The following is a 71,919-nucleotide window of genomic DNA, read 5'->3' on the forward strand; positions in this document are numbered from 1 at the left end:
GGTGTATCACCTCGGTCAAATACAAAGTACTCATGAATGGAGAGCCAAGGGGAAATATTGTCCCAGGTAGAGGTTTACGTCAAGGAGATCCTCTGTCTCCTTTCATATTTATTCTATGCACGGAAGCGCTCGTTAGCCTTCTTAATCATGCAGAGAACCAAGGAAAGATAACGGGGATGCGAGTCGCACCCGCTAGCCCCTCGGTATCACACCTTCTCTTTGCTAAAGATAACCTTTTCTTTTGTAAGGCGGAGCTCCGTGAATGTGAAGAAGTTATGAAAGTAGTCATGAAATATGGGAAAGCATTAGGACAATGTATTAACTTTGAAAAATCCTCATTACTCTTCGGTAAGAGGATTCCTGCAAATGATTGACAGCTCATTAAAGACACACTTGGTATCCAAAACAAAGGGGGAATGGGATCCTACTTAGGAATTCCAGAGGACATTAGTGGATCCAAGTGTAAGCTATTTGTTAGCTCTTCCGACATATGTCATGTCCAGTTTCTTGCTCCCGTTGGAGATATGTGATAACCTTGCGAGTGCCATCGCACAATTCTGGTGGAGTTCAAATTCACCAAAACGAGGGATCCATTGGGCTAAATGGGAGAAGATGTGTGCCCCTAGAGAAGAGGGAGGTATTGGCTTTCGCATGATCCATGAATTTAATCTTGCTCTTCTAGCAAAGCAGCTTTGGCGTCTTGTACAATTCCCAAACTCACTAGTGGAGAGAGTTCTCCGGGGAAGATACTTTCGGCTGAGTTCGCCTTTGCGAATCGGTACAGTGGATAGTCCATCGTATGTGAGGACGAGTATCATAGCGGCAAGGAAACTACTACTTTTGGGCATCAGGAGTAAAGTACACTCAGGATATAAATTAATGTTTGGCAAGATCCATGGATTCCCTCGATTCCAGCAAGACCGGCTCGCCCCATAGCCCAGTAGTACATCCAAATATGACAGTCAGTAATCTTATTGATTTTGAGTCAAAGGAGTGGGATACTCAAGCATTGGAACAGTATATAGATCAAGAGGACATATCAATTATTCAGAGTCTGGCCATAAGCTCTACTCATCGACAAGATACTTTCAGTTGGAGCTACACCAAAAATGGACAATATACTGTCAAATCTGGATATTGGGTAGCTACAAATATACTGACAGATGTTGAGGAAAAATAAGTTGTTGAGCCGAGCATAACCAAACTTCAAGCCTTTGCTTGGAAAGTCAATGCACCACAAAAGATTTGTCATCTTATATGGCAACTAATTTCAGGACAGGTAGCTGTCACAAGGAATATGGTACGTCACAATATGTGATGTGATAATTACTGCCCAAGATGTGGAGAGCATTAAGAGACGGTTACTCATGCGATCTTTGAATGCCCACCAGCAGTACAAGCATGGGACCTGTCATCAACACCGTCAAGCTCTCAGACTTTCCCTACTTCGAGTACCTACACCAACATGGACTATCTCTTTTGGAGGAAGAATAGTATTGTGGAACCAGAAAATGACAGAGATCCATATCCTTGGATAATTTGTTACATTTGGAAAGCGAGGAACGACAAGCTGTTCAGAGGTATAGATATGGACCCCTTGGAGTTAGTCAGATATGCAGAGAGTGAGTGTCAGCCATGGTACAATGCAAATGACTCTATACCTGCTCCTTCACAAACACAAAAGGGTGAAGACACACAAGCCTTAAGCTTGGAGAATATTTGTATGGTGGATGCCTCATGGACCTCTATGGATTAATTCAGTGGAATTGGATGGGTGTGAAAGGATGATAGAGGAAAGATTCAACTAATGGGGACGAGAAATTTAAGGAGGCGAGAAACATCACTACACTCTGAACTGGAAGCTTTAAGATGGGCAATGGAGAGCATGCTACAACATTCGACATGTCAGAGATTTGGGACGTATTGCAAAGACCTGATTGCAATGGTAGTGGATCCACAAGCATGGTCAAATTTCTCAACCGAGCTGGAGGTCATTCAACTTCTCAAGATGTGCTTTCCGGACTTCAAAATCGAGTACTTCCCAAGTTTGAGTAATAGAATAGCCGTTAGTTGGCGAAAAAAAAGAGATAATACATGAGTCGACGAAAAAGAAAGAAAGATAATACATGCGTCAATAACATTTAACACTAGTTTAATATCCGCGTCTTGTGCAGAATGAACACTATATATAAAATTATTTTATTTATTATATGTTTTTTACATATTATTAAATAATAAATATAAATTAAATAATTAAAAATCAATAACTATTACATATATAATTAAATTAGTGCGACCATATAAATAAATTTTATTAATCCAAACAATATTTTTTTTCTATTTGATAGGATACATAATTAAATTTAAATGATATTAACATATATAGTATATATTTAATATTAATGTCTATTAAATGATGCTTTCTACTCATATGATTTTTTTGATCATGTGTATCTTTTATAGCAAAAATTTTGAAATTACTGATAACAAAATTTTCATTGCAGGAATAATAGTTTTAGTAATTTATATATTATTAAAATATTAAGTTGTTGATGTTTGCCGAAAGATTTTATCAAGAAAAAATTTCAAAGTAAATTTTGAAATTAAAATATTTATGTATTTTATATGGTATATAGTTTAATTTAAAATTATATATATATATATATATATATATCTCTTTTAATCTTAATAATTATTAAATGAGACTTTCAACTTATATGATGGTGAAATTTCATGTTTATCACTTTCATGATACCACTTTTTATCTTTACCACCATTAAAATGATATTTTCAAAAATACATTTTTCATTAAGTGGCAAAAGACTCTTATACCATTGTTTTATATATATAATAATCATTACTTAAATAAAATAAAAAATAAAAAAATAAAAAATAAAAATTTGTTTTCGAATTAAACTTTTTCAAATTCGAACTTTTTTTATAAAACCAATTTTCGAAATTTTTTTTATTTTTTTCAAAATTTCTTTTTGAAAATCGAAAATTATTTTTGAAACTATTTTTTAATTTTTAAGTATTTATTTATATATTTATTAGAATCCTAAATTTCACATTCCAAAAAGAATAAATTTTACTTATACACTTTTTTTGATACTACTATTCAACTTTACCATTAATTAAAGAGCTTTTTCATAAATACCACATTCATTAATGTGTAAAAGACAATATTGCTCTTAACTTATCTTCAACTCATCTCTATCTCTCGATCTATCTCTTTCGCGAATCTCCGTCGTCCAGATCCGTCGTCTCCATCCAGATCCACGAAACAGACGAGATCGAGACTCAAAACCTCAAAATGTTGAATCCTCAGCAAGAATCACAACGTGTAAGTAATTTCTCGGATTTTGTTGTTTCGATCTAAGAGAAAGAGTTATCTATTAATAGTCAGATCTAAGAGAAAAATTTCCGATAGTGAACATTGAGTTTTTCAAAATCTATAACCCTTTATAAATCTAAGTTATTTAGTAATTTAATTGACATGTTCAGTTCCCGACCCTCATGAAAGAAGCGTATGTTCAAGCTTATATGAGAGCCACAAACCTGCCATCACACATTTGCTTCGATTTACAATGGTAATCACCAAATTCATCATTGGCTCTTGTTTTTTTCTCAAGTCTTATTGACCAATCATTGACATTTTTTTTTTAGTTTCTTCTTGTGTCTTAGATTGCAGAGTCTGTTCTCTTTAGCAGTGATAAAAGGTATGCTACAACGCAAGTGAAGGCTCCACCTCAGCTGCAGAAAACGGTGTGTTAAATAACTCAGTTTCTGTTGCTCTTTCTTGCATTTTTGTCTCATATGTCAGTTGTTTCCTATGATTTGATCTCTCACATCAACTATTTATGAGTATAGGGTGCTGTTAGAATGTTGACGGTAAGCCATGGATTTGTTTACGAACTTTATGCACTTCATGGGAAAATCTCGTGGTGGCGAAGGTAAGTTTGGCATTATACTTACCTTTATTACTTATATGGTTTGAGAAATGCTGTTTATAATGCCATGAGTCAACATGTCTGCATTTCTTTCACTAGTAATCACTTCTTAAACTCCCAAGTATAATCTAGTCTTTCGACATTGAAAAGCAGAGAATAGTTTTTCTTCTAGAATTGAGTTTTTTTTTTTAATTGCAAGTGAGTTACAAGTTTGTTGCTTCTGCAGGTGCTTGTACGTGACATATGGGTCTTTGAGAAGTCTCTATTCCACACAGGAGCTTGATGGAGTCTCTGCGGCAATATTGAATTTCCTTCAAAGGATATAATCCAACATGCCCTCTGATTTTTTTTTTGTTTCTCTCGATTCTCATTCCCGGACCAGAGCATCCTAAGAGATCACTTGATGTGTTTCTCCAGCCACTAATATATGAGTTGCAACAACTATGGGCTCAAGGTGCTGAAACATACGATGTTTCGTGTAAAGAAAACTTTCAAATGCGGGCAGTACTAATGTGGACAATAAGTGATTTTCCAGCATATGGTATGTTATCTGGATGGACAACGTATGGAAGGCTATCATGTCCATATTGTCAAGATAATACTGATGCATTCCAACTAAAACACGGAAGGAAAACGTGTTGGTTTGACTGTCACAGGAGATTCCTACCACCTGATCATCCATATCGTAGGAGTAGGAATTTGTTTACGAAGAACAAGAGGGTGTTTGACAGTCCACCTCCAGAAATTTGTGGGAAAGATTTGAAGATACAACTAAGAGATTTTGGTGCAGAAAGGACGCCAGACGTCGGTGGACATGAGCGTTTTCCGGTAGATGTTGTTGGAGACCTACATAACTGGCACAAAAAAAGTATTTTCTTTGATCTGCCATACTGGGAGGATCATCTGCTAAGGCATAATTTAGATGTCATGCATATTGAGAAGAACTTTTTTGACAATCTCATGAACACGATCCTTAATGTTCAAGGTAAAACAAAGGATAATTTGAAGTCATGACTGGATTTAGTCGATATATGTGCTCGTTCAGAACTTCATGTTGATAAGAATGGTAGGGCTCCCTTTCCCATATACCGACTTGATGCAGAGGGAAAAGATGCGTTCTTTGATTGGATTTCAAACGATGTGGAATTTCCAGACGGTTACGCATCAAATTTGCGTAACTGTATCGACAGAAAGAAAGGAAAGTTTACTGACTTGAAAAGCCACGATTGCCATGTAATGATGCAGCGCATCCTTCCATTTGCCTTCAAGGAACTATTACCACGAAATGTTCATGAAGCAATTGCAGGGATAAGTGGTTTCTTCCGCGATTTATGCACGAGATCAGTGACTTTTGAAGGTATTGAAAATTTGAAGACTAACATAGCCGTGATTCAGTACAACCTTGAGAAGATATTTCCTCCCTCGTTTTTTGATGTTATGGAGCATCTTGTTATTCACCTGGCAAGAGAATTGGAACTTGGTGGTCCTGTGCAGTATAGATAGATGTATCTGTATGAGCGGTATATGTTCCATTTGAAGAAGATGGTGAAAAATTTAAGTAGGGTGGAAGGTTCTATAATCGTACAGATGATCAATGAAAAAACTTCAAACTTTGCCGAGTACTACTTTCCAGCAGAAATTCAGACCAAAAACAGAAGACCTGCTCGACATGATGATAGAGGCGAACGGGCAACATATCATGTTACGGTTCCAGACATTTTCACAGACGTTGGACGACTTAGCGGAAAACCAAAGGACCGTCGACTTACTGAGCATGAGCGCAGTAATTTGCAAACATATTTGCTCACCAACTGCGAAGATGTTCTTCAATATGAGAGGTAAATAAATTAGCTTACAAATTTTTATTTTAACAAGTTGAAATTTAAATCTTAATTAATTACATTATTGTCATCATATGTACAGGATTTTCATGGCATAAAAGCGGTTCGAATATTGATACGCCACAGAGGACGAGCTAGAAGAAATGAAGCAGAGAGAATTTTCTGGATGGATGTTTACTTATGTGAGTGCTTTAAACAAATTAAAATATCATTTATCACATATTTATACTAATTCACATTTATTGATATAGCATATATATGTGCTATTAATATAGGTGTCTGCTGGTTTGGCCAGAGGTGAAACATTTGACGATTGGATACGCGAGTTAGTCGTTGGACCAAAATTTGTTGTGAAGTCATATCCGAGATTTTGTACTCGAGGATATGCATTCACAACTCAGAAGAGGAGACGTTCGAGTACGACTTATGATGCTGGCGTTTGTTCTGCATCAGGAGATGATGTATACTACGGACACATACGTGAAATTTTGGAAATCAAGTATTTGGGCATGGTTGGATTGCGCTGTACTGTTTTCTATTGTGATTGGCACGACAACACTCTAGATCGAGGTGTGAGAACAGATGCATTTGGTGTTACATCAGTAAATTCGAGGCGAAAGCTGCAATATTATGATCCTTTCATCCTTGCTTCTCAGGCCGATCAGGTAATTAAATATTAATTATTTAGAATGATTCATCATCATGTGTATTAATTTATAATTTTACTAATAATTTTTTAAATGTTACAGGTTTGTTATATCAAGTACCCCCGGGTAAGGAACAGAGATGATACATGGGTTACTGTTACAAGACTCAACCCGAGAGGCCGAGTTCAGGGAAGTTCTGAGCTGGAAGACCCACTACAACCAAGCACATCCGGCAAATTAAGTGCAGCAGAAGATTTAGCTGGAGTTGGCCTTGTAGTTGATTTAACCGACTTCGGAGAGGAAGTCGTCGTTAACGTAGAGGATGAACCAGTGATTGGAGAGTTTCACCAAGATCCAGATTCAGATTCATCTGGTGATGATGACTCGGAAACAGACTAGCATCGACTTTTTTTTTTTTTAATAGATATTCCGACGGAATTCCGAGGAAGATAATGGTTTCCTCGGAATTCCCTCGGAATATTCCGAGGAAATAGGGTTTTTAAACCAAAAACAACGTTTTGCGGTTTGAATAACACTTATATAACCCTTATTAAGTGTCTTAGACTGATTATGAAGTCAAAAATTTGTTCCTTACCCTATAATAAACACTTTTCCGATTGTATGAACGAAATCCCCACAACATAAGAGAAACACTTATACACTTTAATGAACGGTAAAGGGAATACTTTCAATTCGTTTTGAAATTTGGTATTTCATGGTTTATGATCATCTATACAAAGAATCCTCAATGGTATGCATTACAATTGTATAAGAAATGAAATACGGCAAAAGAAATTGATGTTTTGAAACCCCAAACACTAGTTCCTCGGTATTTCCTCGGAATATTCTGACGGAATTCCGAGGAAGATAATGGTTTCCTCGGAATTCCCTCGGAATATTCCGAGGAAATTCCGAGGAAATAGGGTTTTTAAACCGAAAACAACGTTTTGCGGTTTGAATAACACTTATATAACCCTTATTAAGTGTCTTAGACTGATTATGAAGTCAAAAATTTGTTCCTTACCCTATAATAAACACTTTTCCGATTGTATTAACGAAATCCCCACAAAACACTTATACACTTTAATAAACGGTAAAGGGAATACTTTCAATTCGTTTTGAAATTTGTTATTTCATGGTTTAGGATCATATATACAAAGAATCCTCAATGGTATGCATTACAATTATATTAGAAATGAAATACGGTAAAAAAATTGATGTTTTGAAACCCCAAACACTAGTTCCTCGGAATTTCCTCGGAATATTCCGACGGAATTCCGAGGAAGATAATGGTTTCCTAGGAATTCCGTCGGAATATTCCGAGGAAATTCCGAGGAAATAGGGTTTTAAACCGAAAACAACGTTTTGCGGTTTGAATAACACTTATATATCCCTTATTAAGTGTCTTAGACTGATTATGAAGTCAAACATTTGTTCCTTACCCTATAATAAACACTTTCCGATTGTATTAACGAAATCCCCACAACATAAGAGAAACACTTATACACTTTAATGAACGGTAAAGGGAATACTTTCAATTCGTTTTGAAATTTGTTATTTCATGGTTTATGATCATCTATACAAAGAATCCTCAATGGTATGCATTACAATTGAATAAGATATAAAATACGGCAAAAAAAATTGATGTTTTAAAACCCCAAACACTAGTTCCTCAGTATTTCCTCGGAATATTTCGACAGAATTCCGAGGAAGATAAGGGTTTCCTCGGAATTCCGAGGAATATTCCGAGGAAATAGGGTTTTTAAACCGAAAACAACGTTTTGCGGTTTGAATAACACTTATATAACCCTTATTAAGTGTCTTAGACTGATTATGAAGTCAAAAATTTGTTCCTTACCCTATAATAAACACTTTTCCGATTGTATTAACGAAATCCCCACAAAACACTTATACACTTTAATAAACGGTAAAGGAAATACTTTCAATTCGTTTTGAAATTTGTTATTTCATGGTTTATGATCATCTATACAAAGAATCCTCAATGGTATGCATTACAATTGTATAAGAAATGAAATACGGCAAAAAAAATTGATGTTTTGAAACCCCAAACACTAGTTCCTCGGTATTTCCTCGGAATATTTTCATTTAACCGGGCAAATATTTCGCGAAAATTGAAATTAGAATTCCGACGGAATTCCGACGGATAGTATCCGTCGGACCCTAGGTTTTATAACCACGAGCCGCTTCTTCTTCCCCATTTCTCTCTTCTTCCTCTGCGCGGCTCGTCTCTCCTCTCCGGCGATTTCCCCCTGAATTCCGACGATATCTCCGGCGATCTCCCCCTTCTCTTACACAAATCATGTAAGGACCCTACCCCACTCTCTTAGGTTCTATTTGTTAGATTTTTGTGTAGATTTGATAGATTTTTGTTAGGGTGATTGGTTAGGATTGTGATTTGGTTGTATAATAGGTTTAGAATTGTGATTTGGTTGAATAATTTGTTTTTTTGAATTGATTTAGAATTTTTTTATAATTTTTTAATTTTTTGTATTTATAAAATCGATTTTTGTATATAAAGTTCGTTTTTCTGTATAAATTCGATTTTTGTATTTTACAAAACGATTTTTGTATATAAATTTGATTTTTTGGATTTTACAAAACGTTTTTTGTATATAAATTCGATTTTTTGGATTTTACAAAACTTTTTTAATATCTATAAAACTTTTTTTGTGATTAAAAACTATTATTTGGGATTTAAAAAATATATATATATATATTTTATAAAATTCTATATTTATTAAACATTTTTAATATTATTAAAACTTTTTTTTTGTAATTATTAAACTATTTTTTATTTATTAAAACTATTTTTTGTTTATTAGAACTATTTTTATATATTTATTAAACATTTTTAATATCTATAAAACATTTTTTGTGATTAAAAACTATTATTTGGGATTTAAAAAAAAAATAAATAAATATATATATATATATATATTTATTTTATATAAATTTCTATATTTATTAAACATTTTTAATATCTATAAAACTTTTTTTGTGATTAAAAACTATTATTTGGGATTTTAAAAAAAAAATTAATTTATATATTTCTATATTTATTAAATATTTTTTTTTTAATTTACAGGTCTCATGATGATCATACCCGGCCTCGACAGCGTCATGGTCGTGGTGGTACGGGGAGCCAGTCTCGGGATTCCAGCCATTTTCAGAATTCCCCTTCGCCCCACAGCTCCTACGATACATCTCTCTCTGCTGCACCCGCTCCTGCTCCTCTCGCTCCCGCTGCTGCACCCGCTCCTGCTCCTCTGGGTCCTCCGGGAGTGATGAGTGTTGCGGAGTTGGTTCGACAGCCCGGTCGTGACCATCTTACATATCTCACTCCGTATCCACATGGACGGGTTCAAACATGGTAATTAAACATATTTTTTTTTCTTTAAAATTTGATTCATTATTAACCGTTTGTTCTTCTTATTAGGTTCAACCGATCCGGGAACGGGATCAGCGCATGGATCAACCGTATGATGTACTCGCCCCTCGACAGGGGACATCCGACTTTCACTCACTTCCCTATCGACAAGCAGCATCTGTGGTTTCGTCAGTTTGCGGTAAGTATTCTAATTTTTTACTTATATTTTTAATCTTTAATATAAATTTTCTACTAATTGTGTTTTTTTTCAGCAAGAGTTCAACTGGAATTCCGATGAGACGCTCTTTATCTATCACCACTTCGTCCATAAAGTTATGGACAACTATGGGAAGCAGATCCACGAGTGGAAGAAGAAGTGGGAAATCAACAAGGTTTGTTTTTAATTTATTAAACAATTTTTTTAATTTACTAAACGATTTTTTAATTTATTTAACTATTTTCTTTTTTTTTTATTAAAAGGTCCCAAAGTCGATAAACAACACGGTCTGGATGGAGTTGTGTGCGCATTGGGATAAGGAAGAGAAGAAAGAAACTTCTTCCACCAACTCCACCAACCGCAGGAGCGACCGTAAAGGGAAGGGCGTCTTCAAGCATAACTTGGGTGCTCAATCTATTGCCTCTCTGGGAGATCGCATGGTAAGTTCAGTCGTTTTTTCTTCAATTATTTAAATTTTGAAATGTTATTTTTTTGTGCTTTTCTTCTAATTTCTAATGTTTCTTTAATTTATGTTTTTTTCAAGGCGGAAGAAAATGATGGCGAGCCGGTTGATGATCTCGCCCTAATGAAGAGGGCGTATACCAACAAGAAGACCGGCCAGATTGATGACGGTCTTGTGAGGGAAGTGGTCACCCTGGTCCAAACTCAGGTGCAGGACGAAGTGTCTCAGCTTCAAACCGAGGATGACGCTTCGACGGCTTCGACCAACTTGTCCCGGTTTCGAATCAATGAAATCGTTGAATCCGTAAGTTCTTTTTTTTTTAAGTTTAATTCATTTATTTCTTGATTTAAATTTGGCTATTTTCTATTTCAGTCGGTTCCAAAGAAGAAGGGACGTTTGGTCGGTTTGGGTCGTCGCACCCGGTCGGTTCCTCCTTCTTCTGCACCACCGCCCTTTGTTGATCCAGAAGTACTTACGGCTCAGTTGAAGGAAAAGGATGATCGCATATCTTTGTTCGAGACCCAGATGGCGGCTCAACAGGCGGGCTATGAGGCACAGAGGAGGCTGAACCAGCAAATGATGGAGATGATGCAGAGGATGTACCCGAACGAGGTGTTCCCGGACGTGCCAGACCCGTAGTTTTTTTTTTCCAAAAACTCGGAATGTTTTATTTTTATTTGTGAAACTTTGAATATTTTCGAATTTAAATTTAAATTTTAATTTTAATTTTAATTTTAATGATTTCAATTTTAATTTTATTTTTATATTTTCGAATTTAAATTTCAAAAATTTTATTTTTTAAAAAAAATTAATTTGTTTTAAATTCCGAGGAACGGGGTCCCTCGGGATATACCGAGGGACATGTTCCTCGGAATATACCGAGGGACATGTTCCTCGGAATATACCGAGGGACATGTTCCTCGGAATATACCGAGGGACCCCGTTCCTCGGAATATACCGAGGGACCCCGTTCCTCGGAATATACCGAGGGACCCCGTTCCTCGGAATATACCGAGGGACCCCGTTCCTCGGAATATACCGAGGGACCCCGTTCCTCGGAATATACCGAGGGACATGTTCCTCGGAATATACCGAGGGACATGTTCCTCGGAATATTCCGAGAGAAATGTTCCTCGAAATATTCCGAGGGATACCGTTCCTCGGAATTTTCCGAGGGACCTGTTCCTCGGAATTTTCCGATGAAAATTCTGAGGAACATTCCGTCGGAACTTGAGAGGATTGGACCATCAGAAAATCCATCGAAATATCCCGAGGAAGCTCTCCCTCGGTATATTCCGAGGAGCTTTCCGAGGAGCTTTCCGACGAACAGGTTGTCCTCGGAATTTCCTCGGAAATTTGTTTCCTCGGAATTCCGTCGGAAAATTCCGAGGGATTTCCGAGGAAAAATGAATTTCCGAGGAGTTATTTCCGAGGACTTGTTTCGTCGGTATGTCGTCGGAATAACGTTATTCCGACGACATACCAACGATTTTTTCCCTCAGTATGTCGCTGTTTTCTTGTAGTGAAAGGATGAATGTTATTTTATTAGGCTCTAGATAATTTTATAAACAATTTATAAAGACTTATAAAAAAAATTGTAAGGTTAATAAACAATTTATAAATGTTTATGAAAATGTTAAAGTTAATAAACAATTTATAAGGTTTATATAATTTACGAATCAATTATAAAGTCCCTAAATCATTCATAAGAATCTATAACCATTTAGAAAGGCTTATAAAACAATTTATAAGAGTTTGTAACATAATTTATAAAGGTTTACAAGAATATGTAAATAATCAATAAGAGTTACTAAGAGTTTATAAATCTTTTGTAAAGTTTATAAAAAAAAACAGTTTATAAAGTTTGTAAATTATTTATAAATGTTTATAAATTATTTGTAAGAGTATATAAACCATTTATAAAGGCTTAGAAAGAAGTTTATAAAGTCTATAAACCGTTTATAAATGTTTATAAAAGAAATCAGCTAGAAGATCTTTAAATCATTTACAAGAGTCTATAACCATTTAGAAAGGCTTATAAGACAATTTTTAATGTTTGTAAAATAATTTATAAGGTTTATAAAGGTATGTAAATAATTTATAAGGGTTTATAAAACATTTACAAAGTTCATAAAAGTTTTTATAAAGTTTAGAAACTATTTATAACGTCTTATTAATCATTTATGAAGAGTTTATAAACATTTTATAAAGGGTATGTAAACAATTTGTTTTTTCGTGCCTCTATAAAGTCCCTAAATTATTCATAAGAATCTATAACCATTTAGAAAGGCTTATAAAACAATTTTTTTTTCTGTTATTAAAAAAAAATCAACAAAGGTTGGCTTAGAACAGGCCGATCTATATAAATCAGGGTTCAAGTAATTTTAGGATTTTGGTACCTCTGTTATCCAAAAAACAAATAAGGTTGATTTAGACTTGTCATTTGAATAGGTCTGGTTAAGAGAAAGATTTTCGGATAGTGAACATTTCGTTTTAAAGAATTATAACCCATTATAAATCTCTGTTTCAGGATATTGTCAATAGTACAACTCGATGATTTATAAGGTTTTATAAAGAAGTTTTTAAACAAGAGTTGATCATATAAGTCTTTAAAACAACATATAAATGTGTGAACTTGAGAAGTTTTATCTTGTATTATCTTATATTCTTTGTAAGACTGTTATAGAAATACATAAACATTATGCTTGAAAAAAGTATCTTTAGACCATGATTAATAGTTAACATCATCATTTTATAAAGTAATTTACTTGATACTAAGGAGGGTATAGAGATCACAATTCAAGCCATGATCATGACAAGAGCTCTAGCAGCAGCAATAGCGGTAGTGGTCATAACAACATCTCAGAAGATGAATCCCATAAAGTTCAGTAGAATGATAATGATAATGAAACTGGTTTATTTTCTGAAGCCATTACTGTGATTTTTGTGCCAAATCAAAATGTTCAAGTTGCTAGAAATGATCTATTTATGGTTTATATTGCTAATGTGATTGTAGAGAGACGAGTTTGATGAATTCAACTACACCTAGTGATCCAAACACTAAGTAGATGTCATAATCTCAAACATCTCAAATCATAGTTTATATCTTATAACATAAACAAAAATCAGTTGGTAAACTTTTATAAATCAAATTATAAAGCTTTATAAATCATTTCATAACATGTAAAACAAAAGTCAACTGATAAACACTAATAATTTAACTTAAAACTCTTAAAATCAGTTTTCAAACTCTAATAAATCAGTTTATAAATCCTAATAAATCAATTTATAAACTTGTATAAAACAAACTATAAATCTTTACAAATCATTTTATAACACATAAAAAGCCAGTTTATAAACACTAGTAATTCTACTTATAAACAATTAACTCAGTTTATAAATATTTATAACATTTATAAATCAGTTTATAGACACTTACAAATCTATTTATAAACCATTATAAATAAATTTATAAACCCTAATAAATCATTTTATAAATTCTACTAAATAAATTTATAAACCCTTATAAATCAACTAATAAAATCTTATAAATGTGTATATCTTGGTATTTCCATTGTGGGAATTTAAAAGAGTTTGTATCATTGCTTACTTCACTGCACCCTTTGGTTTTCTTATATTTTAATGGAGACCCAACAATCTCGACGTATCCAAACGCAACAGCAAATTCTTGTCACATGTTTTCACACTCGTCTTTAGCTCAGCCTCTCCTATGTACCTATAATTAAACAAACGAGCATCTCTTTGGTAATATTAAGCAGCAAAAAGAAATTCAAATATCAGTAATAAGAGTTAACAAATTATTTCAAAGTCTATAAATATATTTATAAGAGTTTATAAAACCACTTACAAGAATTTATAAGAGTTTATAAAATCTTTTATAAATTCAAAAATCATTTCTAAGAGTTCACATAAATCATTTTACAAGGTTTATAAGAACTTATAAATATATTATAAACCATTATAAACGGTTTATAACGGTTTTTAAAATGTTTATAATGGTTTATAAGAATTTATAAAGGGTTTACAAAACCACTTACGTGTGTTTATAAAGATTTTATATAGAATTTATAAGGGTTTATAAATGTTTATAAAGGGTTTAAATAAGTTTATAAAAAGTTTATATAAGATTTATAAGGGTTTATAAAAGGTTTTAATGGGGTTTGAAGAGTTTGTATAGGGTTTATAAAAAATTATAAAGGCTTTATAAGACTTTATCAAAAAGTTTATAAATAGTTTAGAGAGTCTTCGTAAGCTGTTAGAGAAATATCTATTCAGCTAGAAAATATAGCAGAAGAATCAGGTTGGTGGTGTTTTGAAGTGTTCCATCTTTTTATTTCATGAAATCAGTTATAGAGTGTCTGACAAAGCGTTGTAAGTACATTAGGAACTGAAGCATTGTTAAAAGATAGTTGCTTGGTACTACTACTTCATCTGAAGGATGAATGCTTCTAAAGTCATTAAGAAACAGACATTTAGAAGAAGTCATCATAGTCTTCTTTGAGTGTGAATTCAGCTGAATCAACCGCCAAGCAAGAGGAGTAGAAGGCATCATCATCACAGAGCCATGGCGGATTGGGGAGCGCCATGGAGTTGATGAGCTCTTCATGCAATCATCAGTAAACTTGGGAGATGGAATCTCTTCTGGTTCGTCACAAATCAGATTGTTTACCATCCATATGAAACTAAAAACACACAAACCAAGTAGAGTCACAAAAAGTACCATTTCAAGTTCCACAACTAAAAGAAAGATACACATTGAATCTGAGAAGAAGATACTCAAAAATATTCAACACAAAAATACTAGAGGAAGGATCAACAACATATATCAAAAACGATAACACATAAGCATTATGTTCTTCATCGATAAATATTTATAAGGTTTTATAAATTTGAGATTTAAAAACTTCATGAGAAAGTCTTTGTTTTCCTTCCTAGAGATTGATTTTTGAGAAATCACGCTAAAATTAAACAAAGAGATGAAGATCGCCATCGATTTTCTGGTCATCATTGTTAGCTTCTCACATAGATCGTCTTGTTCGTTTGAGATCGTCAACGTCGTCGGATCTGGCCGAAGAACTCGTCAACATCGTCGGATTTGGCCGGAGAACTCATCGTCGTCGTCGTCAGATATGGCAGGAGAACTCGTCAGCGTCATCGGATCTGGCCGAAAAACTCATCAGCGTCGTCGGATCTGGCCGGAGAACTCGTCAGCGTCGTCGGATCTGTCCGGAGAACTCGTCAGCGTCGTCGGATCTGGCTGGAGAACTCGTCAGCGTCGTCGGATCTGGCCGGAAAACTCCTAGTTGTCGTCGTTAAATTTTGATCTGAGATTTGAAAAAATCTTAGGGAAGAAAATAATAGTTTTAGGTTTAATTAGTTAGGAGTATAATGACATTTTGCCTATTAAGTTTTTAAAGGTAAAGTTGGTTAAAGTATAGATGAAATGTGGTATTAGGAAAGTGGTATTCGTGATAATTTCCCTTCCAAAAACCCTACCCCACCCGTCAACTCTAAACCCTAAGTCTAGATTAGTTAACATTAGGGGTATAAGTGTCTTTTACCATTCATTAAAAGTGAGGGCAAAATTGATTAGTGTACACATGAAAAGTGGTACTATTAATATGGTATTTGTGGCAATTTCCCCTATATGATTTTGTAATCATTTGTATTTTTTATAACAAAAATTTTAAACCATGGATCACAAAATTTGAATGTGAGACTTTTAACAATTTTAGTAATTTATAGTCGATTTTAAAAATTCAAAATATAACATATTCAAAAAAATCTAAATTTTTATTATATGGTTAATGTGGTTGTTTAATTGATTTTAGTAGTTTAAAATTAAACAAATATGATAGAAGATACACTATTTTTAATCAAATATTTATTATTCAAAATCAGTAATTATCATATATATTTTAGACACATTAGACAATTCCGTAACTTTTGTGTAAAGAAATAATAAAGAACATTAATAATCAATTTATGGTTAGTTTAATAAAATATTATTATATATTTATATGGACCAACCTATTCCTCTAAGGATGCTAAGAATCATTCTAGTGATGACACGTGAATACAAAAAAATGTTGTAATGCTTCTCGATTAATATATAAGAAATTTGTTAGTTACAATCAACATCTGCTGGTTACATTCGACATCTGTTGTTACATTCAACAGCAGTTACCATTTTTGGTTTCCATGGTTAATTAGATATATATTTTTTTTTTTTTTGCTAAAAATTAATTAGATTAGATATAGTTGACTCAGAGAAATATATATATAAGATGTGGTTACTAATGGATAACTGAATTTTAATAATAATAAACTTTCATTAATAGCATCAAAAATTTTGTACTATAAATTAGTCAATGACGTCAATTCGATAACTCAAGAAAACTTGGTGCAAACATTTTTGTGAATCCAAAGAAGAAGAAAAAAACCGTGAAGGCCTCAATTTTCTTCATTATTCCATTGCTTATTCTCTCATGTAAGTTACTCCATATTTTAAACATGAGATTCAATTATGAAACATATAAATAGAAAATAAAATATTTATATATACATGATTTAATTATAGGTTCATCATCAATGATATTGGGAATTAACGATCACGAAGATCATTGCCATGACTACAAAGATTGTGAAATATGGTGCAAACAATTTGTTCCTGAACCTAAATGTATTAACCACATTTGCGACTGTAAACCTCCACCTTCAACCTCTCGAAGAGCTCTCAACGTCGTCTGATTCTTCCAATTTGGATAATCGAATATCATGATGATTCTCTATGTGCATCCATCAAAATAAATCTCATGCTCTCTTGTTTTACTTCAATATGTGGTAATAAAGTAATACTATAATTTTCCTATTATGTGTAGCGGCGGTGTATGTGTTTTTATATCCAAATACTAAAAGTTCGTACAAATACTAAGACCTAGCTAGATGTAATTTTTCACCGTATGTGGCAGTTGATTCTCTTGAAGTTAATATATTAGTATACACCTAAATGTATCCAGTGGCGGAGGATACCGATGATTCTCCAACACTCGAATTGTCAGTTTGGCTGTCATTTACATGATTTGTATTATTTGTGAGTTCAGCAAAATAAATATTTGTTGTATACCGTTACTTAAACATTGAATCATGGGTTAGAGAGGATTTCATTTTTTTCTCTTAAATCCTCTTATTTTATCTAGCATTTACAAAATTATTGGATTAATCATTTGTGTAAAATTTTCAAAATTTTAGCTGATTTTGTCATTAAAATCTCTATCAATTAGGATTTGGTTGAAAGTGAAAGATAATTTATAGTAAAAAGACAATGAGTACAAACACCATCTCTTTAGATTGTCTACTTGACTACTTCTATGATCAACTATTAACAAAAGTTGAGAAGTAATAGGAATCTGCAGTGACATAATAGTATATACCAATGCTAGCTAAGAATATCATATAGCATAATATGTAAGAAAAGGAAATTATGGTATTGCCATAAATAAGGCCGTTATGGTTCCATTCCAATACGAGTCTGCTGAGAAAGGAACCATTCCTGCTGAGAAAGAAATTATGGTATACCTATAAGCCCGTGAAAGGGACCTGGTTCCATGTATCAAAATACAAGTCTGCTGTGAAAGGAACCACTTCACACACATTTGATATATATGTTTTTTTTTTTTTTTTTTTTTTTTTGATTAACCTGGAGGGATCTCAACCCCCAGGGGACTAACCCCTCGGCGCGAGGCAGCCCATTTGTTACTATGGGAATTAGATACCCAATTGCCTGGCCAAACACCTGGGCGTATCTGAGGGGGAGGATCGAACCCGCGGCCCTTAGGACCAACGAGCTCGCCTCGCGCCACTCGACCACAAGCGCTTGATATATATGTTTTGCAACCGAATGATTATAATTTTTAGAGATCATACATTGGACCTAGTAACATGATTTTATCGTGTATACTCCATTGTGAGAGTAGATTCTAAATCACTTTTATGATTAAAAAGTTATGAGCCAAGACCAAAATATAGAGTGTAGTTTCCACTCAGTGTCATTTGATTATGCGACTTTTATATTTTGTCTTAGGGCTTTTCTAGTCCAGTTAGTGGACTTTAATCTACTTGGAATATTTTCAGGTTTAACTGGATCTCTGATTCTTTTAGTTCAAAGAAGATTATTTTGTTAATTTTTTTTTTAAGTTCGAACCAAATTAACAAAAATACTTAGGCCATGCAAGTATCTAGTAATATCTATTTTTCAAATAAAACATATAACTTTCTACATATTTTTATCACTATTAATTAAAGTATAATTAACATAAATATAAACTTCTAGATAATACAGTCTAAATGTAATGAAATTATGTTTTAAATGTAACTTTTCTCTTTATAAAACGTAGATTAAAAAATTTGTTTGTTTTGGGCTTTTTTTTTTTTGGGCTTTGACAAACAAATAATGCAACACTTGTGCCTCTCTGACAGAAGAACAATGCGGTGTACAGAACGCACGCGGTTAACGCGTGGTGAATAATTTTTTGACTTATGTTCAAAAACGTTTTGACTTATACAGGTCGCTTGTTTCGAGGCAAAACGTACGGATTCCCAATAATATAACTCCACGTGGGAAGACGGAGCTGTTAACGGAAAGAGTTAGACGAGCGTTTTTTTCATCCGTTACAGTACGTCAATTAGCGCCGTTAAAACAAAAAGTCTGCCGTTTACCCTTCTGGTCCGGTAAGTATTTAATGAGAATTTACTCCTCCATTTATTGCAAAGGGAAAGAAACTCAGAAGAAGAAAAAACTTAGAGAGAGAATGTAGGTAAACTCCAAAATCTCTAGAGAGAATACCATTCTTGTTTCTTCTTCTCGGAAGCTAAAGAAGGTGAGAAAGTGAGATAAAACAAGAGAAAGTGAGAGAAAATCTCTATTAAAATGTCAAAAAGAAATAGTGCATTATCGTTAGCTAGTTTGTGTTGTGTGTTCTTCGGATGCATGTATTTTCTTCTTCTCTTTTAAAATTATTTTTCATGAAAATCCTTTGAAATTTTTTTAAAATATTTTTTCCCAAGTTCGATCCAAAATATTACTACAACATAAAATATATACACAATCCTTATTTTTTTCATGAATGTTCAGATAGTGTCTTATTTATTTTTATCAGTTGGACTTGGACCTGTATTTTCTTGATTTTTATTTTGAAAAGAATTTACCAGCAATAAATGTTTTTATCGGTTACATTTTTTGTATTTAATTCTAAATATTTTCTGAACTGTGAAACGAGCTGCTGGCTCTGGTAATTTTGCATTTGAGATTAATTCTGAGATTTCATAAAATATTTCTGCATTTCCATGCACTGATTCTCCCTTTTGAACCTTCACTTATTCAAGATTTTCAAGAAAAACCTAAGTGAGATCTTTGTAACGATTAGTTTCTTTGTTGTTGTTGCAAGTAATGTTGACAATAGGGGAAGAAAGTGTGATGATATCAGACAACAGATTTGCTTCGCCGCCTCCGCCTGCTTCTTCTTCTCCAGCAACAATCCAAAACCCTAATTTTAATTTCATCCCTTTCAACTCATTTTCCTCCATTATCCCGGTTTGTTTCTAATTAAAAATTTCCACATTTATCTCAAATTTTTTGCTCCTTGGTTAAATATTTTTTTCAACCCATCGATTAATAATATTTTTTATTAGAAGGAGGAGCATGGAATGATGAGTATGAGCATGATGATGATGATGGGAGATGGAGCAGTGGAGGAAATGATGGAAAACGGATCGGTGGGTGGGTCATTCGGGTCGGGTAGTGAACAAGCAGAAGATCCAAAGTCCGGGACTGAGTTTGATGTTAATGAACTTCGAGACGATGAACAACCTCCTCCTGCGAAGAAGAAACGTTACAACAGGCATACTGATCGTCAGATCCAAGAAATGGAGGCGTAAGTGTTTGCATCTTTTGGTTTCAAAATTGTATATGAACCGAACCGCACCGAAGTGGAAACTATTTCAGGCTAACTAGGTTTATAATGTTTTGGTTTTAGTTTCGGTCTAAAGTCGATTTTTAAAAGAAAAGTCAACTTTTAATCTGGATGAAAATGTTTTCGGTTTGTATTATGGGGTTTTAATTAGTTTCATGGATTTTTTTTAGTTTTAAAATGTATGATGCGTACCTAAGTTGAAACCAGTTATGCTCTATAAGTTTGAATAGTTCTGAAGGTTTTTTTTTTATAAAGAGTTCTGAAGGTTACTTTGATTGCATATGAGTTGAAGTTTTGTGAATCTATTGGTTTTAAAAGTACTAAATTTCTTGAATATGGGTTTAAGCTTGTTAGTCTAAGAGTCTGCAAGTGAATGGGATTAGTGAAACTGATTTTGTAGGATTAGTAGTATAAATGATCTAGTAAAACTGATTTTAGTAAAAATCAATAGTAAAAAAAGTTTTACATTAGTAACCTTGGGTTTAAAGTACTAAATTTAATTATATATGGGTCTAAGTTTTGTGAAGGTTTTCTTGATTGTACATTGGCTTTAAGTTCTTTTTAGTATAGCTACGTGTTTTCGGATATAAAAATGAAAAGCATCTAAACTGTAATAAGATTTTATTTTAATATTTTAGATAGGTACAATATTTTGGTTTGATTTTATTAAAATTGAATATACGTTTGTATCAATCACAAAATTGGAGTCTGGAAATTAACTTTGGATTTGATAAGTGATCATTATAAAATATTCTTTGTAGATTGTTCAAAGAAAACCCTCATCCAGACGACAAGCAAAGGCAAAGATTAAGTCATGAACTTGGTCTCAAGCCTCGACAAGTCAAGTTTTGGTTTCAAAATAGGCGTACCCAGATGAAGGTAACCAGTCTTTCATTTTACAATTTAATTTAATCATATTCTCAATGAGTCATGTATATACTTTGTAAGATTTATAATAATGAAGATAATTATGAAACCTTAAATTCATAATTCAAGCTGTGCTATTTATGTCTGTTGATATAAAAGATTAACTAAATGAATAAATGATTATATCTTATTTTTGTACTGAATAAAATATATAGGCACAACAAGACCGAGCAGAGAATGTGATGTTAAGGGCAGATAACGATAACCTCAAGTTGGAGAATTCCCAACTTCAGGCGGAGCTTCGGTGCCTCTCGTGTCCTTCTTGCGGCGGCCCCACCGTCCTCGGCGACATTCCTTTCAACGAACTCCACATTGAGAACTGTCGCCTCCGTGAAGAGGTATTTCTAACCATTTTATATATTGGTTTTGATTCCCTATCTAAAAAAACATTTTATGCGTTTATAAATGCTGTAATACATAGTCTTGTGGACTCATCATTTGAATCATAATGTTTTTCATATTTAATAAGATTGAGATTAAGCCAGTTATCTAGCTTGCTTTCGGGTTGATTTACTTCAGGTTTTATTGGGTTTATTAGTTTTGTAAAAATGTACCAAAAATTTATTTTAAAAGCGGATTAATACATATTGATTTTGTGTGTATGCGCGTGTAAACAGCTTGATCGTCTATGCTGCATAGCTTCAAGATACACAGATCGTCCAATGCAATCCATGCCACCATCTCAGACGTTGATTAATCCTGCTTCGGAGCTTCCACATCACCAACCTTCATTGGAGTTAGATATTAGCGCATACGCTGGTAACTATCCAGATCATCCTTCTTCAGACTTGATGTCGCTTCCTCCACAAGACACTGCTTGTTTCTTCCCAACTCAAACTATTAACAACAGCAGCAACAACAACATGTTACTTGCGGATGAAGAAAAGGTTATGGCTATGGAATTTGCTGTCTCTTGCGTCCAAGAACTTACTAAAATGTGTGACACGGAAGAGCCTTTGTGGGTCAACAAGAAATTGGACAAGATCGGTGGCGAGACTTTGTGTCTGAACGAGGAAGAGTACATGAGGTTGTTTCCATGGCCAATGGAGAAGAATAACAACAATGGAGATTTTCGTACAGAAGCTTCAAAGGCAAACGCAGTTGTTATCATGAACAGCATAACGCTTGTTGACGCGTTTCTAAACGCTGTAAGTAGTATACTATTCACAAACTCCTTTGATTTTAATCATTTGCGATTAATCGATGCATGTTTTGTATTCCAGGATAAGTGGTCGGAGATGTTCTGCTCAATAGTGGCTAGGGCAAAAACTGTTCAGATTATTTCATCTGGAGTTTCTGGAACTAGTGGCTCTCTTATGCTGGTAATTTAATAACTCGTTTTGGAACTCGCTGAACAAACGTGGCCATTTATTTCTAACTTAGTCTATGTTGTTATGTTTTACTAGATGTATGCAGAGTTACAGGTACTATCTCCACTGGTTCCAACTCGTGAAGCTTATTTTCTACGTTACGTGGAACAAAACTCTGAAAACGGGAACTGGGCAATCGTAGACTTCCCGATCGATAGCTTCCACGACCAAAACAGTCCTCATGAGTATAAGAGAAAACCTTCAGGGTGCATCATTCAAGACATGCCTAATGGATACTCAAAGGTCAAGTGGGTCGAGCACGTGGAGGTAGTAGTCGAGAGGCACGTGCACGAGACCTTCGCAGAGTATGTGAAAAGCGGTATGGCTTTTGGAGCTAGCCGTTGGGTCGATGTGTTGGAGAGACAATGCGAGAGGATGGCTAGTCTAATGGCTAGAAACATAACCGATCTTGGAGGTTAGTAATCTAAACCATATCCCTAGATTCTAAAAACCCTAAAACCAATGTTTAAGAAACCGCATGGCAGTAATTAAATGTTTTATATGAATTACTGATTAGCCTACACTTGGACGGAATTTTATGAACACCTAGACCGGTTTTTCGTAAAAACTGATTTTGTTTGGATCCGATTTAACTCCTAGGCGGGCGTCTAGTCCCGGCTTAGACTGATTTTAAGAACACCTCCTAAAACGGACATCACTAAAGTTATGTTTCTTATTACAGTGATTCGATCAGCAGAAGCCAGGAGGAACATGATGAGGTTATCACAAAGGATGATAAAAACATTCTGTGTGAATATAAGCACATCGTACGGACAATCATGGACCGCACTGTCTGAAACAACGAAAGACACTGTGAGAATCACGACAAGGAAAGTGTGTGAGCCTGGTCAGCCAACTGGAGTTGTTCTTGTTGCTGTCTCAACAACTTGGCTTCCATTTTCTCACTTCAAAGTCTTTGATCTCCTCCGTGATCAACATCACCACTCTCTCTTGGAAGTTTTGTTCAGTGGAAACTCACCTCATGAAGTTGCTCATATAGCCAATGGTTCACATCCTGGAAACTGCATCTCTCTTCTTCGTATTAATGTAAGTTCAAAACATCAAAACCTAGTTCTAGATACCACAAAAAATTTACCAGAACTTGTTAGCTTATGTTAGAAGTTCAGTTACTGCAGAAACGAAATTAATATTACATTCCAGAATAGAGGATTAGGAATTGCACTGAACCTCCTAAAATTAAAATTAAAAATATCTTGAATTATTTATTGTGTTTTTGCATACAGGTAGCTAGCAACTCATGGCATAACGTGGAGCTGATGCTACAAGAGAGCTGCGTTGACAACTCCGGTGGCTTGATCGTCTACTCTTCCGTCGACGTTGTCCCAATTCAGCACGTGATGAACATTGAAGATCCTTCAAATGTTCCGCTTTTGCCCCTCGGGTTCTCAGTCGTCCCTGTGAACCCTCCCGGTGAGGTCGAGGGTATTTCTGTCAATTCAATTCCTCCGCCGTCGTGTCTTCTCACCGTTGGGATTCAGGTCTTGGCGAGCAACGTCCCAACCGCGAAACCGAATCTCTCCACCGTCACAACCATCAACAACCACCTTTGCTCCATAGTCGATCAGATCACTTCCGTCCTTAGCAGCACCATTTCTCCGACCATCGCATCTTCCGCCGCCGCAGCCAAACAAGATGTCATCTAATGACCGAACTACCCCTAAACCTCCTTGCTTTTTCAATCTCAGATAGGTGCAAAATGGTAATTTGTTGAGGGAGGTTGAGAGGTAATTCGGGTATCGCTTTGAGGGTAGTTTGGTAAATAACCTAGCATCTAATGGATAAGCCAGTTAGCTCATGTTTTCAGCTTTTTTTGGGGAAGGTCAAAATGGGTATTTAAGACTATAAGACAGAGAAAGTCAAGAGCGCACCAGGTAGGTCTGTGAACCGGTTTCCGGTTTAATAGAAAACGTTGCTGGTTCGGGTATTGACTTTCTACTTTGTTTGAAACCTTTGAAAGAGTTTGGCTTATATGCTCGGAATTTACCTTCTTTTTATATTTTGCCTTTCCGTATTTAATGCTTTGAAGTTTGGTCTTTTTAATGATTCCTACAAATATCGAACACGGGGCGACTTATATTACCAAATTTAGCTGAACTTAATACTTGTCCGCCGCGATTTATATATTTGCTGGTTGGTGTGTCTTTGAAAATCAAGCTCATTTTAATTAATTTGTTTTAGATTGTTAATATCTGGCAAAAATAATAAGAGTATTCCATGATTAACTCGGTCCTTGTAAGAATCCAGTTAGAAAAAAACATTCTTAGGTTCGGTTTTATTTCATGTGCTTGGTCAAATTTATAAGTTGCGTGGTGTTGTGTGATAACGCATATAGCAAAATTTGGGTGGTATAAGCATCCATAAACCACGTATAATAAATAATAAGCTATTTATCATTTCTTGAATGAAAACACCATATTTCATTAATAAAACATGTAACAAATAACAAACAATAGATAATAGTAGAATAAAACAAGAAAACTGGACATTACACGAAATTTTGAAACAAGAAACGTAGTTTTAGTGATAATTTAGAAAATCGGTTTAAAAACGTGCTATCTCTAAGCACATTGGAAACCAGATGGAACCTTCGTACCACACTGGTTAAAGAGAACACTCAGTGAAATAGGAACACGAAGATTAATAATGCCAAGGACATTAGCCTTCAAAGCGGTGCAGAGACAGACCCCGGCATCGAGATTAACTAGACCTTTGATAAGAGCGCAACATTCGGCCTTTTGCGGTAGAGAAACCTTAACCAAATTCAACACGTTGGCACATACCTTGAGTTTAAGAGCATCTTTACAAGTGGGTTTGCTGTAAGGAGACGACGGTGGGGGTTTCTTGTTGGGGATTTTGGACGGTGGTGGTGGACAAGGGGCCGATGTAGAGCTGACCAAAGTGAAGAAGATGACATTCAAAACAAGGAGAAGAGCAATCTTAGAGTAAGCCATTGATGAAAGAGTGAAGTTTTAAGAGTTTTCTCTTAGAAAGTTATCTCTCTTTATCAAGCTTGTGATGTTGTGTGGAGAAAATGGAAAGAGTGGTAAGGTTTTTTATAGGCGAAGATTTAGATCGGCTAATGTGTTTAAAATTACAATTTGACGAGTGGCAACGAAATGTATTATAAGTTCGATGAACTGTTCATGTGAAAGATTAATATATTTGAAAGTAAAATTATTGTGAACTGATTGATCTTACAAACTGTCACGACATAAGGATAATTAGTCGAGTTACATGTAACATGCGAGAAATATTAAATTAGTCAATACATAGACGAGGCCCATAACATATTGATAGATATAATCTAAATAAAACGACAAGTATTTCTGTATTTATATATTAATCGAAAAACATTATAACTACGTATCATTATTATGATGATTCTTAGAATCATTAGAAAATATATTGGTTCATCTAAACATATATTATATTTTTTACTAAATTAACTATCAAATTGATAATAACATACAAAAAAATATTTTTCATTTTTTCCTAAAATAAAAGCTACGTAATTACATAATATGATTAAGATGTATATGACAATTAATGATTATGAATAATATAGATTTAATAACATTTTTTGTATCTTTCCTTCTTTTTGTATAATTTTATATTATAAAAAATTAAACAATCACCTTAACCATATAATAAAAATTTTAGATTTTTTCTTATATGTTATATTTTAAAAAATTTTAAGTGACTATAAAATTACTAAAAATGCTAGAAGTTTTGCACCGAAAATTTTATGAACAATGGTTGAACTGTTTTGCTATAACAAGATACAAATGATCAAAAAAGCGTATGAATATCTATTAAATGATATTTCATATTTATATATATATATATATATATATATCATTTAAATTAAAATATGTACCATATAAAAATATAAATATGTTAATTTCGAAATTTGCATTGAAAAAACATTGAGACCTTAATTTTTTGTTTTAAAATTTACATTGAAAAATCTCACATTGAAAATTTTGTGATTAATAGTTTAAATTTTTTTGTTACACCTAGATGATAATCTGCGCGTGCGCAGAGTGAGTTTTTTATACTAATGTTTGTTCATTAGATAGTTTTAACATTTTGTAACACTAAAATCTTTATCGATTGTAATATGAAGAATAAAAATGTTGGTCTATTAAATATATCTTCGTTGTTAAAGAGTTGTAATAATGTATTACAACTCATTTTAATTATTTTTAAGACTTTATATACACAGAAAAACATAGTGTGGAGCTTGTGGTTAGAATGGTTTTGCCGCTCACATAAATCACCAAAACCAGATAGGAAGATGACGAAAGGGGATAAGGTTTTCTGCTCTCTATTTGTCTACTATCAACTATCCATTAGTGATTTTATTTTCTACCTCTATAAAATTGTGCTTTCATTCTCTTTTCTGTTTCCCTCATATAAGATATTTTTTTTTAATTTTTTCTGTGAATTCGATAAATTACATAAGTGTCAATTTAAAAAGATTGACATCTGTAAAAATTAGTTTCACTTCAGATACATATCTATGAATCAAATTTTTGAGGAAAATCACCGGCAAACTTTATTTACAGGTTAGTGTTCAAATCTAATATATCAAACTGTTATAAAATATAAGTGCAGACTCGAAATATAAATGTATGACTAGTATATATTCACTAGTTTGGTCTAAAAATCATCTAATTCTAGACTAACAAAACAAATTACTTACTTTATTAACCTACATTTTTACGGTTTAGTTACTTAAGAGTATACAGATAAAAAATATATATAATACTTTACCATTCTAGTATGTGTAAACTATATATAAACTAAGTACTGTTTTATTTATTAAATGATAAACCAGAAAACTTATAATAAATAGTTCAAATCTTTCATTCTTACAATTATAATAGCTAGATAGGATATTATGGAGAAACAAACATTAGACGAATGTTCGAATCTCTCATTCTTCGAACAAACTCAAAAGGAGGTGACTGGAATCTTGTCATGATATTTCATTAAAAGCTTTTTATGGATAAAAATCAAAACTAAATTATTTAATCTGAATGAAATAATATATATATAGTGCTTCCAATATTAAAAATAGCTTTGATTTGAAGAAGTGTATTTTTCGGATTGTCATGATCAAATTACATATTAGAAACCACATATTAAAAAAATAATTTGTATTAAAAATATATGCATTAGAGTAAGCACATAAATCAAAACCAATACATTTTGTTTATTTACAATCATGTTTTTGGTAAATAAATCAAAACAATCATTTTATTTACTTTATATTGTATATATTTAAAGTTTAGTGATATTGACATATATATATATATATATATTATTTTAATATAAATATTTATTATTGACACTACTTACTCATATGATTTTATTAATATCTGCATATTTGCTGTAACAAAAATTTAAACCATTAATCACAAAAACTTTTAATGTGAGATTTTTCAATACAACTTCAAAATTAAAATATTAAAATCTCAATATTTTCAATGCAAATTTTGAAATTAACATATTTTTATATAGTTTGTAATTTAATTTAAATGATATATATATATATATGTATTATGAGACTTCATTTTCATATGATTTATGATCATTTGTATCTTACTTAAACAAAAAAAAAAGTTAAACCATTGATCACAATATTTTCAATGTAGGACTTTTACCATTTTTAGTAATTTATAGTTGTTTTAAAAAAATCAAAATATAACATATAAGAAAAAATATTTTTTTTTTTGCAGTTTTGTGTGATTGTTTAATTTCTTTTAATAATATAGAATTAAACAGAAAAGAAAGAGGGTAAAAAAATTGTTATCAAATATATATTACTAGTATCATCTCCGGTGCTACGCACCTACAATTTTAATGTTTTCTAAACTATCTGATCATAAAATTGTAATAACTATCAAAATAAATTATTGTTTTATTTATATATTTTCTTAACCTAGATAACACATTAATACATAATTTTGGAAATACTAAACCAATTTCTATGATGTTAGTTTTGAGAAATATATACAACATACACGTTTTTGAAAGCTTGTTTCTGTAAAAAAAAACTAAGATATATTCTAACACATAAAAGTATACATTGTGCTACGTATGGGCATTATTATATAAAAGAAGACTATTAAACATACAAAATAGATAATTGTGGAAAAAAACTCTGATTTTTCATCATTTGTGAAAGTTTAAGCTACAAAATAGAAGAAGAATAAAATCTTCAACTTTGAATCATTCAGAAAAATCTAAAGGTAGTATAAATGTGTTCAGGAAAAGAGAATAAATTATTTAAATAATCAATTTTTGCCACATTCAAAAGTAAAATAAAACCATAAAAAGATGATTGTCGAGGAGAGAAAGAGAAAGCAAGATTATCATTTCTTCTTAGTATTCTTTTTACACCAAAAAAGAGAAAGAAATATATAGTTTTTTTTTAAAATGGAGAGATGAAGCAGTTACATATTGAAAAAGTTACTAAATTCATTTTTGTACGTGTGTGAGAGAAAAATATGAATTTTTGCAGTTCACCAAATAATTGAAGTCAATAGAACGTGGTATGGTTTTGATTTATTTGAATTTTGTAAAACAATTACACATGTAAAAATCTTATTGGTTGAGTGACTTGTATTTTAGTATATAAGAGATTCATAATCATTAAGTGTCATATATATGTTAATCATATTAGATAATTCCGTAACTTTTATTTAAGTAAATAATTGAATAAATTCTTTTGCACACTACTAATCAATTTGATAGTTAGTTTAATAAAAAGTATAATCTTCCTATATATTAATTGAAAAATCACTTAACAGTTTTATGTTGACGTGTCGGTCGTAGGAGAACTTTCCAATTAATTATTATAATTTGAGGGGAAATTACGTCTTTACCACTTTCATGCTACTACTTTTTATTTTTACCACAACTAAATAGACATTTTCAAAAATAAATTCTTCATTAAGTGGCAAAACACTCTTATGCCCTTATTCTATATATATATATATAATAAATAAATATTTAAATAAACATAAATCTAAAAAAATAAAAAAATAATTTTTTTATTTTTTTTCGAATTATTTTATTTCGAAATTCAAACCCTAAAACTCAACTCTAAACCCTAAACCATCAATCTGAAACCCAATTTTTTTTTGAAATACGAACCCTAAACCCTGAAACATCAACTCTAAACCCTAAACCCCGAAACATCAACTCTAAGCCCTAAACCCTAAACCTTCAACCCTAAACCTTAAAACATCAACACTAAACCCTAAACCCCAAACTTCAACTCTAAACCCTGACCCATCAACACTAAACCCTAAACCCCAAACTTCAACTCTAAACCATGAACCATCAACACTAAACCCTAAACTATCAACACTAATCCCTAAACCTTAAAAAGTAAACTCTAAACCCTAAAAAATTAACGCTAAATCCTAAAACATCAACTCTAAACCCTAAACCCTAAATCTTCAACTCTAAACCCTAAACTCTAAACCCTAAATCCTAAACCCTAAACCCTAAACCCTAAAACCCTAGAGTTCATGTTTTAGGGTTTAGATTTGAAGGTTTAGAGTTTTAGGGTTTAGAGTTTACGTTTAGGGCTTAGAGTTGATGTCTTAGGGTTTAGATTTAAAGGTTTAGGGTTTTAGGGTTTAGGGTTCGAATTTCAGATAAATATAGGGTTTATGGTTTAGGGTTTATGTTTAGGGTTTAGAGTTGATGTTTTAGGGTTTTGATTTGAAGGTTTAGGGTTTAGGGTTTAGGGTTTAGAGTTGATGTTTCGGGGTTTAGGGTTTAGAGTTGATGGTTCATGGTTTCGGGTGTAGAGTTGATGATTTAGGGTTTAGAGTTGATGTTTTAAGTTTAGATTTAGGGTTTAGGGTTTGCGTTTAGGGTTTAGAGTTGATGTTTTAGGATTTAGATTTGAAGATTTAGGTTTTAGGGTTTAGGGTTTAGAGTTTAGGGTTTAGAGTTGATGTTTCTGGGTTTAGTGTTTAGAGTTGATGTTTCATGGTTTAGGGTTTAGTGTTGATGATTTCGGGTTTAGAGTTGATGTTTTAAGTTTAGATTAGTTAACCGTATGTTTTTTTTTTTTGTCAAAGTTAATAAAAAAGTTATAAATGTCTTTTACCCATTACTAAAGATAGGTGTAAAAGTGGTTAGTGTAAACATGAAAAGTGATACTTTGAAAATAGTATTATTGGCAATATCCTATAATTTGATTGGTTGATGGTTTTTAAATTTTTATTTATTTAATTAAATTTTTTTAAAAGGAAACAATCATAGAATTACCTAATCTAATATATTTTTCCTAACATACAATTAAACATTTTAAATATATATGAATTAATAAAATTTATTTATAGAAACAATTAAATATCATAGATTACATTATATAAATTGATAATATACATTAAATACATATGATACTACATAAATAATTATAAAAATGGTTTTTAATATATTTATATTACTAGTGACAACAATAAATCATAGATTCCAGAAAACTAATTAATGTAAACTTAATAATATTAATTAAACTCACTCATTCACTCTCTATATATATATATATTCTAAAATATTTAAAATTAATGCAAAACAGTCAAATATATAATTTAAAAAATTCTCATCATTTTCTAATGATAATGTGATATCATAGATTAGTGATCACTTTTATAAATGATTAAAATATTTTTATATTTTAAAACATCCTCTTATATATTAATTGAGAAGGCACTTAAGTGATTTCTGCTGACGTGTTGCTCATAGGAGAACTTTCTAATTAATTGTTATAATTTGATTGGTTGATGATTTTTTATTTTTTATTTATTTAATTAAAGTTTTTAAAAGTAGCCCTGGGCATTCGGGTATTCGGTTCGGTTTCGGGTAGAAACCATTCGGTTCTGGGTATATCGGATAAATCATTCTTATACCCAATAGGTACATATGAGATTTCGGTTCGGTTTTGGTTGGTTTCAGTTCAGTTTCGAGTACCCATTTTATAAATGAATCAAATATATATATATATATAAAATATATGAGTTAATATGTTAATCTAAGTGGTCTAGTGGTTACACACTTGCGTATTTGTCAATCCAACCAGAGTTCGAATCAATAAAGTGCTAGTTTTATAAGTATTTATTGAATTTTAATATAAAATAACATATATATGTATAATATAAGAGAGTACATAAAAGATAACATGGTTTGGTAGTAACAATGTTCTCACTCTTCTTGTCCAACATGGGTTCGAGTGGGGTTGATGACATTTTACCTTATATTAGAAAGTGGATATTTGTTTTTCGGATATTCGGGTACCCGTTCAGTTTTCGGTTCGGTTCCGGTTTTGTTCCATTTATTCAGATATAGAAATTTAGGAACCATTAGGGTATTTGAAGGTTTCGGTTTGATTCGGTTCCGGTTCAGTTTTTCGGTTTCGGTAAAAGGAAACAATAGTAGAATTATCTAATCTAATATATGTTTCCAAACATACAATTAAACATCTTAAATATAGATAAATTAATATAATTTATTTATAGAAACAATTAAATTTCATAGATTACATTATATAAATTGATAATATACATTTAAATACATATGATACTACATAAATAATTATAAAAACGGTTTTAAATATATTTATATTAGTAGAGAATACAATAAATCATAGATTCCAGAAAACTAATTAATATAAACCTAATAATATTAATTAAACTCACCCATTCACTCTCTCTATATATCTTAAAATATTTAAAATGAATGCAAAACAGTCAAATATATAATTTTTTAAAAAATATCATCATTTTCCAATGACAATGTAATATCATAGATAAGTTATCACTTTTAAAAATGATAAAAATATTTTCATATTTTAAAACATAAAAATTATATGGTAAGTCATTTAAAATTATATTAATAAATAAATGTTATTTAATTCATCTATTAATATAAAAAGATGAATTAAAATTGTAATACGGTAAGTCACTTAAAATTATATTATATGGCATTTCATTTTAAATTATTATATAGTAAGTCAATTAAAATTAAGGGAATTAATTAAAGTATTTTTCACAAGCTTTTCCTAGAGTTAACACTCTATTAATATAATTCACATAACTTTGATTTTAATAAAATTACCATGCTTGTTTTGAATAGTATAAAAATAAAAGAGACCTAAATAAAAAAACAGGAGGGAATAATGATAAAATATGTTTGTTGTGTTATTGGTTATTTTATATTTTTATGTATTTAATTTTATTTATTTGTCGAGATGCATGTATTTTTTGTGCTACTATAAATGTGGACTAATTAGTTTTATATGTGTTTTAAAACATTGTGATAAATTGAGTAAGAAAGATCAATAAAAATGACATGTTTTATAAATGTTAAAGTCAAAAATAGAAAATAAAATGTAAATTGTAAGTAGGATAAATTATTTTAAAATAATGAGATGTATATTTTGGGATATAATAAACTTTTAAAATGTACAATAATAAAATTTTAACAAATTTTATACAAATAAAAATATTTTATTTTGATATAATATTGGATCTCACATTAATATTAAGTATATAAGCCTAAAATAACAACATTTTGTTATTTATTTTTTGTTATTTTTTAAAAACTTCTTATTAATTAATTAGATTTAAGTAAATAGGTATGTTTTAAAGGAAGACATGGTTTGTTTAACCCATTTTAAGTTTTATGTTAAACACTAAATAAAAAATGAGTGAGAAACTGTGATTAGTGATTTGACAAAATTACGAGAGAAATTATCTATACTACCATTTTCCTAATAAATGTTTTCATGTTTACTTAACCAAATTTATCTTTGGTTTTAAAGAGATAAATCATACTTTATATTTATTGAGAAGTCATTTAAGTAATTTTTCTTATGTATTGTTATTAGGTTAAGTTTTATAAAATAGTTATAATTTGATTGGTCGTTGGCGTTTATTAGTTATTTATTTTAATCAGATCTAAAAATAAAATGTAACTATAGAACTAATTAATATATTACCAAATAACACAAGTAATATTACAAATAATAATTTATGGTAACTTATTGTAGAATTGGAAAAATAATATATATGTTTTATCAATTTCTATTTATTAATCAATTATTTATATATAATGAAATAAATACTTTAACTTTTTTTTTATTAAAGAAATTTAATGGTTATATATATATTCTTATATAAAAGAATTAGATTTGTAGGTAAATAATTATAAGAATTTTTATATTTTCTAAAGTCCACCCAAAAACGTTTACAAAATATCTTCATGATAAAAGCATCTGATCATTGTATTGGTCCTACACAAAAATACTCTGTTTTTATTTTTTTGACGTGTTAAAATAAAATATAAAGTAATTCCCGGTTTTTTCACATGTTAAAATAAAATATTAAGTAACTTTACAACCAATTATCTGAATTAGTTATAATATTGTTTTACTGTAAGAGAAATATTTGTAATGAATAAGGTTTACGTTGTTGAAGTATTTTAAATTTCACAGATCTTCTAAAAATATATACTGGAATTTTTGATTATCCAACTATTTGAAATTATTTCAAATTAAAATTTTAAAATTTTAATTATTCTTCAAAAAATAATAACAATGTAAACATAATATAGATTTTTTCATATAGTATAATTACCCGCAAAATTGCGGGCAAATACCTACTATATATTTATATGGAGCAATTTATTTTCCTAAAGATTCTAAAATCAATCCTAGTGATGACATGTAACTACGAAAACATGCTGTAATGCTCTATGATTAATGTACAGGGTATTTACCTAAACATAATACTTGTCGGTGGTGACAATTAAAATATTTGTTGGTTAGTCATTGAATAAAATTATGCTCTTTAATCAATCTGTTTTAGATTGTTAATATCTGGCGACAATGACATATACCATATGATTAAGTCCGTGCTAATAAGAATTCAATTAGACAAACATTCCTCTAGGTCTGGTTATATTCCATGTGCGCTTCGTCAAATTTAAAAGTTCCATGGTTGAACCGGACTCCGGTTTAATAGAAAATGGTAGCTGGTTCGGGTATTGGCTTTCTACTTGGTTTGAAACTGAATCCTTTAATATACTTTGGCTTATTTTCTTGCAATTTAATATGCTACCTTCTTTTATATTTGGCTTTTCGTATTTACTGCTTTGGTCTTTTTAATGATTTCATATAAATATCGAATATGGGATGGCTTATATTATCAAATTTAGCTAAACATAATACTTGTCTCCAGTGCCACACCTGAGTACAAGCCAATCAAACATATGCTTGGAGCCTTAAAAAATTATATTACTATTAGGGGGCCAATTCTGAACAGAAATAAATAAATAGCCATGTTGATAGTGTACATATTAGAAGTAGACAAGGTGCGTGGTTTGATTTCTCCCCCAAAATATTTCAAAATTTTTATAGTTTTGGGGGGCCGAATACATGATTAGGTTTCAGGACCAAAAATTCTCAGGCCCAACCCTGTTTGTCTGTCGCGATTTATATATTTGCTGGTTGGTGTGTCATTGAAAATCATGCTCATTTGAATTAATTTGTTTTAGATTGTTAATATCTGGTAAAAATGATATAGAATGCCATGATTAACTCCGTGCCTGTAAGAATCCAGTTAGAAAAACATTCTTAAGTTCGATTTTATGTCATGTGCGATATTGTCGATACGACCACAATCAATCATGAGCGATATTGTCGCTACGACCGAGAGGATGAAAGAAGGTGGAAGATCATCGTCAATAAAGTATCCAATGCTGACTGCAACTAATTATACAATGTGGGCAATGAGAATGAAGATTACTTTACGAGTACATAAAGCCTGGGAGGCTATTGAAACAGAGATGATTGATAACAAAAAGAATGATATGGCGCTGGCTTTTATTGTTCCAGTCGATCCCGGAGAATTTTATTCTGCAAGTAGGAGAACTTGAGACGGCTAAGCATGTTTGGGAAGCGATAAAAACCCGTCATGTCGGTGCAGAACGAGTAAGAGAGGCTCGGCTACAGACCTTAATGACTGAATTCGAGCGTGTGAAGATGAAAGATACCGAGAGCATTGATGACTTCGGCGGGAAGCTATCTGAGCTAGCTTCAAAATCAGCTGCTCTTGGCGTCACCATTGAAGAAACAAAGCTTGTTAAGAAATTTCTTATGAGCCTTCCTCGAAAAAAGTACATACATATTGTTGCATCTCTCGAGCAAGTGCTTGATCTCAATACAACAGGCTTTGAGGACATACTAGGACGATTGAAAGCATACGAAGAACGTATTTGCGAAGAAGAAGAAAGGGAGGATGATCAGGGGAAGTTAATGTACGCAAACACAGAAGGTCAAGGTCGTTCTCAACAAGATCAATCTACCCGACAATATGATCAGACAAACCGAGACTATAATAACGATCCCTATAGAAGCAGAGGTCGTGGAGGACGCTTCAACCGAGGTAGAGGTCGAGGCCGTTTTAATTATTGAAGAGGAGATTATAACAATGGAGGAAGGGGAGATTATAATGCTGGAAGAGATCCGTATGCCAGAAGAGATGCGTCACGCACACGTGCTACCGCTGTGACAAAATAGGTCACTTCGTTGCAAATTGTCCAGACTTGAAACTTAAGCTACAGGAGGCTAAAGAACACGACAACACTGAGACACAAGAAGCTGATGAACTTATGATGCATGAAGTTGTCTTTCTGAACGAGAAGAACGTTGTACCAGAGAAGGTTGAGACGTGCAATAAAAGTTTTTCAGTGAGAATTGGAGAGTTTGGGAATCATGGACTTTGTGGAGACAAAGAAACAGAGCACACGAGCAATGATCAGGAGCTAGTTAAGGAAGAAGAAGAAGATAATGCCGATACGCAGAGCCTTGATGAAGAAGAAACCGAAACACAACCCTTAAGGCGATCAGAGAGACAAGCAATGAAGCCTAAGTACCTCGACGATTACATACTTCTAGCTGAAGAATTAGGAGAAGAGGTACTGATGTATTTAAACAACGAGCCAAGAAACTTTGGTGAAGCAAAAGAATCTAGAAGTTGGACGAGAGCATGTGAAGAGGAAATAGAGTCCATTATCAAAAATAAAACGTGGAATCTAGTAGAACTACCATATGGAGCCAAACCCATCGGTTTAAAGTGGGTTTTCAAGCTAAAATACAACTCTGATGGAAGTGTTAACAAATACAAAGCTCGCTCGTTGCAAAAGGGTATGTGTAACGTCATGGGATCGATTTCGACGAGGTGTTCGCGCCAGTAGCAAGGATTGAGACCATACGCCTTCTTGTGAGTCTTGCAGCAGCAAACGGATGGGAAGTACACCATCTCGACGTGAAGACAGCATTCCTCCATGGAGAGCTTAAAGAAGTGGTTTATGTTACACAACTAGAGGGTTTCGAGATGAAAGGATGCGAGGGTAAAGTCTACAAACTGAACAAGGCATTGTATGGCTTGAGACAAGCACCAAGGGCATGGAACCATAAGCGGAACCAGATACTACAAGAGCTCCAGTTCGAGAAGTGTGCAAAAGAGCCTTCAGTATACCGGAAGGTGGTTAAGGGAGAGCTCCTCGTGGTTGCTGTGTACGTATATGACCTGTTCGTCACTGGAACAAGCAAAAGAAACATTGAAGAATTCAAGAGAAATATGTCAAGCAAGTTTGAGATGAGTGATTTGGGAAAGTTATCATATTATCTTGGGATCGAGGTGTGTCAGCATGAAGATGGAATTACTCTAAACCAATCACGATATGCGACGAAGATCTTAAAGAATGCAGGAATGATCAAGTGCAATCCGGTACACACACCAATGGAGCTTGGTTCAAAGTTCTCAAAGGCAGAGGATGAGAGAGAGAGATTGATGCAACGGCGTACATGAAGAATATAGGCTGCTTACGATACCTCTTGCACACGAGGCCGGATCTTTCTTTCAGCGTTGGGGTGCTTAGTCGGTACATGCAAAATCCAAGAGATTCACACGGAGTAGGTATGAAGCAAGTGTTACGGTACCTGCAAGGAAGCCTAGCGTATGGACTGGTGTTTGAAAGCTCTAAGATGAAGATTCCGAAACTTGTTGGATATAGTGACAGCAGTTACAATGTTGATCCAGACGATGGAAAGAGCACGACCGGTCACATATTCTACATTGACAATAGCCCCATCTCGTGGTGTTCACAGAAGCAAGAAGTTGTGGCCTTGTCAAGTTGTGAGGCAGAATTCATGGCTGGAACTGAGGCTGCACGACAGGCTATATGGCTGCGAGATTTGTTGAGTGAGATAACTGGTCAGCAAAGTGAGAAGGTGGTTATACGGATCGACAATCAATCCGCTATTGCCTTAACAAAGAATCCAGTATTTCATGGGAGAAGTAAGCATATACATAGGAGGTATCATTTTATTCGAGAATGCGTTGAGAACGGTCAGATTGAAGTAGAGTACGTTCACGGGGACAAACAGAAAGCTGATATCTTGACGAAGGCCCTAGGAAGAATCAGATTCAGGGAAATGAGAGACTACATTGGAATGAAGGAGAACTTCAAGCTTAAAGGGGAGAATGTTGGATAAACTTGAAGTTTACTTGAGTTATAAGTAATGTAAATCCTAATGAGTTTAGGATATCTAAAGTATTATATAAGGAGATATCAACTTGTGATATAACTTAGGCGTTTGAGAGATAAGAACTTAAGGTTTTGTGATAGTTTCCTTAAGAGAGAGTTAATAAGAAGTGTTCTTATTTGAGAATCATTACAGTCTGTTCGGAATACTTGAGTTCAACAATTGGTATCAGAGCGGTTGATGAGAAATCTACAAAAGACCAATATACCCTTCGAGAGATGAATGGTATCCTATGAGTTAGGAATGAGAGGTGTGTGGCAGAGATCAAGTCAAAAGATTCTGGAAGTCAGTTGTGGGACACGAGATGAATGTGATCCTTAGTTTGAGGGGCAGAATGTGAGATAGCAAACTAAGTCCCACATTGGAGAATTAGACAAGGAGTGTCTAATATATAAAGAGATGTCCAACTCTAATAGTACGAGGCCTTTTGGAATGGAAACCAAAAGTAAATCCATGCGGGCCTGCCTCTTAGGCCCAAAGTGAACAATATCGTACTAATCGGATAATATAGAGTTAGGACATGGAATTTCACAATCCCAACATGGTCAAATTTAAAATTTGCGTGGTGTGGAGTGATAATACATATAGTAAAATTTGGATGGTATAAGCAAGCATCCATTAACCAAGTATAATAAATAATAAGCTATTTATCTTTCCTTGAACGAAAACACCTTAATTATTTCATTAATAAACATGTAACGAATTACAAAAAAATAGATAATAGAAGAATAAAACAAGAAAATTTGAAATTACACGAAATTTTGAAACAACAATCTTATCTTTAGTGATAATTTAGAACATAAATTTTAAAATGTGCTATCTCTAAGCACATTGGAAACCAGATGGAACCTTCGTACCACACTGGTTAAAGAGAACACTCAGTGAAATAGGAACACGAAGATTAATGCCAAAAACATTAGCCTTCAAAGCGGTGCAGAGACAGACCCCGGCATCGATATTAACTAGACCTTTGATAAGGGCGCAACATTCGGTCTTTTGTGGTAGAGAAACCTTAACCAAATTCAATACGTTGGCACATACCTTGAGTTTAAGAGCATCTTTACAAGTGGGTTTGCGGGGAAACGACGGTGGAGGTTTCTTGTTGTGGCTTTTGGACGGTGGTGGTGTACAAGGGGCCGATGTAGAGCTGACCAAAGTGAAGAAGATGACATTCAAAACAAGGAGAAGAGCAATTTTAGAGTAAGCCATTGATGGAGTGAAGTTTTAAGAGTTTTCTCTTAGAAAGTTTTCTCTCGTTATCAAGCTTGTGATGTTGTGTGGAGAAAATGAAGAGAGTGGTATGGTTTTTATAGGCGAAGATTCAGATCGGCTTATGTGCTTTTAATTACAATTCGACGAGTGGTAACGAAATGTATTCTATGTTCGATGAACTGTTCACGTGAAGGATTAAATATTTGAAAGTATAATTATTCGGAACTGATTGATCTTACAAACCGTCAAGACATAAGGTTAATTAGTCGTTACATGTAAGATGCAAGAAATATTAAATTAGTCGATACATAGGTTCACATTTGTAATATCACTTTTCATTTTTATACTAACCATCTTTATCCTCACGGAAAAAGACATTTATAACCTAAAAATTAACTAATCTAAACTTAAAGTTTAGAGTTGAAGGTTGTAATAGGATTTTGGAATGTGAAATTCATGATTCTAACAAATATATAAATAAATAATTAAAAAATATATTATTTTTTAAATAGTTTCAAAAAGAATTTTCGAATTTCAAAAAGAATTTTCGAATTTCAAAAAGAAATGTTGAAAAACAAAATTCAAATTTTCTTATAAAAGTTCGAATTTGAAAATGTATAATTTGAAAACATAAAAACATATTTTGTTTTTATTTTTATTCATTCAAATAATTATTTATTATATATAGAGAGAGCAAGAGTATAAGAGTCTCTTACCTCTAAATAAAGAATGTATTTTTGAAAATATTTATTTAGTGAAGATAAACATGAATAATAGTACCAACAATGTGGTAAACATGAAAATTACGAAATTGCCAAAAATATCATATTCATAATACCATTTTTCATGTTTACACTAACCACTTTTACCTTCACTTTCAAAGAGAGAAAAATACATTTATTATCCTAAGTTTAATTAATATAGACTTAAGGTTTAGAGTTGAGAGGTGGAGTAGGGTTTTGGAATGTGAAATTTATTATTCTAATACATCAATAAATAAATACTTAAAAAAAATTTAAAAATAGTTTCAACTTTCGAATTTCAAAAAGAAATTTTGAAAAAAATTAAAAAAACAATTATAAAAAGTTCGAATTTGAAGAAATATAAGTCATTTGTACATGAGTACAATAACTTGGAAACAAAGCCTAACTTGGAGAATAAGTAAAGCTTGGAGAACATGTATATCGAGGACTTTCCATATGGACATCACATAATATTCATAACACTTCCTCTTGATGTCCATTATAGCAAAGTGCTTTCAAAACGCTGTGGATGTTGCCTCGTTAAAAACCTTACCAGAAAAATCCAATAGAAAAAACTGTGGTTAAAGGAAAAAGAGTGCAACGCGTAACAACTTCTCCTCATATGTACATACGTCAAAATCTTCGAAGTGACATAATCCGATAAGATGAAAAAAATTCTTGGAAGTAGCAGTGTGTAACACCTTGTTGAATAAATCAGCTAAGTTGTCACTTAAACGAACATGTAGGACACGAACTTCATCATTCTTCTGTGGTTAATGATCCTTCTTCATTTTCTTTGATTCTCTTGATCTCAAAGACTTTAGAATGGTGATAGAATTTTATCTTTGAAATTCTAATATACCTCTTGAATGAAATTTGCTTCGTTAAAACCTTGTCATGGAAAAACTTTGTGGGATAAAAACCATGATAAGTAAAAAGAATATAACCACACATATTTTCATATTTATTCTCTTGGAAGCAATACTTCCAGAACATGCATTCCGATCAAATACATATCTTTAGGAAATTGGGTTTAGCAGAATAAACTCTTTTGATTTCTATTATATATTTAAAGTGTTTAGCCTTCTGGTCTATAATTCTCTTTTGATATAGACAACATTTTGTTGGTCTATTTGGACATCAAGCCAAATCATGTCTTTTCATACGCTCCTCTAGTCATTAATTTCATACATAAGAGTTATTCATGTTCTTATTATCAAATTTACTGCTGTGACTTTCTTTCTTGTCATGCGAAATTATATCTTTCAGTTATGAAAAGATTATTAACTTGCTCAATGAAACTTTAGATATGGTACTTCAAGACCAAACATATATGAGCATATTAATATAAAATCATTTAAGAATCTTTTAAGATAACTTCTCATTTTAGATCTTCAGTTTGGAATACATAAAGACAATATGGTATTGTCAATCCAAAATATGATTTTCTATAACTCTTCGGGAGATATTCAAATCAAAGATTCTATTCATCTTATAATCTCTTTATAAATACAAAGGGTGAATTTTTTAATTTATAATATTTCATATATCCCATAACTAGAGTTCTTGGGAACAAGATTTGACATCATCCATCTTTCATGCATTATCATTTTTCAGTGGGTGGTATAATTCAAGCTTTCTTTATTCACTGCGAGACTGATAGGCAACTTGAAAATAGTTTCACTACCATATGAGACTATGTCTCTTCGCAATCAATTTCATATTGATCTTTCTTTGGTACAACAACTCATTTATATCTTTGTCTATTGTTTCTTTTTGATTAGGACAATCATTTATTTGTGTACACTTTTCAACAGACTTTGTTTCATGATCCTCTTTCTCATGCATCATATTAACTGCTATTTTGCATGCATAAATATCATAGGGGTTGATTTGCTTATTGGCTCCATTTTGTTTCATACATGACATAACTTTATTGAGATTTTTCATTTTTTCAGGTACCTGAATCTCTTTCAGTCACGTTTAAAGTCTCCTCTAGAGATCATTCAAAAACTGTATTTCCTCTTGACCATTATTAATTTTGCTCATTTTCATTTGCAAGGATTCTTATTTTTGGAACCAACATGTCTACCACGCTTCAGGCATAACTTAGACTTACTAGCAGTTTGATATTGTCATTCTCGGACATCAATTCTTATTGGAGTATTTACAGGTGATATATGTGACTTGATCACTATTTATTTATCTCGGTCAGTAAATGTGTATGGCAACTTCCTTACTAAGCTATATATTTGAATTATCTTTTGGACTTCTATTTCACATTCTCTCTAGTCTAAGGATCAATGATAATTCATTTAACTTATTTTATTTTCCAGCTATTTATTTTCTCCGCTTATGTTGGAAATACTAATTCAATTTTAGCATTCACAGAAAGCCTTACTTATATACTTCGGGGATGACTCCAGATTCTTAACTAACATTGGAGATTCATATCCAACATATATTATCAACTCATTAAAAAACTCATCTCAAAGCTCTGTGGTGGAGCAATACACATTCAAAGTTCTTAGATGGGAATGTTTGGTTTCTGACCCAAAACCACTGATGGAAAAACTATTTATAACTTATTGGCTTGATGCAAATTATGTTGCTCAAAATGTTCAATACTTAAACCAATGAACATGAAATAATTATCAAATACTTATTGTGGACTCACCAATATTATAAAGATGTATAGTGGATGATCAGTCTACTAACATCTCTTTTATTCATGCGAATAACTTCTTTACGCTGGTGAAAACCATACTACTATTTTATCTTATGAGCAAGCAACATATGTCAAATCATTTGGAAGAATCTTATGGTTCTTCAATTCACATAAATCTTCAAGTATCTTCTTGCATCATTACTGAACCAAAATGGTCTAACTGGTTCGTGCCAAATATTTTGTAAACTTCTGGTTTACTATATATATCTCCATTTAACAAATATTTGTGTAGTAAAATCTATAAGAGGATGTAGGTACTTTCTCAACTATACCTTTACTGCCATAAGAAATATTTCAGATTTGAATTGAATTTAACATTTCTTTCGCTTAGTGTCTCGTTATAATTTGTCTCAAATTTCTATGGATTTACTTTATGAAGGATTCATCAATCTCATGTTAGTGTAAACCCTTGTTCGGAAACTCGCTAGGCGTAACGCGTGCGGCGCATCCGGGCTAGCGAGTTACCAGAAAAGCGGGAAAAAATCGGGGAGTACGCGGGGCGGAATTTTTGGTATTTTTATATGTATAATACTTCATTTATATGTATTTATATATAATACATGTTAAAGTTACACATCAAACATATATAATACATGTTCCAATGAGATTTTGTTAGTTTTCAAAGTCAGGGTTTTCAAAGAAAATGAGGAATTTTTTGAATAGGGAATAAAGTTTGGGAGAAGATTGGGTTAATAATTGGTTTGGAGATTGGACGATGGCAAATAGATGTGTTTAACAAATAGAACAAGGGTGTAAACATAATCTTCTGGATGTTTTACTTGATATAAAATGTGAGATTCTTTAACTCTTCCCTCGAGATGATAATACTACAAATTTATTAATCTTGAATGAATCTCATTCTTTCTGAGATCATTCTAACTTTTCAGACTTATAAGAATATGATGCAATAAGGATTTTAAATTGTATTCTTATGTGACGTGATATTTTTTTTTTTTTTTGACGTCAAAAGGTCATTCTATTACTCAAACTTGAGGTGGTATGAGTAACCAAACCGAAATAGCACAACCAATAAAAAGTAACTCCCTATGGAAGGATCTTGCAGTCTTAGCTAAAAAATCTGAAATCTGATTGCACGCCCGTGGAACATGAATGATGCTGAAGTCCGGGAAGCATATATGTAATGTCTCTATTCTCTCCAATTCTGTCGCAAAGCTTGGCCAATCTTGAGGGTCCTTTATCATTGCAATCAGCTCCTTGCAGTCTGTCCCAAAGCTCTGGCATGTTGAATGTTGAAGCATATTTTCCATCGCCCACCGCAGTGCTTCTACTTCCGAATGCAAAGCTTATTCACGTCGAGTGAAATTCTTTGTTCCCATAAGTTGAATATTCTCAGCACTGTCCATCCATACCCAGCCGCATCCACTAAAGTGAGCAGAAGATGTCCAAGATCCATCTAGCAAGCATATATTACCCAAACGTATGACTTGGACTATCTCAGGGATATTAGCTTGAACCACTGGTTGTAACACTGGTTGTACCGCTTCGTTAGCATCAAACCATGCTTGACATTCACTCTCTGCGTGTCGAACTAGCTCCAATGGATCTCTATCTATTCCTCTGAAGAGTTTGTCATTTCTAGCCTTCCAAATATACCATAGTATCCAGGGATAAGGATCTCTGTCTCGTTCTGGCTCGATGATGCTATTCTTCCTCCAAAACAGATAATCCATATTTGTATAGACACTTGATACCGGAAATATATCAGGGCTTATTGGAGTCGATGATAATGACCAAACTTGAATAGCTGGCGGACATTCAAAAAATGCATGGGTCACAGTTTCCTCTAATTCTCCGCATCTTGGACAGTAATTGTCACACCTCATATTGCGTCTTGTTAAGTTCCTCGTTACTGCCACATGACCAGTCAACAATTGCCATATAAGATGACATATCTTCTTTGGCGCCTTTACCTTCTAAGCAAAGGCTTGGAGCTTTGTGATGCTTGGCTCTATAACTTCTTTCTCTGCTGCTGGTTTTAATACATTTTGTGCCACACAATAACCAGATTTAACCGTGTATTGGCCATTCTTTGTGTAGTTCCAGCAGAAAGTATCTTGACGATGAGTCGAGCTTATGGCTAAACTCCTTATGAGAGGTATGTCCTCAGGGATGACATAATTCTCCAATAGACCAATACTCCACTCCTTCGATGCTTGATCAATAAGATCACTGACTCTCATATTAGGGTGCATGGCTGGCGCTATGGAGTTAGCTGGTCTCGCGGGGGTCGTTGGAATCCACGGATCTTCCCACACCTTGACTTCATATCCTGAATGTATTTTCTGTCTGATCCCTAATAGTAACAATTTCCTGGCTGCAATAATGCTCGTCCACACATAGGATGGGTTGGTAGCAGTATCCACTCTTAGTGGAGAACTCAATCTATAGTATCTTCCCTTCAATACCCGTGCAACTAGAGAATCAGGGAACTGAAGTAGCCTCCATAATTGTTTCGCCAACAGGGCCAGATTGAACTCATGGATCATACGGAAACCAATTCCACCCTCCTCCCTTGGTAAACAAACTTTCTCCCACTTCGCCCAGTGTATCCCTCTCTTTGGTGGATTTGAACTCCACCAGAACTGTGCAATGGCACTAGCAAGGTTTTCACAAATCTCTAGTGGGAGCAGAAAAGTAGACATAACGTACGTCGGTAGAGCAAGCAAAATGGATTTAATCAACACTTCCTTTCCACCTTTTGAGAGCCATCTGCCTGTCCATCCATTCACTCTATGCATCAATTTATCTTTCAGAAATGCAAAGAGTTTGCACTTAGATCCACTTATGTCTTCTGGGATACCAAGGTAAGTTCCCATTCCTCCTTCATTTTGTATTCTAAGCACATCTTTAAGCTGTTGTCTAGTAGCCGCATTAATCCGCTTACCAAAGAGTAAAGAAGATTTATCAAAATTAATACATTGTCCAGACGCTTTGCCATATTTCCTGACTACTTTCATTACTTCTTCACATTCACGGGGCTCCGCCTTACAGAAGAAAAGGCTATCATCAGCAAAGAGAAGGTGGGATACCAACAGGCACGCGCGTGTAACGCGCATCCCTGTTATCTTCCCTTGGTTCTCTGCATGATTGAGAAGGCTAACGAGCGCTTCCGTGCATATAATAAAAATGAAAGGAGACAAAGGATCCCCTTGACGTAATCCTCTCCCTGGAACAATATTTCCTCTTGGCTCACCATTGATAAGGACCTTATATTTCACCGACGTAATACAACGCATTATCCAGGCAATCCATATCTCTGAGAACCCCATTTTGCGCATGACAGCTTCAATAAAGGGTCATTCCATCCTATCATATGCCTTACTCATGTCTGTCTTGATAGCCATCATTTTACTACGTCCACTAGGTTTAGTTCTAAGAGCGTGGAACATCTCCTGAGCAATCACAATGTTATCTGAGATCTGTCTCCCAGCAACAAAGGCTGACTGAGTCTCCGATATCAGTCCTGGTAGCACTCTCTTTAATCTCTGGCATAAGACCTTAGAGATTATCGTGTAACTGACGTTACATAAGCTGATGGGTCTAAACTGGGCCATTTCATTGGGCGTCGTTGTTTTCGGTATAAGACATATATTTGTATCATTCAGTCCATTCGCCATCGTCCCCTCGAAAAGGAATTTATTAGCCATAAGAGTTAAATCATCCTTTACAATATCCCAGAATTTCTGATAGAAAAATGCCGTCATCCCATCTGGACCTGGGGCCTTTTCCGGATGCATAGCAAAGAGCGCTAGTTTGATCTCCCATTCAGAGACCGGAGCTGTAAGGTTGTCGTTCATATCTCCAGTGATCGTCGATGGAACCTGAGAAAGTGCGTCTTCAATATCTTCTGGATCCGATGATTCAAAGATCTGTCTAAAGTAACTAGTAGCAATGGCTACTAATCCTTCTTCGTCCTCAACTATGGCTCCATTCGCGTCTAGGAGCTGTGTAATCTTATTCCTCGCTCTCCTTTGCTTTGTTAAGGCATGAAAATTTTTTGTATTTCTGTCCCCTTCCCTCAGCCAAAACACCCAACTCTTCTGTTTCCAGAATAATTCTTCTGCTTTAAGAGCATCGGAGAGATCCTTCAACGCTGCTGCAATTTCCTTAGTTGTTGCATTATCATCAGCATACAGACCCTCCACTTTTTCCTTAAGCTCCTCCACTAATTTGGCCGAGTTCACATTATGTTGTCTCCTCCATTCACTCAAGGCTTTTCTGCAACTAGAAATATGTTCCATAATAGTCGCATTAGGAGGAAGATCAGGAGATTTCCATCCATCAAGAATAACTTGCCTTAGCTCGTCATCATCCAGCTATCTCATATCAAACTTAAATTTTTTCGATCTCCTTATTGGCTTTATGAGTATGTCTGCAAGGATCGGACGATGATCCGATCCCCATAGCCTCATATACTTCACAGTCGAGTGAGGAAACTGTTCGTGCCAATCTGCATTTCTCACTGCTCTATCTAAACGACATTGAACCGTTGCTCCTCCTGCTCTCTTCCCTACCCAGGAGAGCATATTCCCCGTAAAAGGAAACTCTAACATCCCACAGTCATTAAGCATCTGCTTAAAGGGAAGGAATGAGCTATCAGGACGTTGTCGCCCACCTTCTTCCTCATTATGACCTGTGATTTCATTAAAGTCTCCTATCATGAACCAAGGTCCATTTCGTGTTGTTGAGAAACGCGTAAGACGTTCCCAAACTTGTTCCCGTCTTTCTAGTACAGGATCCCCATAAACAAACGTCATATAGACTTTTATTCCATCGATGACTGCCTCAATGTCAATCATACGGTTATTTGAAAATAAAACATTAACTCTAAGTTCATCCATAAAAAATAAAGCTAAACCTCCGCTGAGTCCAAGTGGCTCAACAGTAAACAAATGATCAAATCCTAAGTCGGCCTGAATGTTTTGCAACAACATCCTTCTGTTCTTCGTCTTAGAAAGAAACACAAGTCCTGGACGATGCTTCTGACACATCTCTGTAAGGCGTCGAACTATGAGGTCGTTTCCAATCCCTCGACAGTTCCAACTGAGTGTCTTCATATCTGACCGTGGGATGAGTTTTTGGAACCCATCAATCCTTCACTTGTTGACGAACCACCCCTAAGCTTTTTTTGAACTTTGGTGGTGGCGCCTAGGTTTTCCTGCATCAGCATGAGACGAAGACGAACGCTTCCGCGGAGATCCCCGACGAAGAATCTCAAATTTTCTGCTCGAAATGCCCAAAGAGACATTTGTTTTTGCGCTTTGTCTCTTACTTCGGGTCGATTTATCAGCCGATCTTCCTGCTTCCTTGAGCGAAGCTCGACGCGAACTCAAATTCTCCATCTCCGTAAGCTTGAGGCCTAAAAGATCATCATTTCTCACGTAGCAGTCCATCATCTCTCCATCGTGCTGATCAGCAATCTCCATGTCACTCAAGGCACCAATGATCTGGCCATCCCCAACTCCATCTTGCAGCTCTTGATCGCTTAAGGCAGCAAAAGTTAGAGATCGAGTAGATTCCTTAACACGTTTGGTTACATTTTCTTCCATAGGATGGTCAGCCCGAGATGGAGTAACAATGGTACTGGCCAGCCTCCTAGTCACCGTAATCACTGGTGATCGCTTTTCATCAGTTTTGCCATCGCTTCTCGAGACCACAGGTTGTTCATATGGAACACTTTCGCGGCTATGAGTAGCTAGTTCCCCTCGATTCCCTGTTTGCTCACCTAATATGTGCAGTGATATTATGTATTATTCTGAAGTATTATATATATCCTCTTCTTAAACATTTAATACACTTTAATTATACTATCTTGTATTGTACTCACACTAGTTTTCTTTCATCTTTAGATGATTGAATCATATCTCTTCTTTCCATCTTTATTTTTTCAACTTCAAGTGAGAATATGAGTTCTAAAAAAACACTCTTTAGATCTTGACCTTGACCATAACCATATATATATATCCACATTTACGTATACTACTTTTATTTTCACTTTTTTACAAATATTATTTGTGTGGATTTTCTTTCTCAAAGTGTCAAATTTTCTTCAAGAGAATGAATCATAACCAACTAGACGTGATTTATGATCTTTACATAATTTTGTATATAATTTTCGGTAATGCCCATGATGAATATTTGAATTTGTAACTATATTACTAGTGTTTTAAAGTTTTGCCCCGGGTGAAAAATATTCCTAGATCCGCCACTGACCTTGTATATAATGCATGAAAAAATACTTATCTTAGTAGGGAGTAGAGAAATCAAGATCAGAGTTCCAGCGCAAGGATGACAGCGGAACAGTTTTTACTTCTCAACTGATTAAATCCTTGTAAAACTGAACTAGTCAAGATTTTGTTCATAAAAATATGGCTATCAAGTTAGTAAAACACAATGAACCAAAAATAGATAAAATATAGGTATGCTTAAAGTGATAACTATGGCATAACAGCAAACCATAGTATAAACCAAATTATATTACATGGTTACAATACATAATACCACACGTCGGTTTGATTATTAGTTGACCAAATATATATGCAAGCTAAATTTAAACTCTGGTTACTAAATCAAGTCTAAAGATATCTACCAAAAATTTATCGAAGGACAATATCATACTTTCTTTTATTGCATAATCTAAAATTTAAACATGCTTTTATTAATACAAGTAAATCTAATCTCACAAATATTCATTCATATAAACTTTAGTAATTTCAAAGTGAAACGACCAACCATTGATATCTCATCTAAATCATAATTATAAGCACGGTTCTCGTAAAGCTATGTGATTGTCAACTAGTTAATCATATAAATAAACTATGGAAACCAAACCAAGCTATTGAGTATTTGTCAATTTCTGTTTTAATAATCCTCAACTCATAGAAGAAAAAACTTGTCATCTCATCAATCAATCAAACAAACGACCCATTATTAGAAATAAACAGATTAATTACAAACGAGTCTATTCAGCCATTCATCTCTTTAAATTCGAAGCTATGTTTCGATATGGTCGAGTATAAAAAGAGCTAATGAAACAATATGTTAAAAATATGAATCTCGATTAATCAAACCACTTTAACCCAACAAATTTCTAGATCAGTGATGTTCTGTGTTTTACCACATGCCAATTAACCTAATGTGCACGCTACCACAATCGAATGGTAGATCAATACAACACTTAAGGATCAAATCTACAGAGAACTAGTGATCTATAACACTAAGACTACACAAATCTCCTTAATCTAAGCAAATAGGGAGGTGAGATGACTTCTAAGCTAATGAAATATAAAGACAACTAATAGCTACTACTGAAATAAACTAAGAAAGACAAGCTCTTGGATAAGGTAATTGATCAGAGATGATTGACTTCAGATTTAGATACCAGACATCATCGACTAATATATGCTCTAAAGGTCTAGATCTCATTCAGATAGATTAATCCACTTCCGTGACAGAAACCCCTATGCTTATCATGGATAAACATCAACTTCCGTTGGCCTAACGCAATCAAGCATGCATGAATCACAAGTCTACTAACCACTTAACATCTCGGGCATCAACTTCCGTTGGCCAAATCTGTAAAGGACAATACTAAGTTCGTTCAAGCATTTCAACAAACACCTTCCGGGCGTGAAATAGCTTAGAATCTAAATCCGAGAGATCAAGTCATATCTAGCATTAAGAACCCTTAGCAAGCTTAAAACAATGTTAATCTAGTCATAAGCATCATCAATCATCCATCTTTCACTCTAATCTACCAACCCAAGAACTCTAAAAATCTACTCACTATAAGCCATAGAGACCCAAGAATCTGTCACCGATCCTTGAAGAATCATGTTTAGAGAAGAGTAGAAAGATATAAACAAGATAAGTACTTAGATTAATAACAAGAACTAATAAGAGTTTTCAGATCTAAAAAGGGAGAAAATGTGGCTGAGGTAGCTTAGGTTTTTATCACCCCTAACAACATATATATAGGCAAAGCCCTAATGGGCTTCAAAATACAAAGGCCCAAACAAAACAGCTTCCCTAGAGCATCAATGTGCAAGACGCAACTTTCCTAAAGTGGTCACTTCAGAGCTCTAGGCAACTTCGCAGATTTTCCTACAGCAACAAAGTGCTGAAGACAAGTTCCTGAAGTGGGCACTTCAGAGCTGTAGGTGAAACTGTGTTTCTTCTTCTTCCTCTTCAACTTTGGCCCCATAACTTCCATTTTGTGCACTTTTGTCCTCCATTTAGCTCCATAACTTTTGATTATGCATTCCAGCCCCTGTATATGCAATATGTACAAATGCAACACCTAATGACACCTAAATTCAATCTTTAGACACTAAAATGACTAAAATCAATAGCTAAAAACATGTAAAAATGCTATACATCAACTCCCCCAAACTTGCTTCTTTACTTGTCCTCAAGTAATCTTTCAAGAAGAGTAAGGGAAAGAGGTTGAAAATAGGGGATATAGAACAACAAAATTCACATTCAAGATTCAACCCAACGTCCTTCAAAGTAGTTATAAATTGCATCACCTAAACGATCTATCAGTATGATTCATCATTGGCAACACAACTCAAACTTTATTTAAGAAGCCAAGACCAGATTGAACTCAAGCAATAACCTCAAAGCAACTCCCTACATTCATTTAGATATTAAGTGCAATCTTGCAAAGGGAGTATCAATCATTCTCATTTGGTTGGGTTCAAGGCTTTTGTGGGTGTCTCATGGTTTTTTGGTGACTTCTCTCAAACATGGAGCAATTGACATTACACAAAATTTATCTAAGAAAGGGAACAATTCATGCATACAACAATTGATTCTCATTGTTCTACCCAATCCTAAGATATATACAAGTTTTACCCTTTTGTTAATGTCAAAATTTCAATCTCTCACCCCAAACCCAAAAATCTTTCTTTGTTTTCACTCACCCAAATGAACTTGGTTTTTCTTTTGCTAGTTTGCTAGGGAAATCTTTTTTCACTTTGGCTCTTTTCTTTTTCTTTTGCCCATATTCTTTTTTTTTCTATGCATCAAGGGGGATTTCTTTTCTAAAACTTAGAGCTCTTTCTTTTTACTTAAATCCCTAGAAACTTTTCTTCTCTTTCTACACTCTCCAATTCATTTTTTTATTCTTTCCCAACGAGCTTAGACTTAAAAGTTTTCTCAGTCCCACTCTCAATCCTATATGCTAGCCATAACGAGGTTCCAATAGCTAGCTGTAATGAGAAACAACCATTGTCGTTCTCAATAATCTCAATATTTTGCACATGTCAAAAGCTATCAGGAAAAGGCCTCACTCAAGCAAACATATGATAGGTTTCAAATGAAGGTCAGGGTCAAAAGGTGGGAAGAGATGCTCGGGTTAGCAGAAGATTGGCAAAATGGGTAAAGAAAACCCGAGCTTAAGCCATGAGAATGCATTTCAAACCCCTAAGTAAGAATAATAGATTCATTTTCAAGTCCAATAGTCTTAGAGTTGCTTCAAGATCATGCAAGTTTCACAAAAGTAGGTTTCTTCAAGAAAGAGTATTTCAGATTCGAAAGAAAGATAAAGCAACCAACAACTACTTCAGAGGGCATTGATCTCAATCTTAAGTGTGAACTCATACAAATTCATAATCCCCAATGCAGATGAATGCAATCCTATATGCTCTAAACTCGATCCTAACATGAAAATGATACAAAATGAGCTATATGATTGTTTTTGGTTTTTAAAAAATTCGAAAATTTTCAAAAATTTTAGGTTTTTCTTATGCAAAAATGTATGAACAATGCAATGCATGAGACTCAAGAAAACAAAACAGAACAAAATGTGAGACAGTTGGTCTCTCCCCCAAACTTACTTCACACAGTCCCTTGTGTGAGAGTAAAGGTGAAGAAAAGACCAAAAGAGAAAGAATAAAACAAAAATCTAAATATGAACAGAGTTGGAAGCACACTTACTTGAAGCTAGGCTGGATTTGGAAGAGGGTAGACAGTGGAGGGCATCTTCCCTTGAATTTGGGCTGCCTCCCAAGTGCGCTTGTTTTAAGTCTCTAAGCTTGACTGCATAGCCTTTTCAGGCAAGAGATGGCCCACAGAAGGCCTTGTTGCAACAACCCTGATCACCGGGATCATACTCATCGTAGAACCATCCCTTGAATTCGTTCATCCTGATTTTCTCAAATGGTATCACCTTTGGATCATCAACCTTAAGCTCTTTGGTGGAGAGAATAATACCAAACTTATTCTCAAAGGACTTATCCACTGGAGACTCTTCTTCTTCTACCTCCTTAGAGGATTCTTCAGTGCAGATTGCTCGATTCTCCGTAGACTCTTCACCCTTTGCTTCTTCCTTGGCTACAGGGAGCACATGCATTTTTTTCTTCAGGTGTGAGCTTGTATATAAAGACCAAGCTCTCTCTTGTCTCCTCAACGCATTCAACAACCAAAATGTCATCACCCAGATCTTCAAGAGTATTCTCAACAAGGTGTACTTCATTTTCATCGATGTTTGTGTAATAACTCATGAATGTCACAGTCTCTGCTTGTTCCTCGGATCTTAGAATATGATTCTCATCTACTGTACATTCAGATAGTGATTCAAACTCGTATATAGGCTCTTCGGCTTCTTTTAGAAAATTATCCTCAAGCTGAGCATCCCTTTCAAAATCACATTCCATGTATGTGGTATGTGCTTCACACGAGTTGTTGTTGTAGGAAGGGATGCTCTCTTCTTCTTGTTCTTCAGTTTCTTGAGTGAGACTGTTGTTGTAAAGAGGTTCTCCATACCTTTCAGCCATTTTTTTGGTCGCATGGGCCATGGCTTCTATCCCTTCAGTCATCCTTTCTGACGTTTCCAACATCAACTTAAACAAGTTGTGAACATTCTCTTCATTATAGGATGGGAAAGTATGAGATTCTTCATAGCCATATTCTGCATTCCAAGGTTGGTATCTTTCACCATACTTCCATTGGTTCTCTTGACCAAGATCTCCTTCAGATTGATACTAGTTTGAGGTGGATGGCTCATAAGCTTCATGATAGCTTGTTGGAGGGGAGGGGGGTGGTTCATAAGCTCTTGCACAGAACGTGGAGCTTCTTGACATCATCCTCTCTTGAGACTCCAAAAGTCTCTTTTCGCTTTCTAAAATACTCTTTTGGTTCGCCAAAATAGCCTTCTCTTGGCTCTTTTCGACTCTCTCTTGGCTTTCCAAAAGAGTTTTCAACATTGATTCCAAGTCAAGAGGCATAATTTTCTTTTTCTTATGATTGTACCTATCAAAAGAACAAACACTTGAAAGGGAATTAGTAACAGATAAAAGCTATACAAAACATAAAAACAAAAGCTTAGTCTCAAAGAAATTTGAAATCCTAATGACAAATCGAATTAGTTCCCCGGCAACGGTGCTAAACTAATGTTCTTCATTTTACCACAGGCCAATTAACCTTATGTGTACGCTACCACAATCGAATGGTATATCGATGCAACACTTTAGGATCGAATCCACAGAAAACTAGTGATCTATAACACTAAGAATACACAAATCTCCTTAATCTAAGCAAATAGGGAGGTGAGATGACTTCTAAGCTAATGAAATATAAAGACAACTAATAGCTACTACTGAAATAAACTAAGAAAGACAAGCTCTTGGGTAAGGTAATTGATCAGAGATGATTGACTTCAGATTTAGATACCAGACATCATCGACTAACATATGCTCTAAAGGTCTAGATCTCATTCAGATAGATTAACCCACTTCAATGACAGAAACTCCTATGCTTATCATGAATTAAACATCAACTTTAGTTGGCCTAACGCAATCAAGCATGCATGAATCACAAGTCTACTAACCACTTAAAATCTCGGGCATCAACTTCCGCTGGCCAAATCTGTAAAGGACAATACTAAGTTCGTTCAAGCATGTCAACAAACACTTTCCGGGCGTGAAATTAGTTTTAAAGACTTATAAATCAATCTAAAACAATGTATAAATGATAATAAATCTTTTAAAACATTTAATGACTTTTAGTGATAAAACCTTTCAACTATTTTTGAATCGTAAAAAAACTCTCAACTAAGTTTTCAACATTATAAACTCTCAACTTATAAACCGTTAACGTATGTCATCCTCCGTCATGGTTTTTTAGACGGAGGGTAACATACGTTGACGAAATTAAAGTTGAGAGCTTATTTTACAGGATTTTTAGTTGAGATTTTTTTTTACGATTCATCTTTAGTTGAGGAGTTTAATCACTAAAAACCCAAAAAGAAACTAGGTTCTTAAATTAGATAACCAAAACGTCCTTATATTTAAAAGAATCAAATCGTAATTGTTATTATTCTCATAAAATAAAGGAAAAGGAAGTGGTGGTCTCGAAGATGCAATCTGCAGATGACATAACATGTTACCACACCACTAGCCTTAAGTGAACTTATTAAAATATTGGCGCCCTTAAATTTATCACTGGTCCATTGTTAACTAAGAGAGACAAAATAAATATAAACTAAATAGGCCTGAGAGAAAATATGAAATCCGAGCTTCGAACTGAACTTGCATTGAAAAACTTGAATCAATATATGAGTTGTAAACGTATTTAAATAGATCATATATTTAGTATGGTATAAAATATACTCCGGATCTGAAATGTTATTAACCAAACATGAACGGCTAACTCAAAAAATCTAAAAATTTGAATAATATGAAAACTATGAAAAACTAAAGATGAAAACCTAAATTAGTATTTGAAATAAGTATTTAAAACCTAAATATACGGCCGAAATCGAAATTACATGAACTCAAAATAAGTTTGAATGTAAAATTGTGTTTATATAGAGTTATAGAATATACACAAACTTAAAATATTATCAGCCAAATTGATCAGAACGTATATACCAGAATACTGAAAATCTAAAATCTGATTCGAACTTGAATGGAAATCCGAATGCTAGATGGATATTGCTACAAAACAACTTTAAATAGCTAACAAACAAAAAACACACAATAGTTCTAATTACAATAAACATACTAAGTGGAATTTCCTTTAGTCTAGTGGTTTGACTGAGAGTTTGCTAATGTTTTTACACCAGTAAGTTTAGGTTTCAATTCTCGGAAAAAGAGATTATCAAATAATTATGCAGACTACGAAGTAAATGCTTACAAGAGATTTTCAACATGATGCAAGTAAATTCGTTTAGGTGTGGATTTTCATAGGACGGCTCAGATGATTACGTAGATCCTCATAAGATATTTAGTATTGTCGGTTGTCGAATCTTCTATGTAGTTTTTCTCATAATTGTAATATCATAATAAATTAACGCTGAAAACAATAAAATTTTAAACTATGACTCTAACTAATAGATAACATGAAAATAAGGAAATAAAATATATGTTATGGAATACAAAAACAAATTTGAAAAAAAAATATAGAAACCAAATGATCTCACTCATTCTCTTGCCTAAAGTATATAGAGATCTTTTTTTTTTGTTTTAACATTTGCCTGTTTTCGATCAATTGAGTATTTTGTTTCATAATATTCTAACATTGATAGTTTGATTTTAATAAAATATGATTGATCATATTTATCTTCTTAACTAGAACAAGTGACACTATTTAAACTAGGAACTAACCACCAAATGAATCTATTTAATTTTTAGTAAAGATAAATTTATCGGTTGTATTATTATCCCTTTGTGAATTTGTAAAATCCCTTCTCATTGGTTTATTTTTGAGTTGGCGACAAAAAAAAAAAGAAGAAGAAGCAATTCCAAACCGTAACAATTGCGGCAAACGTTATGAGCGTTCTTTTTTCTGAAACACGAGCGTTCATTAAATACCCCTAACATATATACGGGTTGAGAAGAAATTGGAAACTGTTATGAACCAGATTGTGGATAGATCATAACCAATAGATTATGATTTGTAATCTTTCCATTTATATATAACGGTGTAATCTCCTATACAAGTAACCTCTATGTTATGAATAAAGATAGACTTTTCCATTACTTTCACAACACGTTATCAGCACGATTGATCTCTAAAAACCCTAAGCTAAAATATCGACCATAAATCCTAAATCTCTCTCCATTGCTAAAACTCTAATCTCTATCGATCACCTCTCTTTGATCAAGACCCTGATCTGTATTCGACCACTGATCTCAACAAGATCGATATGTGGACTGATCTCTGCAAGTTTCAGTACGCCTCAACTATTCCAGATTGTACGATCAGCCTGTTCCAGTCCATGATCAAATTGTTCCAGATCTACGAGTTCTTTGACTGCAAGTACCAGCTCGCGTACCAACGATCCCGATCAGCTCAACCTAAGCTAAGTTTTCGATCTCTATCTGAATCTCCATCTCTCTCTCTCTATCGATAAAACCTAATCACTTTCGATCTCAACTTGTACCCGATCTCAGCTCGTGGACTGCAAGAAAACAGCTTGGACCAGTCCGCGTAAGGTTCCAGTCTGTACCAGTCCACGTAAGCTCATTCTCTTGGTGGTCCATTCAACCCATCAAAGGTTTAAGGTATACCTAAACTCTAAGAACCCAGAATCGAATGAACTAATCTTCAAAGTGAAACCCTAAAATCTGTAAACCCTAAATTACGTGTGCATGGATTGTTTTATTTGATTGATTGAATGTTTCTTTGAGGTTTAAATCCGTGTGACTTAGGATTGATTGTTTTTATAACCTAATTGAATGATTTGAGGTTTAATATTGCATGTTAGAATCTGTTATAATATAAACCCTAATTCGAATTGATAAACCCTAAAATAGAATTCGTGTATTGCATAATCTGAATTGAATGTTTTGAGGTTTCATATTCTACTAGGTTGATAGTTTCATGATAGAATCAACTGTTCTGAGGTTTAAGATTATTTTCTAGAAGCTGATTGATTGATAAAACCCTAATTTTGAATTGAAACCCTAAACCCTAATTTGCGTATTCCTAAAATCAGATTGCTTGATTCCATCTTGCTAATATCAGCCTTGAAACTGATTAATAAAATTGATAGAATCAGCCTTGAAACTGATTGTTTTGGTTTTTCATGATTGAAACCCTATTTTTGGATCGAAACCCTAAATTGTGTAATCCTTGAATCCGTTTGATTATTTTTGATTATTGATCCAATTGCTAGTCTTGATAAAACCTAATTGAATCTGATTGTTCGTCTAGCTAAATCTCATACCTGAAACTGATTGATTAATTGCTAAACCTTGATTGAATGTTTAAATATTACCCTTGCACATATAGAATCCGATTGCTAAGATTGAGTGCATCATATCTACTTGGCCGTGTGGCCAGTTTGCATCATATATCATCTTGACCAACATGTTTATGTTATACGCATGATCTGATTGTTTTAAATTGTGGTTCCATAATTCCACTCCTGTACATGTAGAATCAGTATGCTAGGTTTGCATTATAACCATATGGCCGCATGAAAACATATAGAAATTGCTTGTTTGGTCGATACCTTTGCTTGATAAATCCGTGTGACTTATTATGCATCATATATCACTTTGGCCGTGTGGCCTTATTGCATTATATCACCTTTGGCCGTGTGGCTTGTTTGCTTATTAGAAATGTATTGACTTGATAGCATGTCTTGTTTATGGCCGTATGTTAAATATTTTATGAGATCTAAAATTGATTAATATATGATTTGAGATGTCAAAAATCAACTTGGATTTTGCTGCCCTAAATCTCTCAGGAGATAGTTATTTGAAATAGGCACTGGATACTGAGTTTATCATAAAGTCAAAGGACTTGGTGCGATAATGCCAAATGAGAAAGATTGATACAGGGCAATATTAATTATTAGCCATCAACTTATTAAGAGTCTCAAAGATCAGTATCTGACTATAGAGAATCCTCTAGACCTTTGGACAGAGTTAAAAAAATCGAGATATGATCACCAAAGAACAGTGTTATTACCAAAGGCCCTATTTGATTGGAGGAATCCCAGAATCCAGGACTATAAGTCCGTGGATGAGTCTATTGATCGCTTGGAAAAATAATGGATTACTGATGACAAACAGTGAATTGAGACCTCCTGGATTAACCCCATTACCTGATACCAATAAGGCCGCAGAAGAAAAAAAGGTAACCACGTCCAGAATGATAGACCACACGGTCATAGCCGTGGAGGGTGGAAAGGACGTGCACATGGCCACTATAACACATTTGGCCGTGGGAATCACTATGGCACGGGCCGTGGAAATCAACCCAATTTGACCCATGGTCAAGGCAGTGGACGTGGTATATCCTTTAAACCACAAAGCTCAACCAAATCAGTGTGCCATAGATGTGGAATGGGGAACCATTGGGCTAAGATATGAAGGACTCACAAACATTTATGTGACCTCTATCAAAGAGAGTCTGAAAGGGAAGAATCCTGAAACCCACTTGGTCTATAAAGATGGTGAAAATAATTTTGAACATGATCAAGATGATCTTATGGAATATGAGACTTATTATTGCCTAGAAGAATCAAGTTGATAATCTGATTTCGACATCAAACTTGTGTGATTGCTTTGCTTGTATGCTTTCTCTGATTTTTATCTCCTTGAATTTATTTCTATTACATTGTCTGCTTAGATTAAATGATTGAATGATTTTTCTATATGAGTACACTGAAAAACGCCAATATAAGTACTAAAACAAGTATCGCTAGTCTGAAAGAAGACTATGGCTATGCTAATATATTACTGCCTAAGGGTATGCATCTAGAAATCAGTGATGCCTTATATTCACCCAGCTCTAAGAGCAAGAGCAGCCTATTGAGTTTTAAAGATATAAGAATGAATGGTTTCCATATTGAAACAATGGGCGAAGGAAACAAAGAGTTCCTTCAGATATATGTATAAACTCGCCCAAGGCCATAATAAGTCCTAAAGACTATACCTGCATTCTCTACTGACCTAGACTATGCATAGATCAGTATGATAGAGGCTAAAAGCCTGCGAAAATATACACTTTATGGCACGATCGGGTTGGCCATCCTGGTCCAAACATGATGCAAAAATTGATATTCAAAAAGCACACATTAAAAGATAAGAAGAGTTATCCCAAAGAATCTCACGTGTGTAGCATGTACACAAGGAAAACTCATTAGGCCATCACCAGTAAAACGACTACGAGCCCCTTTTTCATAATAAATACTATATGTCTAGATAATACTGGTGAATACATGTCCCAAGCGTCTAAATGATTATGGTATGTCCATGGGGGTAAGTGTGGACAATTCTGTGATACATGTCCATACCAAGAACGACTTGGCCGAAATCTTTTAAAACGCAAATAGCTGATTGATAGACCATAACTTATGAGGTCAAAACTCCCATTCACAGCTTGGGCCACACGAAATTTATATGCACCTAAGTTAATACACATCAGGCCATTTAGTAAGCATAGATATCCCCTATCACAATTATTAACGGGTCAAGAGCCAGACATACCCCATCATAAGATATTTGGATGTGTTGTCTATGTACTAATTGCTCCACCACAGAGAACTAAGATGAGACCTCAAAAGGAGGATGGAGATATATGTTGGATATGATTCTCCCACAATAATAAAGTACTTTGAGCCAACTATGGGTGATTATATTTGAGGCCAGGTAAACGGATTATTTTAAGACCAGGAGGAGAAAAATAATAAAGCTGGTAAAAGAATGGTAAAAGAAATAGAATGGAATCAACCATCAATGTCTTGGCAAGATCCTCGGACTAAAAATGTGAAATAGACGTCTAAAGATTATACATTTACAAAGCTAGCTAATCAAATGCCGACACATTTGCTGACCCGAAAAAGAATGACTAAGTCATATATAAACCAGCTTGTAAAGGACCAACGAATTTGATGTCCAAGAGACACAGTCAAGTTGCTACAGATTCTAGACAACGTATGAAACGTGGTAGACCAATAGGTTCCAAAAGATAAGAATCCTCGGAAACAAAAGAAAGGTGCAGAGAATGATAATCAAAATCCAAATCCGAGGTTACTAAGGAAACCATCCCAGACATGGAGATAAGGCCGGCCGGCTCTAAGGTACAGGTACCAAACAATGTAGCTTGGGACGCCAAGCTGCAAAGTATTAAAGGTCCTGATAATAATGAATATCAATCGATTATATCATGTCTGGAACATAATGGAACCAATAAGGAATGTCGACATAAGATGATTTATTTGCATACAATGTACCACTTGAATTTATGAATATAAGCGAGGATCATGAACCCACGTCAATATAAGAGTGCGCACTCGTAGAACATATTGGATTGAATGGAAACGTGAGGTTAACTAGTTTAAGGAAGAAATGCGTATTTTGCCATATGATTAAGACGCCATATGATGTTAAAACCAGTGGATATAAATGGGTCTTGTGAGGAATAGAAATCGTGAGATATAAAGCTGATGTTGCACAAGGATTCTCACAAAGACCAGTAATAGATTATGAGGAGACATACTCCCATGTGGTGGAAGCAACTACTTTTAGATTTCTCATAAGTCTGGCTATATAAGAGAGAAAATTAGACTTGCAGCAAATTGATTTAGTGACTGCATATTTATATGGTCAACTGGATAATGAAATTATTATAGGGTATTGAGCTGAAAGAACAGCAAGTTCTCGAGAACAATATTGATAATCATCAAAGTATATGATCTGAATATCCTAGGAACCTCTAGATACAATTTCCCAAACAGTTGAATATCTCAAAAAAGAGTTTGAGATGAAAGATCTTGGAAAACAAAGTTTTGTTTGGGATTACAGCTTGAGTACATTAACAATGAAATCCTTGTGCATTAAATAGTATATACAGAAAAGGGTACTCAAGAGATTTAATATGGACCAGTCTCAACCATTATCTAGTACATGGGCGTGAGATCACTTGTTTTGGACACTGATCCATTCAGTCCAAAGGTGGACGATAAAAAAGCTCATTCAGTCCTGAGATGGGTGATGCAGAAGTCTTGTTTTAGACACTGATCTGATTGGTCCATAAGAAAGACGATGAAGAAGCCTTTGATTTTGGTTTATTTTATACTAACCAGCCCAAAGAGGGGTTATTTGGTTTTGTTGATTTGTTTTCAGACAGGTTATGTTTTACACATGGTGGTACACGCATATCACAACAACATAATCCAAGATTTCGTGTGTGTGTATTTGAGGTCAATGACTCAATATGTTCGATCAGATTGTGGCATGGCCGATGGTAAAGAAGAACCAACTATCATGTTCGAGGACGAAGCATATTCTGCCCAAGATCTTCATCACCCACGGATTGCAGAAAATTTGAAAGGTCCAAGGGACCTTCAGTAATGTCCAAATCAGGAAGAATAATGTGTGTTGTACTCTTTTTCCTTCACCATAGTTTTGTTCCAATTGGGTTTTCTTAATAAGGTTTTAATGAGGCAACATTAAAGTACATTACAAGCTCTAAATGGTTATGGCATCCAAGGGAAAATATTATGAATCAGATTGTGGATGGCTCATAACCAAGAGATTATGATTAGTAATCTTTCCATTTATCTATAACGGTATAATCTCATATATAAATAACTTCTATGTACGAATAAGGATAGATTTTTTCATTATTTTCGCAGCAAGAACCTTCCCAATCCACCATCTATTTTTTAATTAAATTTTAAATTATAAACGGGGCAAATCTCCAAAATAGCACATTTCTAAGTTTATATCACAAAAATAGCACTCAAAAACTAAAATGACCAAAATATCACATTTTTAAGTTTATCCTTTGAAAATTTTAATTTTTTTATTTTTCAAAATTTGAAATCTTATCCCCATAACCTCATTTCTCAACTCTAAACCCTAAACCTTAAACCCTAAACCCTAAACCCTAAACCCTAAACCCTAAAGCATAAACCCTAAACCCTAAACTCTAAACCCTAAACCCTAAACTCTAAACCCTAAACCCTAAACCCTAAACCCTAAATCCTAAACCCCACCCTTTAACTCTAAACCCTAAGTTTGTGACTTTTGATAAAACATTAAGTGCTATTTTTGTGACTTTTGACTTTGAGTGCTAGTTTGGGAACATAAACTTGATTTAGTGCTATTTTTGTATTTTTCTCTTATAAACGGCCTTCGTTATATTTTTAAAATTACGGTGGCCACTAAAGTATAAAACTATTTACCTAACAATTTTTTTCCGGTTTCCCAAGTTTCCACCTCTCTCTCTCTCTAGGTCTCATTTAGCGTCTTCTCTCTCCTCTACGCCGTGAAACTGATTTCCTCTGGCCGTTAACCGTTTTCCCGATTCAGTTTCTAGCCGAGGATTAGCTTTGTTTATATTCTTCCTTTGGTGTGGATAAGTGTATGGGGTTAATTTTGACGTTTCGTTTGACTCGGCTACGCGGCGACTCGGACCTCCGCGTTTGACTTGGTCCTCGCTCGTTTCCGCCGCGTTTTCGTAGAATGTGGCTTGCCTTATTTGCATGCCAGGCTTTATATTGAATTCGCAGTCTCGAGATCGTGATATCTTAGGGTGTCGTCTTTGTTCTTTACTTGTTGCGGTTGGTTTTGTAATCCGTCGCGTGAAAAAACGGTGGCTCACGGTGGCAGATTACGTAATGCTATGGTGAGATGATTTCTAATTCAATTTCTCTGTTAACGATTGTGATTGATCAGATCTCGAACATCAGCTATTTTTTTCTTCTTTGAATTGGTTATTCGCGATCTCATCTCTGCTACGTGAATGGATAATCATCTCGCACGCGTATTCTTTCTAATTTGAATTCGCACGTGTGAATTTGAGGTTTGACGAGCTCTGTCCTCTGTTGAAACGGCGACGAATCTCTCTCTTTTAGGTCAAACGATTGTGTGTTGTAAAGGAAGTTCTCGATGGTTCGTGACTCGCTTTCTTCGACGGTGTTAGAACTTTGAAACGGTCACGTTCTTTGACTTTTATGTGGTAGTGAAATTGTGTTGACTGTTTCCATTTTCTGTGTTCACTTTAGTTTTATATATTTGTCTCTATCTTAGTGTGAATGGTGGACCTATTGTACATCCTTGACCATGTATATATATGTAGAAAGTTGAAACTTTTGATAATGTTGACACAATGTTTTGCCAGGCGGAGAGGAGAAACTACTTGTCCAAAGAGGCTATAGATGGGTTGGAGTATCTGAAACGTAAAAGACTTCAGAAAATGAAATCAGGCTCTGTCAATGGAACAGTAGGTCTCAGTACAATTGCTAGAAGCGGAGGTGATGCAACGAGACCATCTTCAGCGTCATGTGGAATGAGATTACGGGTGACTGCTAGTGATACAGTATCTAGAGTGAATGGTGCATCTACTGGCAAGGGTGGATTCTTGAAGGAGGAGAGGTTTGAGACAGATGATCTTAAATGGACCGAGAGGCTTCCCGAATGTCCTGTCTACAGACCAACAAAGGATGAGTTTGAGGATCCTTTGACTTATTTGCAGAAGATTTTCCCAGAAGCTTCAAAATATGGTAATATTGAAATCTAATATCTCGTTATGCAAATATTTAATTTATTACCTGCATAAGTTAGTTGAAGCTATTGAACTCAACACAAATCAAGATCATAGCTTCAACTATTACTATAACACGTGCTGTAGGCAATATAGTAATACTATGTCCCTTTATTGGTGTTTAACTTTGATCAATCTCGTTTACAGGTATCTGCAAGATCATATCTCCTTTGACGGCAACTGTACCTGCAGGCGCTGTGTTGATGAAAGAGAAATCAAATTTCAAGTTCACCACCAGAGTACAGCCTCTTCGACTTGCTGAGTGGGACTCTGATGATAAAGTTACGTTCTTCATGAGTGGGAGGTTTGTATTTAACCCTGAATTAATTTTTTAGCTCTGTATCTTCTTCACCTTAAAGTTCTTATTTGATTTGTAAATTACTCAGGACCTATTCATTTCGTGACTATGAGAAAATGGCGAACAAGGTATTTGCACGTAGATATTGCAGTGATGGCTCTTTGCCCGACTCATTCTTGGAGAAAGACTTCTGGAAAGAAATCGCGTGTGGCAAGACTGAATCAGTTGAGTATGCGTGTGATGTAGATGGTAGTGCATTTTCGTCTGCACCTGATGACCCACTAGGAAGCAGCAAATGGAACTTGAATGTATAGATTTACTACAAACTTGAGCTTCTCTATATTTTTGGTTAAGCATTAAGGAAAACGTTTGCTCGGTAATTTCAATTTGGTACTTATATGATTATCTTTCTCGACTTTCAGAAAGTTTCAAGGCTACCGAAGTCTACCCTGCGCCTTCTTGAAACATCCATTCCGGTATGTGACAAGTAGTACAGTTACATCAAGGTCACATACGAAGCTTCTATTTAACCTCTTTTAACTTGGAATTACTTGTTTCAGGGAGTCACTGAACCGATGCTTTACATCGGAATGCTGTTTAGCATGTTTGCCTGGCATGTTGAGGACCATTATTTGTACAGGTAACTTAAATAAATTGGCTCAAGTATATGGGTTACTAGTGATGGCCATCTAAAGTATCTTGATCTGACCCTTTTTTTACCTTTGTTTCTAATACAGCATCAATTATCAACATTGTGGAGCATCAAAAACTTGGTACGGAGTTCCAGGTTCTGCAGCTCTAAATTTTGAGAAGGTGGTTAGAGAATGTGTGTACAGCGATGAGATTCTGTCAACTAATGGGGAGGATGGAGCCTTCGATGTGCTTCTAGGGAAGACAACTATATTCCCACCAAAGATTCTGTTGGATCATGATGTGCCTGTGTACAAGGCTGTACAAAAACCCGGAGAGTTTGTTGTCACGTTCCCCAGAGGTTATCATGCTGGGTTCAGCCATGGTAAAACAAATTTATTCTGAATCTAAAATTTTATTGGTCAGAGAGTTGTTATCATATTCATTTGAAATTATGGTTGTGTTTGAAAAAATATTGTAGGTTTTAACTGTGGTGAGGCAGTGAACTTCGCGATGGGTGACTGGTTTCCCTTTGGAGCCATTGCGAGTTGTCGCTATGCTCATCTTAACAGGTTGCCCTTGCTCCCTCATGAAGAGTTGATTTGTAAGGAAGCAATGCTCTTAAACTCGTGTCCCAAACCCGAGAATCTGGATTTTTCACCTGCGGAATTGTCAGGACAAAAAAACATCAAGACTGCGTTTGTGCACCTGATTCGTTTTCATCATCTGGCTCGATGGTGTCTAATGAAGTCAAGATTATGCACAGGCCTGGTTTCGAATACATACGGAACCATCGTATGCAGTCTGTGTAAACGGGATTGCTATTTGGCGTTTATAAATTGCCAGTGCTACTCGCATCCTGTCTGTCTCCGTCATGGTAAAGCTTTTTCTCTGTTATCTCCATCAACACATATCCTTCACTGCTGTTTCTTTTTTTTTTATTTTTGTAATTGGCGGTGTCATTGTCTAGATGTTAAAAAGCTTGACCTTCCATGCGGGACAACACGTACTCTGTTCTTGAGGGATAACATTGAAGTCCTGGAAGCTGCTGCAAAGAAGTTTGAGGAAGAAGGTGGAGTTTCAGATATGATTACAAGTGATGAAAATTTATATGCCTATCCATCGCCACTCAAACTTGCAGCTGCAAAAGAAGAAGGATATTCACGGTATTCCACTATATACTTTGACTTCAATACCGAGTTGGAGATGGCTTCTGGAAACCCTGTCATGAGCTACGAAGCAAATGCTTCATGCATCTCTTCTGTTGCTGATGATTATGTATGCTCAACAACTGCTGATCACGTAAGTTTCTGACCAAGAACTCACAACAAACTCTCTTTAACCGTCTTCTAATATTTGAATTATGTTTCTCGTTACAGAAGCAGGTAAATAGAGGAGCTAACTGTAGTAGCAGTAGTGATTCTAAGCTCTCGGAAGACGTAGCAAGCAGCAGTAACAAGAAGACTCGGTTCTTCTCTGCGGTTCAAGATGAAGTACTAGGTACGGATCAGGAAAGTGAGGGTTCTGGTTCCGAGAGTTTCAGAGTGAAACGACGTTCGTTGCTGAAATGTGGGAACCGAGCAGTTGTTCAGGAGACAAGAGACTCTGAGCATCATCATCAGGTACTGGAAATCGTACATACTATTTTTTATAGTATTCATTTATTATTCAGCAAACCCTGAGATTATGGTTTGTTTCGTGTTTATTAAATGAAAATAGGGACATAAAAGATTGAAGAGATCACAGAAGTACCACGAAGGAAGATATAGTAGTAGAAGTAGTAAGGAAGAAGAAGTGTTAGTAATTTCAAAAAGAAAGGAAACTCATGAGCAGCAGCAAAGTGACGTGAAGAAGATTGAGAATCATTTTGGTGGTGGGTTTAAACGTCTGAAAGTGACAGCGTTGATAAGGCCATAGCGTGAGAGACAGCCTTCAACTTCCTCCTAACTAAATTTTTTTTTAACTGACTGCTGATATATCTAACAATACGGGAAAGAAAAAGCGAATCAAAAGCAAAATATTCAGTATCTGATTTTATTATGGGAGAAGAAAGAAGCAAGAAGGGGATAACCAACCAACCAACACTATTGGGTTTGTTTTTAGGCTTTTTACCAAATCTTTGATTCTTTGTGTACATTTTTAAACTCTTTCTGTTCCTTCTTCTTTTCATCTTATGATGTAAATCTCTTATTTTGTCTTTTTGGTTATTACTGTCAACAGAAAAAGGCTAGTTTTTTCTTTTTGTTCCTAACAATGGCTTTTGTTATTGTTGATATGATGATGCATAGAGAGAGCTTAATCATCTCTTAGAGCATTTTCAATTCATCTTCATATTTTGCTATGTTGTTATAATTAGAAATATCAAATATCCCATGTTACCCAAATTTATTTCTTATTTTAAGAAAATGCGAGACCTCATTTCTCTTTTCAAAGAGGCCTAGAGGGATCCGGATCCGCACCCTTTTTTGGAATGTTCCACGCTATTGAGGCTCATACGAACGCCCATATGAATAAGTTTTGGAGTGTTACGTGGATGGAGCTCGCAAAAAGGAAGATTTATGGGACAAGAATGGTTTAACATTACAGGAGATTTGCAAGACCCGACATGGAAGGCATTAATATTCAAAAGAATATATCACCTTTACCCGCAGAGTGTAAATTTGGGCTATGGAGTGTATGAAATTCTTATAGCTCTCGGAGGTGGTGTTCGCCATTCAATAGATGAAGATGATATCTATACCAACGAAATTGCTGATTTTCGCTTTTTACATGAAGGAATTTAAACAGTGTAAAGAGTTGTTTCTTCACTTCACAATCCAAACATATTCCAATAACAAAAAACACAATTGCAGACTAGCTTTCACGCAGTGCTCACAGGGCCGGCCCCGAGATTTCGGGGGCCTTAGGCGATATTCGTAAAGATTTCATTGAAAAAAAAATTTAAAAAAATTTGAGGGCTTTTTTAAAAAATTTGGAAGTCTATGTTTATGTAGTTTTTTTCAAAAAATTTGGGGTCATAGGCAAATGTTTCATCTGGCTTTGCTCAGGACCGGCCCTGAGTGGTCAACATTCTCATTCTGCTATGGTTTATATTGATTATGTTCCATTGGTTTGGTTTTCAGTTCTATGTAGTATAGTATACAAGAAAAAAAAAAGTATCTTACTACAGTTGCTGAATGGTAGTGGTTGTTTATACCCGACAAATATTGTGAATTCCTGTCCGCTGTTCACTTGCTAAGTTATACACTGCAAAATATAAGCTTAGATCATGAGCAAAGAGTATAAGGCGCTCCTAGGAATGTGAGACGTCCGTTGAAGGAAAAGAAAGGTCTGTCACCGGAGTATAACAATGTCTTGAGAATGGGTCTTGCCGAATTTAATTGTTTGTACAAAATGTCTCTTGTTCCGGAAACTAATTACTCGCTTTATTTGGATATTGTTTTAGTATTAGTTTTGGATACATCCTTCTAAAAAAACATAGATATTATTAAAAACTTTAGAATTGTTTATACCTGACAATATGTATCAAAACCGGAAATTGTTTTGTCAAAAAACACCAAAACTAATCAGCATTAGTATTCAATTTGGATAAGAGATTATGTTTATTCTAAAGTTTCTAAGACCATCTCTAATAGGGTATCTAGTAAGGTTCTATCTCAGGTTCTATCTAATTATATGCTCAAAATTAAATCAAAAAGAGAAAAAATAGATAGATATGGTTCTAGAAATAAAACTTTTGAAACAGAGTTAATACGTGTCACTTTCTGATTGGTTATTATTTTTAAGGAAAAAAAATTACACCCAATTTTTCTCTCCCTCTCTCATTTCGGGGAAAAAAATTGTTTGGCCCTCTCTCTCTCTTTTCTTGGCGGATTCGACAAAAAGAGCCTTTGGTTTCGAAAAAATTGATAGCCGGAGCCTCTGGTTTCTCCGACGAGAAGAAATGTCATTCTCTTCCCCTCCCGTCGCTCTCTAACGATCAGGTGCACGGATCGGTTTCTGGATAGGATTCTGTTTCGAGCGTTAGCTCGTCTGGATCGGGTGAAGATCAGAGTCAACCCACTGCTCCTAGGTTCGATTCCCCCCTATCCCTCCTTTATTGATTGAGTGATTGATGATATGTGGATTGTGGTTCTAAGCAGGAAAGTTAACAGCTTTGATTCGGAAAAGCATCTCTTCTCTTCTGCGAATATGGCTCCGCCGACAGGTGAAACAACGGCGGCGGGAGGTGATGCTCAGCCGCAGCAGCAACGACAAGCAGGTGGGTTTGGGCAGACGATAACCGCAGAATCATTCGAATCGCCGTCTTCTGCTACTTCGCTTCGAAGTTCTTTTCGCCGAAACAGAAACCTGCGGATCCTTCTAAGCCTCCGCCTCATCTTATGTCCAATCTCTTTCAGAGCCCTTGGTAATTTCCTGATTGGGTCTCTTCAATTCGATTGCTTTCTCTCTCGCTCGCCTTAGGTCTAAAGTGTTTTTTTTTTGACAACATGATATGTGGTTTTATCTATCAGAGAATGATAAATTCAATGACTTTGGGAACGATGGTGCGCTCGTTTGGCACGAGACCAACATACCTTATGCTGTGTGGAAGCCAGCGAGCACTAGAACCTTGTCGATGAAGTATTATCCATCCGAGGTAATAGATATTTGTGTTTCGTCATATGTTGTGTCAGTTGTGTTGAGGTGTTTTGTTGTTTGCAGGCACTGAAGAATAATGGGAGTCTCTATGCTCATGTCTTCTTTGCTCGATCTAGTTTTCCTATTGATCCTAACGATCCTGAGTTGAGGTGTGCTTATGGTTTTTATATGTTATTTTGGCATGTAATTAGCCTGTGTTATGGCACAGATTCTTGTGAACTAACGATAGAAAGTAGGCTTCGCAGGAGGTTGATGGGCATGACTTGGAACTGAAGGATGAGGGCCCTGTGGAATGGATATCTTACTGGAAACCTAATGTCACCATAAAAACTCATAGGAATGTCTGAAGCAACTCGTAGATCACACCTTATCTTCTGTATATGTCTCAACACTGTTAATATTGGTCACACCTGTAACACTCTGTATATGTCTCAACACTCTTAATATTGGTCACATGACCATCTCACCGATGGTATTTATCCGAACTGGTCAATTTTTATCCAATCTATTTCATTTCCACAAACTCCGAAAGCATCCTTATTTGCTACACTACAAGAATATGTCCGTAAAGATGTCGAGCGTTCTTTTGGAGTCTTGCAAGCTCGATTTGACATTGTTAGAAACCCAGCTCTTATTTGGGATAAGCCAAAAATCGGAAAGATTGTGATAGCATGTATCATATTGCACAACATGATAGTAGAAGACGAATGAGATGGGTACACTCAATTTGAATCAAACAAAAGTTCACATGTGGATTTCATGTATTCTAAAGATATGCCTTCAAATACTGGTAATTTGATGGCAATTCGAACTCGACTTCATGATCGAAACATACATGAACAATTGAAAAATGATTTGGTTGAGCATATATGGCGTAAATTTGGTACAAGGCAAAATGACTATAAATCGTTTAGTTTTGTTTATGATTTTTCAATCTATGTTATAGGTTTTTATGTCAAGTTAATTTAAAATTTATGTAATTCAATAATTATAAGTTTTTTTTATTATAGAATGTGATGCAAGTAATCTATTATTACAAATTTTTCAAAATTTTGAAACTTAGAACTTTTAATTGGTTCTAGCATTGGAGGGGTTAAAACTAAACGAGTATCTAAAATTTTTAATTTGATTATTTTCAATTAAATAATTGATTTAGAACTCTAAGGCCATATCTATTGTCGGAGATGGTCTACCACCTGTAACCCATGCAGATAATAATTCTCTATTCAAGACTTTAAAAAGGCCTAGAGGCTACGTACATTATTGAGCAACCCAGTTAATCTTAACTTACCGTACCACAGAGTATAATCTTTAATCCATGTCTTAATTAATTATTTTCTTTTCAACATCTCTGTAAAAGCTATAGGAATCTCAATCAAATGAGTTAAAAACTCGTTGCTTTTTATAAACGGAGATATCTGAGGCGTTGATCTTTCTTTGTATCCTTCATCGCAAGCATCCAAGCTTTCCATTCCAAGATTCATACGAGAGATAAGGTCTTTGTAATCATGATCTTCAAAGGTTTCCATAGCTATGTCCAATATCTGAGCAGTTCCTGAATAATCGCTGAGACACTCCATTACCAGCATGTCATTGTCCTTGGGATATTTCTTCGCGTCAAAATCCTTCTTCATCTGTGCATGCACTCTCTTCGTTTTTGTCTCAGCGTTCTTCATCGTCGCCATGACT

General features: G+C 34.4%; 8 protein-coding genes across 14 annotated transcripts in view; 4 read left to right on the top strand and 4 right to left on the bottom strand.

Annotated features, from left to right (window-relative positions):
- Nucleotides 1-19,264: 19,264 nt before the first annotated feature.
- LOC106416796 (homeobox-leucine zipper protein HDG5-like) lies at nt 19,265-24,859 on the top strand. Of its 3 annotated transcripts, none has more exons than XM_013857692.3 (10): nt 19,265-19,406; nt 19,974-20,119; nt 20,218-20,459; nt 21,260-21,377; nt 21,581-21,763; nt 22,043-22,573; nt 22,649-22,747; nt 22,832-23,210; nt 23,478-23,842; nt 24,040-24,859. In XM_013857692.3, the coding sequence occupies exons 2-10, from the start codon at nt 19,976-19,978 to the stop codon at nt 24,457-24,459; spliced, it is 2,481 nt and encodes an 826-aa protein (XP_013713146.1). In that variant the 5' UTR covers nt 19,265-19,406; nt 19,974-19,975; the 3' UTR covers nt 24,460-24,859. The 3 variants fall into 3 exon arrangements, with proteins under 3 accessions (XP_013713146.1, XP_048624425.1, XP_048624424.1); XM_048768468.1 differs by having other exon boundaries at nt 19,299-19,406; nt 19,989-20,119; XM_048768467.1 differs by having other exon boundaries at nt 19,307-19,434.
- A 350-nt stretch (nt 24,860-25,209) lies between these two features.
- On the bottom strand, nt 25,210-26,142 carry LOC106418062 (14 kDa proline-rich protein DC2.15). Its single transcript, XM_013858741.3, has one exon. It carries the CDS (start codon nt 25,765-25,767, stop codon nt 25,375-25,377), a length of 393 nt encoding a protein of 130 aa, XP_013714195.1. The 5' UTR covers nt 25,768-26,142; the 3' UTR covers nt 25,210-25,374.
- Nucleotides 26,143-37,709: 11,567 nt separating this feature from the next.
- On the top strand, nt 37,710-38,399 carry LOC125592545 (secreted RxLR effector protein 161-like). The gene has a single exon (XM_048767775.1). The coding sequence runs from the start codon at nt 37,710-37,712 to the stop codon at nt 38,397-38,399; it is 690 nt and encodes a 229-aa protein (XP_048623732.1).
- Nucleotides 38,400-39,110: 711 nt separating this feature from the next.
- Nucleotides 39,111-39,885, bottom strand: LOC106418071 (14 kDa proline-rich protein DC2.15). Its single transcript, XM_013858749.3, has one exon. It carries the CDS (start codon nt 39,657-39,659, stop codon nt 39,273-39,275), a length of 387 nt encoding a protein of 128 aa, XP_013714203.1. The 5' UTR covers nt 39,660-39,885; the 3' UTR covers nt 39,111-39,272.
- A 4,552-nt stretch (nt 39,886-44,437) lies between these two features.
- LOC125592546 lies at nt 44,438-44,824 on the bottom strand. The gene has a single exon (XM_048767776.1). The coding sequence runs from the start codon at nt 44,822-44,824 to the stop codon at nt 44,438-44,440; it is 387 nt and encodes a 128-aa protein (XP_048623733.1).
- Nucleotides 44,825-63,321: 18,497 nt separating this feature from the next.
- On the top strand, nt 63,322-67,903 carry LOC111202086 (lysine-specific demethylase JMJ706-like). 4 transcript variants are annotated; one of them, XM_048768469.1, is made up of 11 exons: nt 63,322-63,743; nt 64,239-64,620; nt 64,809-64,965; nt 65,048-65,267; nt 65,382-65,435; nt 65,520-65,599; nt 65,697-65,974; nt 66,071-66,466; nt 66,560-66,891; nt 66,969-67,211; nt 67,309-67,903. In XM_048768469.1, exons 1-11 carry the CDS (start codon nt 63,741-63,743, stop codon nt 67,504-67,506), a joined length of 2,343 nt encoding a protein of 780 aa, XP_048624426.1. In that variant the 5' UTR covers nt 63,322-63,740; the 3' UTR covers nt 67,507-67,903. The 4 variants fall into 4 exon arrangements, with proteins under 4 accessions (XP_048624426.1, XP_048624429.1, XP_048624428.1 ...); XM_048768472.1 differs by having other exon boundaries at nt 63,323-63,743; nt 65,048-65,183; XM_048768471.1 differs by lacking the exon at nt 63,322-63,743 and adding an exon at nt 63,773-64,076.
- Nucleotides 67,904-69,399: 1,496 nt separating this feature from the next.
- Nucleotides 69,400-70,734, top strand: LOC106417639 (cleft lip and palate transmembrane protein 1 homolog). Of its 2 annotated transcripts, none has more exons than XM_013858415.3 (5): nt 69,400-69,661; nt 69,732-69,997; nt 70,104-70,228; nt 70,294-70,379; nt 70,467-70,734. In XM_013858415.3, exons 2-5 carry the CDS (start codon nt 69,781-69,783, stop codon nt 70,501-70,503), a joined length of 465 nt encoding a protein of 154 aa, XP_013713869.1. In that variant the 5' UTR covers nt 69,400-69,661; nt 69,732-69,780; the 3' UTR covers nt 70,504-70,734. The 2 variants fall into 2 exon arrangements, with proteins under 2 accessions (XP_013713869.1, XP_013713870.1); XM_013858416.3 differs by having other exon boundaries at nt 70,476-70,734.
- An 801-nt stretch (nt 70,735-71,535) lies between these two features.
- The window catches only part of LOC106418162 (pectinesterase inhibitor 12), a 914-nt gene continuing 530 nt past the window's right edge, over nt 71,536-71,919 (bottom strand). Inside the window, exon 1 of the mRNA XM_013858822.3 lies at nt 71,536-71,919. This exon is cut by the window's right edge and continues 530 nt beyond it. Within this exon, the coding sequence (XP_013714276.1) occupies nt 71,562-71,919 (358 nt within the window). The 3' untranslated portion in view covers nt 71,536-71,561.

This window comes from Brassica napus, chromosome C9, assembly GCF_020379485.1.
Source record: "Brassica napus cultivar Da-Ae chromosome C9, Da-Ae, whole genome shotgun sequence".
Lineage (NCBI taxonomy): Eukaryota > Viridiplantae > Streptophyta > Magnoliopsida > Brassicales > Brassicaceae > Brassica > Brassica napus.

Coding starts and splice junctions, on each gene's coding strand:
- LOC106416796 (XM_013857692.3), top strand. CDS start 19,976: ATGTTGACAATAGGGGAAGAAAGTGTGATGATATCAGACAACAGATTT. Junction 21,764..22,042: donor ACTGTCGCCTCCGTGAAGAG/GTATTTCTAACC, acceptor GCGTGTAAACAG/CTTGATCGTCTATGCTGCAT. Junction 23,843..24,039: donor TCTCTCTTCTTCGTATTAAT/GTAAGTTCAAAA, acceptor TTTTGCATACAG/GTAGCTAGCAACTCATGGCA.
- LOC106417639 (XM_013858415.3), top strand. CDS start 69,781: ATGGCTCCGCCGACAGGTGAAACAACGGCGGCGGGAGGTGATGCTCAG. Junction 69,998..70,103: donor AATCTCTTTCAGAGCCCTTG/GTAATTTCCTGA, acceptor TTTATCTATCAG/AGAATGATAAATTCAATGAC. Junction 70,229..70,293: donor TGAAGTATTATCCATCCGAG/GTAATAGATATT, acceptor TGTTGTTTGCAG/GCACTGAAGAATAATGGGAG.
- LOC125592546 (XM_048767776.1), bottom strand. CDS start 44,824: ATGGATTATCTGTTTTGGAGGAAGAATAGCATCATCGAGCCAGAACGA.
- LOC106418062 (XM_013858741.3), bottom strand. CDS start 25,767: ATGGCTTACTCTAAGATTGCTCTTCTCCTTGTTTTGAATGTCATCTTC.
- LOC125592545 (XM_048767775.1), top strand. CDS start 37,710: ATGAAGAATATAGGCTGCTTACGATACCTCTTGCACACGAGGCCGGAT.
- LOC106418071 (XM_013858749.3), bottom strand. CDS start 39,659: ATGGCTTACTCTAAAATTGCTCTTCTCCTTGTTTTGAATGTCATCTTC.
- LOC111202086 (XM_048768469.1), top strand. Junction 66,467..66,559: donor TCCTGTCTGTCTCCGTCATG/GTAAAGCTTTTT, acceptor GTCATTGTCTAG/ATGTTAAAAAGCTTGACCTT. Junction 66,892..66,968: donor GCTCAACAACTGCTGATCAC/GTAAGTTTCTGA, acceptor TTCTCGTTACAG/AAGCAGGTAAATAGAGGAGC.